At 35.6% G+C, this 60,511-nt stretch overlaps 1 protein-coding gene and 1 pseudogene across 4 annotated transcripts; one reads left to right on the plus strand and one right to left on the minus strand.

Annotated features, from left to right (window-relative positions):
- Nucleotides 1-10,391: 10,391 nt before the first annotated feature.
- On the minus strand, nt 10,392-34,808 carry NOM1 (nucleolar protein with MIF4G domain 1). Of its 4 annotated transcripts, none has more exons than XM_052000973.1 (12): nt 34,415-34,808; nt 33,678-34,324; nt 31,657-31,778; nt 29,519-29,714; nt 20,024-20,347; nt 19,379-19,489; nt 17,801-17,965; nt 16,322-16,443; nt 13,397-13,529; nt 12,665-12,796; nt 11,241-11,350; nt 10,392-10,891 (listed from the first exon to the last, which is right to left on the minus strand). In XM_052000973.1, exons 1-12 carry the CDS (start codon nt 34,713-34,715, stop codon nt 10,720-10,722), a joined length of 2,535 nt encoding a protein of 844 aa, XP_051856933.1. In that variant the 5' UTR covers nt 34,716-34,808; the 3' UTR covers nt 10,392-10,719. The 4 variants fall into 4 exon arrangements, with proteins under 4 accessions (XP_051856933.1, XP_051856932.1, XP_051856931.1 ...); XM_052000972.1 differs by having other exon boundaries at nt 33,678-34,369; XM_052000971.1 differs by having other exon boundaries at nt 33,678-34,804.
- A 12,040-nt stretch (nt 34,809-46,848) lies between these two features.
- LOC127538554 (U3 small nucleolar RNA-associated protein 14 homolog A-like) lies at nt 46,849-55,157 on the plus strand (annotated as a pseudogene).
- Nucleotides 55,158-60,511: the final 5,354 nt, after the last annotated feature.

The following is a 60,511-nucleotide window of genomic DNA, read 5'->3' on the forward strand; positions in this document are numbered from 1 at the left end:
GTTGCTGAGGCAATTGGGGTTAAGTGACTTGCCCAGGGTTACACAGCTAGGTGAAGAACTTTAGAAACCAAACAGTTTATATTTTATCAGAGAAAGAATAGGGAGTTGCTGGAATTGAGTGAGTAGAGAAGTGACATGGCCACATTTGTGTTTAAGGAAAATGACTTTAGTAGGAGAGTGTGCAATGGCCTGGAATGGTGTATCTTGTGGATGTCAGAAGGCTGGAGAATGGTGATGAGTGCCTGAACTAAGGGGGAAGCTGTGTGAATAGACAGAAAAGATAGGGTGTTATGGAGTTAGAAACAGCAAGATTTTATATCTGATTAAAAGGAAATCAAGAATAATGTCAAGATTATGATCCTAGGAGGTTGAAAGAATGTTGGTGCCTTTTGCAGAAATGGGCAAGTTTGTCAGAGAAAAGGTGTTTTTTGGGGGGGAGAAAGATAAAAAGTTCAGTTTCAAAAATGTTGAATTTCCAGGACATCCAATTTGAAATATTCATTAGGAAATTGGTAAAGCCAGACTAAATCCAGGGGAGAGTTTGAAACTGGATATGAAGATCTGAAAATCATTTGCTTAGAATGGTAGTTAAACTCATGGGCTGTTGAGGCTACTAAGAATATAAAGAGAAAAGGGCCTAGGAAAGAAACTTCATGGACACTCACAATTTGGGGGCTGATGAGGATGATGAGCCAGCAAACTCAGTATAAAAAGAACATTTAGACAGAAGAATCAGGAGAAAGTAATGTCACAAAAACCCCTGGAGAGGAGAGAGTATCCAGGAGAGGGTGTTTAATAACTCAAATATGGCAGATCGTAGAGAAGTATAAAAACTGAGAACAGATCATCAGATTTGTCAATTGAGAGATCTTTGTGTAACTTTGAAAAAAGAAGTTCCAAGTAAGAGTTGAGGCCAGACTGAAAAGGGTTAAAGAGTGAGGAGTGGAAACTATGAATGGAGACAGCTTTCTTTTGGTTATTCATTTTAAAAAGGGAGAAGTGTAGAATAATAGCTGGCAGGAATATTGAGGACTAAAGAAGTTGGTTATTTTTTAAATGATGTGAGAAGATTGCAGGTAAGAAGCTAGTAAATAGGGAGAGTTTGGAATTTCTAGAGAAAGAGGGGACAATTGAGGTTGCAATCTCCTGAAAAAGATGGGTGATGATATCAAGAACATAGGTTAAAAAAAAGAACATATTGAAAGGAGAAGGGCTGCCCTTTTGTTAGAAATTGGGGAAAGAAGGAAAGAGTTGGGGATGGCATCAAGGTGTCTGAGAAAAAGAAAAAAAAAAGGGAGAAGAGGTAGCTTAAATAAAATAGCCTCAGTTTTTTCAATATTATAAGAGGCAAGGTCCTCAGCTTGTGGGGAGGGGGGGGGCTCATTAGGGAAGAGAGGAAGAAGTGTGAGAAATTTGAGCAGGGAAGCAGTTTAAGATGGTTTGTGTAGGCAATGATATTGGGAGTTAATTAGGGAAGAATAAGAGGACTGGCTTGCTACCGTGAGTACCCAACTGAAGATGGATAGTATGATTTTATAAGAATCCTGCCACACAGCTGTTTCTTCTTCCATCTTCAAATAGTGCAAAATTAAAATGGTTTATGATAACACGAGATTAGAAAGAAAAAAGTAAAGAAAGAACAGAATTTATAGAGAAAACTCCCAAGGGATGGAAGTATTGGAGGATTCAATAAAGGTAAAGACTAAGTTGGGGAGGACTGAGGCATAGGGAAATGTGGAATGATAATCAGTTATGGTCAGATAGAAGAACATTAGTTTCTAATTAAAGAAGTGGAACACTAACAGTTAATGACGAGAGTCGATGTGGACTGTCTTTCAGGGTGATGAGTTTAGAAGATAGGTCAAAGAGACTGAGGAAATGTTAGGGAGTTTGAAGAATCATCATCTGAGCCTGAGTAGAGATTGTAGAGTTGAATTGACTTTCATCTCCACCACCTTTACTGAGAATGTACAAGGACTCCTTGATGAATGCACTCATCTTTCTTCAGTTCTAATCTTTTGGGCTTCTTCATCATCAGACACTGTTGACACTTCCTTCTCTGGATCCTCTTACCTCAGCAATAGTGACATTATGTTCTCTCATTTCTCCTCCTTTCTTATCTGACTTCTCTCCCTCATGCTAAGTCCTAAAAACCTACATTTAACCCAAGACTTTGTCTCATTCTTCAATTGTTTTTCTTATATTCTCTCCCTTGGTCATCTATCACTTTCTTAGTTTTAATGATCAATTCTATAAGATGATCTGTCTACCTAACAATCTCTCTCCATTTCTTTCTACCTTTTTCTTCACCCCTCTACAATTCTCCTATTTTAATTTCATTTCTGAACATCTGAACTTTCTTGAAAAAAATTTTTTTCTGCTGCCTTCTTTTTTAAGTTTTTTATTTTCAAAACATATGCAAGGATAAGTTTTTCAACACTGATCCTTGAAAATCTTTGCATTCCAATTTCTCCCCCCACCCCTTCACCTAGATGGCATGTAATCCAATATATGTTAAACATGGTAAAATATATGTTAAATCAAAAATAGGCATATATATTTATACAATTATCTTGCTGTACAAGAAAACTCAGATCAAAAAATTTTTTTAAATGAGGAAAAAAATTCAAGCAAACCACAACAAAAAGAGTGAAAAAGCCATGTTGTAATCTATCCTCAGTTCCCACAGTCCTCTCTCTGGATGTAGATGGCTATCTTCATCACTGAACAACTGGAACTGATCTGAATCCTCTCATTATTGAAGAGGGCCACGTCCATCAGAATTGATCGTTGTATATTCTCATTGTTACTGTGTATAATGATCTGGTTCTGCTCACTTCACTCAGCATCAGTTCAGGTAAATCTCTTCAGACCTTTCTAAAATCATCCTGCTGGTCATTTCTTACAGAACAATAATATTCCATAATATTCATATACCACAATTTATTCAGCCATTCCCCAATTGATGAGCATTCTCTCAGTTTCCAGTTTCTGGCCACTACAAACAAGGCTGCCACAAACATTTTGGCACATAAAGGTCCCTTTCCCTTCTTTAGTATTTCTTTGGGGTATAAGCCCAGTAGAAACACTGCTGGATCAGGGTATGCACAGTTTGATAACTTTTTGGGCATATCTGAACTTTTAAACTACCTACAATTCCACTGGATAATCTTCTCACTAGGAATATCAAACCTCTGAATTTCCAGAGAATATATTCCTTCCAACACCAGAGGCATTAATCCACTTACTTAATAATAAAACTCTACCTTTTGGCTGAGCTGTCCTGATTGGTAAGTGAGTGAGTTATCATCTAATGGTACTTAGCTGGCCCCAGTTTATGCATCCCTTCCTAGGGAGCCTTCGACTAAGACAACAGGACCAAAGCAGTGAAGATATCTTACCATACAACCTTCCCCCCTTTCTTTTTCTCTTATAACTCTGGGAGGGGGGAAATACTACCACTCAGTGCTAACACAGTTTCACAATGTCCTCTTCTATAACAATCCCTATCTAGATCACAACACTCTATCGAACTATCCCTACCACTCCCATTATGTGCTTTATGCCCTATTAGAATGTAAGCCTTTTGAGGGCAGAAACTCTCACTTTTGTGTTTGTATCTCAGTACTTGGCATATAACATCACTTCAAATAGACTGAATTGATTGAAATTTCCTCCTTTTTATTTCCCAGGTTCTGATAGTGATACCACTATTTACATGTTCAGATTCTGAGTTATTTTTGTTACTTCCCATAATCAATTAGTTGAAGTTCTTTTCCATGATCATTGCCACCAATACTTGTTCAAACCAGTATTATCTCTCACCTAGACTATCCAAGAGCCTCCTCACATCACCTGATTCCAAAATTTTCTCTACATCCAGCATTGCCAAGTTAATCTCCAAAAAGTATACCTCCTGATTCAAAAATCTTTAATGGCTCCTCATTGCCTGCTAAATAAAGTTGTAGATTTCGTGGTGTTAAGAGGTAGACATTATATAGTCCAACTCCTTAACTTCCTAGAGGAAGAAATTAAGGCCAAAAGAGGGCTAAATGATCACAATATTATAAAACCTGAATTTAAAACCGGATTTTCTGATCGTAAACTTGCCATTCTATTCACCATAATGCCTTCTTAGTTTGGCATTTACTTCGTCTTCAAATTACCTTTTTATCCCTATGCCCTAATACTTTCCTATCTTATAATCTAGATAAAGCATAATAATCAGAATTTTCTGAAGACATACCATTATTTCCCCCTCTCTATACCATTGCTTGTGTGATTAGTTCTACCCTGGAATTTCTTATCCATCTTTCCCACTTTCAAGTTTTTCATGATTTTCCCCCAAGATGATCTTTCCCTTCTCTGAATTTAACAGCACTTTTCCTTCTCATACATATTCACTAAATTCTGGTTTGTATTATAGTTTTATGCATATCTTATGTCCTCAATTAGGTGCTGAACTCCTTGAGGAAGTACTCTTTCTTATTTATTGTTGTAGTAGGCATTTAATAAATGACTGTTAAATGCTTTAAGCGAAATAAAAAGTGTTTATTTATTAATCTTGTACTTTGCTAAACCACTGGCTTATGAGCTAAAAGAGGATTTGAAAAAACAAATTAAGAGCTTTTCTCTCAAGTCACAAAGACTGATGATTTGTAATCCCCCCACCCCAAGGTAATTTTAGCAAAAATGATCTTGTGCAAAATAACCACATTATAGTTTTCAAAGTGCTTTCTCAAACATCATCTCATTTACTCTTAACAACTTTGGAAAGCAGGAGAACATGGCAGACAGATCTACAATGGTATCTGAATGCTACCCCCTCCACCCCCACAGGGTGAGTCAATCTGTTTGCTCTGATGGACATCACCTGAAACACCATGGCTCAAACTGTTACTCTTAATGTAATTAAAACTATAAAAAAGCATGAAGCTATTGCTATGGGCAATAAAAAATATTCCTCTAAAGCTATGGCAAAGGATATATTATTTTGTTTACTGTTAGATGTTGGAGATGGCGTTTTTAAACATGTTAAATCTTTCTAATTCATACCAGATGAAGCCAAATCCATTTCAACACACCCCAGAAAGCCAATAATGGTTATTAGTGCAAAACAGTGTATGATTTAAAACAACTGCCAGCCTCTGATGACTAAGATACTCTTCTTTAATAAAATATATTAAGTAACCAGTAAACTGAATTCATTTTTCTGAGTCCTTGAAATTCAAAGTATAATGGTTTAGGGGATAGAGTTGGTTTTGAAGCTAGGAATATCTGGGTTCAAGTTCAGCTTTTGACACAAATTGCATGTATGATCTTGGAAAAGTAAGTCCCCTTAACTTCTTAGTGCTGTAGGCAATTCTCTTTTTCTAAGCTTTTCTTATTTTTTTTTTTAATTTATGGAATAAAACAAGTACTAACATAGTACAATTAAAAAATGATTGCATCTAAAAGTAAAAATCTATTATGCACAACTGGCTATTCCTTTCAAATATACAACAAAATTATGTAAATATTTTTTTCTTCCCCTCATCCCCAACATACAAGAAGCTCAAGGATGGCTATCATTACACCCAGATTGGTGTGAGTGTATATATTTGTATGCAATTCTATAAGACTATAAATTGCAGGCCTTCATTGAGAGTTTCCTCATCTTTGAAATTCTTCTAATAATGAAATAGAGACAGTTTCAGTCCTAGTCCCCTCATTATTAAGGAACCATTGACCATTGAAAACAAATAAAACTTTAACTAGCTTTTTTTTTTTTTTTTTAAATTCTATTAACATTGAGATGGACAGCAAGGTTGCTCAGTGGATAGAGTGCTGGGCCTAGAGTTGGGAAGACCTGAATTTAAAATCTTCCCTCAGACACTTTATAACTGTGTGATCCTGGGCAAGTCATTTAACTCATCTTGTTCTCAGTTTCTTCATTTGAAAAATGAGCTGGAGAAATGTAAATTAATTTGTATCTTTGTCAAAAAACAAAACAAACAAAACAAACAAAGAAACCCAAAATGGATCCACTGAAATAGACTCAACAATATTGTGGCTTAACTATCTAATTGTAGTTTCAGCTTAAGATCTAAAATAAGTTAAGCAGTTACAAGGGATCTGCCAATTATTGCTAGATAGAAGATATGATTTCATCAGTTTAGGTAACTCCCTCCATTACTTAGGAAGGTGGTTGGGGTTGTGACCTGCCTGGGATCCTAGTCAGTGTTGTAGGACATAATTTGAAACAGGCTTTTCCTGACAATCCCAGCACTACATATCGGACTGCCTTGTGTTTTAGTTATCCTTTTCTCGTTAAAGGATGTGAAATGGCAGTTTTAAGAGGAAATCATAGCTACCAATAGTTACATTTTTTTAAAAAAAAAACCCTCTAAATTAGAGAAATGCAAATTAAAACAACTCTAAAAGCATATCACACCTACCAGATTGGCTAACATGACAGAAAAGAAAAATGATAAATGCTGGAGGGAATGTGAAAAAATAGGTAGAAAAATGCACCATTGGTAGAATTGTAAACAGGTCCAACCAGTCTGGAGAACAGTTTGAAACTACATGCAAAGGGTTATAAAACTGCATACTGCATACCCTTTGACTCAGCAATACCACTACTGGGTCTGCATCTAAAAGAGATTGAAGAATATGTATAAAAGTATAACAGCTTTTTGTTAAGGAAAAAAGCTAGAAATGGAGGAGTTGGTTGCTCATTAAGTGGGGGAATGGCTGATAAAGTTATGGTATATAATTGTGATGGAACCTTCTTGTGCTATAAGAAGGGATAAGCAGGATGGCTTTCGAAAAACTTGTAAAGTTGAACTGATGCAAAGTGAAGTGAACAGAACCAGATCATTGTAAACAGTAACAGCAATATTGTACAATAATACAACTGTGAATGACTTAGTTACTCTGATTAATACAATGATTCAAGACAATTCCGAAAGATTCATGATGAAAAATATTTTCTACCTCCAGGGAGAATTGATTAATCATTTTGTTTCTTGCTTTTAATTTTTTGCAACATGACTACTCCTGGAAATGTTTTGCATATCTTCACCATGTATTCTTGATATTGTATTGCTATCTTCAAGATTAGGCACTTGAAATCTGTTTGACTGTCCCAAGTTACCTATGGCCGCTCCCCTAAAGGGAAGGCTCCCGACCTTCTTTCCAATCCTTGTTCCGGATTTCATAATCAAACTGACCTTATCATTAAAAAGCTCTACTCAGAACCCCGAGCTTCCTTCCCTGGCCACCACTTCTCTTATACCCATTCATCAGTCCTGTAGCTACTTTGTCTCTATCCTACTCTACCTACCTTTCTGTAGGTCTGGAACCTGTTTTATTGTTCATAAATGGTCAGATCTATGCTTTCCTGCTCATATATACTTTGTTTTTAAATCTCTGAGTACATGTTTTCTTTGAAAAGAGCTTAAGCAACTTGAGGGAAGTTTCCACTTTGTCTTTGAATCGCTCTCCCCCAGCATAGCCTCTGGCCCGTGGCAGCAACTTTTAATACATGCTTACTAAATGGAGGTCAAAACAAGCAAAACCAAGAGGACAGTAAATAAAATGATAATATCACTGAAAGGAGGTTCAACTGTGAAATGGAAGATACAATGGGAGTCCGAGACAAGATAATGAAATGTTTTTCTCCTTCATGTGGGGCTCCATGAAGAAAATATATAGTTGATCTCTGAACCTGATGTTTTTATTTAATTATTTTTGTCATAAATGAGGGCTCAGTCTGAAGGAATTGGTGGAAAATGACTGATGTAAAGACAAAAGGTATTAGTAGAATGTATTTTTTAAGAAAAATGTCAGAAAGGCCAAACATCATCTTCACCTTTTTAATTGACCTGAAAACTCATCTCCCTTTTAGTATTTCTTAATTAAATAAAAATGAAATTAAGATGACCAAATATTCACCTAACCTTGTTTATCAACCAAAAAATATTCCTTCAGGAAAAAAAGTGAAAATTTAAACTAAATAAAATATACAAAATTTCCCCCATTTTTAAAAATGGAAGACACATCTAGCAGAAAATAGGTGCTCTGAAGTCACCCTTTTGAGCAATTTTTTATGGCACTTAGTGTATTATACAAACATGGGCTTAATATATAGGGGGCTCTCACTTAACAGAAAATCTATTAAGAAATAGGTCAAATCAAAGCTTCATTCTAAGGAACAGTGCGGGGCAATTTCAAATGTGCAATGAGTCAACATGAAAATGGGATTCATTAAATGAAATTTAACAGTATTTTTATAGAACTCATCTATTCTGTTAAGTGGGGAAAACTCATACATATTACATGATGATGAAATTGGACAGTATTATTCCAGTCATGTGCTGGTTTATTTCTGCTTTTGACAGCTGTGTCTGTGATTCATTTCTTTCAGTCTGTGTTTTACCACTAAAACCACCTAGGAGCTTGGCTAGAGAAGCTTGTAATAAAAGCCTACTTGTAACTGGTGGGATTTCACTTAATTCACTTCTTTCTAACACCTGCAGCCTCCACTCTTTGTTGTCTAAACCCAGAGCCTGATAGAGGGGCATACATAGGGTTTTAATTTGGCACAGAGTGGACCGCTTTCTGAGGCTGCCACTGAAGAGAGACAATTGGCACATAATGAGTACTACTGAAGGGTTCTTGGGCTCTTTATGTAGTTTAAGATCTGACAGTTTTACAGACTGCTCTTTGAGCAATCCAAAAAATAAGGTGAAACAAAAGTGACAGAAACTGGCTTTTGTATCCTCAGTGTAAGGAATGTCTTTCTAGTTTAGAAAAATAGAAGCTCGAGATAGTCTAAAAATAACTGCAATGGGCGTTAAGCTGATATAGCTCATGTCAAAGCTTATTAGTAAAACTGACATTTAACATCAGCTTTTTATTATGTTAGATGCTTGCTTTACCTACTTTACTTATTATAAAATAAAATTCATTATAAAGGCCTTTTTTTTTTTTTTGATTTTACTCAAAGGAGGTTATTTACCAAAAGACTCATCATAAAATGGTTACATTTATACATGCATCCTGAGAATATAATGAGGTGGTTCTCATTAATGAGAACTGATTATTGAGATTAATTAAGGAGAAATGATTACAAAGAAATGAAATGGACACTCAAACTTATTATACACACACACACACACACACACACACACATATATATGTATTTGTATGTATGTTTATAGGAGAGTGTTGAAGTCTTCAAATTATTCCAATGTATAATAGCATTCAGAATAATTTTGGAAGCCTTTTTTAGAGTCCTCAATCTAATTTTTTAACTCTACAAATGTACCACTGATCTGTATCATCCATTTTTTATTCATATGATTTCTGTGATGTCCAGACTGAAGGACAAGTTTTGCTTAAATCAGAAGTATTTAAAATAACATATTACATGCTGGCTTTGAAGCCAAAACCAAGAATTTAAAAAATGTTTTCCTAAATGTATAGCCTCTAAAGATAACCACTATGATGGATATAATAAAACACTCATTTGGATGTACAAATATCAGTAAATTTATTAAAACATTTTTTTGAAAATTCATTTTTGTAACTTGTAAGAGACACCTTATGGGGAATATCTTTCCTCCAAAGAAGTCAAAATACTGTCAAATAAACTTAAATTTACAGCATTTAATAATCATACTGTTGAAAATAGGATGGTTATTAAAAATAAGAAATTAATAAAAATACATTTAGGACCTATTACATCTAGACATTGAAAATGCCTTAGTTTTTGCTGTCAAGGAGCTCTGACCAGGGAGACAGGAGAAATACCTAATATAAATTATTAAGGTGAGTTCCTTTTATTAGTTCTTATTTCATTAAATGAAGTTTTCTTTTCTTTTTTTTAAATTTACACTGTTTTAATTTATTTTGTTAAATAATTTTTCAATCACATTTTAATATGGTTTGGGCTGTACTGGAGAGTTTTGTGGGCAATGAATTGTGAATCCTCTGTCCTAGACTATGGAGACAGCTAAAGATAGTTTATCTTTAGTTCAGAATATGTCCAGTTCTTCATTTAATTGGCCAAGTCAGCAAAATTTCTAATACAATTCAATTGCGGGTATCTTAAGTCCTTTGAGTATGTATATTCCTTTATTGACTAGAAAACATTTGGAAGCCAATAACATAAATACTTATCCCCCAAGTGGAAGTAGTTTGATCTGGTTGCTTTTTGAAAGCTAAGGTTTACTACTCAATTAAAAATTTTTGTACATCTTTTTTCACTTTCTCTTTGTAGACTTCCTTCTCATATCCTAGGAGAAAAAAAATGCTGTAAATTTAAAAAGAGATAAAAGGGGAAAAAAGATCTATACATTGAATATCTAATAGTATGGTTTTTAAAAAAACAAATACAAGAGAAATTAATTTAAATAATTTTATTGAGACAATTTTTAAAAATAAAAAACATCTAGTCACGAATGACACTGATTTTTTTTCATGATTATTGCACCATCTAGTGGTCTACTCTTTAATTTGTATGAAGGTCTCATTACATCCAGCAACAGAAAACCATTTTCAGTATAAAAACTGTGTACTTTATACAATATACTTTATATTCATACAACAAAGTATTTAAAAATAAATAAGTTCTTTTTTGTCTCACTCATAGTTCTTATATGTGGAAATGTTGGCTCTCAAAGTCTATAGATTTTCTGGTTTTACCAACAATCATGAGTGTTTCCCCCAATATTACATTTTTAAGGATGATTTTCCTTGTAAAGATTTTGTTGCAAGTTCAGCTCTTTCTTTAAGTAAATTGGCTTCTTCAGCACTTTGGGCTTGTGCATTCTTCACTAAGAAGTGGCTAATAAAAAGCTTCAAACCTTCCCTCAACATTATCAGTTTCGGGTTGTCAGATACTCTGGGGAAAAAAAGTGTAAAAATGTGAGAATCAACAATGCTAATTTCCTTTATGTATCTCTCTCTACTAAAAATAAAAATACTAAGGATTGAATATTGCAATAAAATTGTCATTTTCTTTACTAAGTTTAGAACATTTTATGTAATGACAGGTTAGTATTAAGTTGTTTTATTTTCTGTATCAAAAATTTTGTGGCAATATAATTAAAATATCTATTTAAAACAAAGCTTCAAAACTTTCTTTCACATATAATTTAACTTTGCAAATGGGATCAATTGAACTGAAGACAAATCAAGGAATATTTCACTCTTCAAGTCATATGCTTCTCACAATAATCTTGATTGCATACCTGCCAAATATTGTGGTAAGTTCTTCAACTTCTGTTTCCATTAATAACACATGTAATATTTTCCGTAAAAAGTGGACTCTAGGTTTGTTCAATTCACTGAATTCGATTACCTACGATAACATTAATTACATGTGAAAAAGGATTTTAAATACAATTTAAAATTTTTACAAGGCTATGTTATCACTTTGCTTTATGAAATTATGAATTAGATAACAATGTTAATTGTTATCACTGCCACATTTCTAATTGCGCAATGAAGAGCAGAGAGGAATTTGGCATGCTCTCTCTCTCAGCTCTGCTTCTGGAGTCAGTTTTTCATGATTTCTATCTTTTTCAGATCCCTTACTATAAATGCTTAACTAAAAAAATTAAGTTTTTACATCTTTACAATCCTTCCTAGCCTGAAAAGTAACAACATTCTAAGCTGGTTGTGGATTAAATTTAACTTTTTTACTTGGTGGACAAAAAGAAGCCACTTGAGTAATTTGTTATTAACAGAGATGCCAAGGAAGATACCCAGAAGCTCAAGAGTTTCTGCTGGAAAAGTTCAATTGGTTTCAAGGGATGAAATGATATCCCATTCTCAGAAATACAAAACTGACTTGTAGTCCTCCCAAGACTGCCTTCCTCTCCCCAGGAAAAAGCTTGACCAAAGTGAAGATAAAGCTGGAATCCAAATCCTACTCTGGTACTTCCTGTCCCCCAACCTCATACTCCTTGAGGCAGTAGCTTCAAGAAGCTTCAGAGAAGGGACCAACCTTCACTGAAAGAAGGAGCTTCCTCCCTGGGAGTCCCCTAGATCAGTGATGTCGCAGGTCCAGTTCTCCATGTCTGTCTCAATAGGCCAGATTTTCTACTTCTTTTGCCGAGTCTCAGAAAGTTAGGGTAACTGGGAAGGAGCCAAAGGTTATTTCTAGACATGAGGATAGATAATCCAGATGATAAGCAAGACATAACCTCTGTCCATGTCAGTCAATATTATCTGCTTAGATTCAGAAAAGTCCCAATCTATATGTAAATGGAGTCCATACATAGAGATGGGAGGGATGGACATCAGGGAATATGATCTAATACTTCTATTTTTAGACCAAATGACAAAATCCCCAAGACACTAATCTATCTCCGTACCCATACTTTGTAAGTTTCCTTATTTTCTCTAAACATTGACATATGTATATTTTCATCATCTCAAAGTAACATGGAGATTACCAACTTGATAAGTTACAATGATGACTCACACATTAACACTAAATTCTGATATAAGCACTGATCAAGATTAGTTACATACTTTTCATTAGCTACACATACAATGTTTGGTTATTATAAAGAAATTTAACAAAATAGCAGAAGTTACTTAAAGTCATTATAAATTTATATTTAACCAACAGCACTTTAAAGGTTAATATTAATCATTAATTACAAACCTTAAAGATAGAAAGTGGAAGTGATTTTTTCTTCAGCAAGTGAGCCACCAACTGCACAAAATTAGAAGATGTAGTAGCTGACAGATTTTCTAAATCCCGAAATTTGTCCCATATGCTGAACTGGAATGTTATCTGCTCCAAATGAAAATTAAAATAATCACAATGCAGTACACAGGTAAAAGTGGGAAGTAACACATTATCATACAATAAAATTTTATTCTTTTCTCAATAAAAGAATGCTATCTTAAAACATGATTTATGATTAAATATGACATTTGTTGACATTTCAATGAAAAGTGACATAAAAAGCACTTATGAATGTGATCTTTATTATCACATTGCTCCTACAAAATAAAATCATTCAATTAACAGCAAGTTAAAATGTATTTAATACTATTAAGCATATCAAGGATAATGAGAGCAAATATGTCAGTTTCTTATGTGATTAAGAATTCTAATAAACAATATCTTTCAATGCTTAGTCTCCTAATTTAAAATAGACAATAATACACTGAACTGAAATATGTAAGATACTACTAAAGAAACCCTTTAGCAGAAAACTATACAATGAGGTGATGAGAACTCAAGTTATATAAACTTGATCTGAAACTAACCCTTCTACTGTAAATTTTATGTCATATCTGAAATGGGGGTGTAATGGGGAGGAAGAAGAAAACATTTGAATAAACTTGACTAGAACATATCTAAATAGCTATAAGACATTCAACTTACCTGAAATCTCCTTTCATATTCACAAAATTTGCTAGCCAAATATGCATAAAAAGGATTATATACTTTCTCTTGTAGGCAACAATCTATGAGGACATGAACTATTTCTCTTTCTTGCTGATCCTTGAGTCCAAGCCTGCCAAGTAATAAATAGCAATAACTTAGAAATCATTTGACTTTCAAAATTTTAACTGTTCTAAGACAAAATATTTATTTATACATAAGTAAAAGAGAATTAAATCCCTGAAGTAAATTTCAAAAACAGAATCTGAAGAATAAAAAACCAAATCTGTTAGGAGAGGGAAGCATTAAAACCAATGGATTGGAAGCCAGAGATTGAAATTCTGGATCTGTTACTATCTGTATGATCACAGACAAAAATCTTTTTTAAAAAACTTTTCTCAGCCTCAATGAGGTTAAAACAAATGTCTAAGGTCTTGCCTAGCTCTAAAATTCAATGATTTTATGAATTAATTGTGGCCAGATCAATGTTGATGTCAAATCATATGTGAGCTTAAGAGTTAGATCTAACTTAAAAGATTAAAGTTGGCTGACTATCGAAATAAGCCATGTGAAAGAAACCTTTTTCTTGTTTCTTCTCTGTTAGAAAAAAAAATACATTAAAGTTTTTCTATCCAACCACTTATAAGTTATATATTTTTTCTTTGTACATTATCAACCTATTACAACTATATCACTCAACATCAATATAAATGCTAATAAACTAATGCTAATTATTTTGTGCCACTAGTTTACTTTTTAAACTACTGCAAGGCAATCACAGTAAGTGGTACAAAGATCCAGCAGGAGAGGAAGGAATTTTTCTAATATTTAAAAGAAATCAGAAGACATAAGGAAGTTGTGGCCTTATGGAAATATATGGCTAAATGGAAAGATTAATCATGGAGGTATTCTACTTGGAGAGGCAAATATTGAACTGGAAGAATTGGTTTCATATGCTCATAGGAAATAAGAAACATCCTTTTATGGGACCTTTGGCTATCCTGTATTGCAGTATGTATGAATATGGGATCATCACAGATATATAACTAGAAGGGACCCCAGATACTATCAAGTGCAAGGGAGGTCCAAAGTCACCCAATTTTTAAGCATCAGAGATGAGATTTGATCCCATATACTCTGACTCCAGAGCTAATACTCTTTCTACCATGATGTCACCCATAACATAAAGATCACCATGAAAATTACTGCAGTTCACATGCCAACATCATACTGAGGATGGAGATAAATCCTATGAAGAAATTGACAAGATTCTGAAAACCAAGCCAACACATACCTTGGTCCTTTGTAACTTCAATGCAAATATGGGTACAGACCAAGACAGTAAAAATATGGGAGAAAAAGTAGGTTGGGATTAAGAAACATGTAATGGACTGAAGGTCGAGTTGATGCACTGAGGTCCCAAACACATGAGGCTAAATAGTAATTGGACCATACTCTATTAATATATGCTTGGAGAAAGAATGGCCCCCACCCACTCTTTGTGCAAGTTCTAATGTATTGTATAGGAAATGATGTAGGGACGATTTTGGTGGGTGGGGAGAGAGGGGCGGAGAGAGAGGCTGAGAGACTGCTGGCTGGATTCCTGTTGTGGCTGCTCATATTCTGATCGCCATCCCCCTTCACCTCCACAAAGAATAAAGATCGAAGATTTTCCCTTAACCTGAATTCCTAACTCCGCTGATTTTAAAATACACAGTCATCACAGAAACAAGAGGCTAAAGTATTATGGACTAATTAAAAGCTTCATGTTTGTATAGCATTTAATTATTTCAGAAGAAGAGAATAGGAAGGCACTAGAAATGGCAAGCACCAAATACTTCAAGAAAATGACATAAACTCAATTGGAATTACAGTTCAATGGATAGAAGTATTATTAGTGTTGGAGTAGTTTCAAAATCAGCTGTTTGTATGTAGTCAATCTATACACTAGTTAGAGCAAAAGTAAAAATGAACACCACATTAGAAGGATGATGAGCAGACACTGTCATCAATTACAACAATTTTATCCTGACTTGTTCAAACCTTGAAAAACAAGAAATGGAAAAAGGAAAGGATACTGACTCAGTCTATACCATTTCTAACAGAAGGAATAGGAGAAGTTCAGAAAAGGTTTCCTCAAACAAAACACCTAATCTCTTTGCCAAGACAAGAGAAAGACATGGCAGCCAACGGCAACACTGGCTTAAGGACACAAAAATCATTGGTAAAATGTGGAAAGTTGGCAAGTTTTGCCTCAGAAGAGGTAAAGACAGTGGAGAAGAAAACAGGTCTTTGGACAGTTTGGTTTTGTGCTGACTACATTAAGCACTAGAATATTAGAGGGTTTCTCAAGAGCCTGGCTTGACAATATACAAAAGAAAAAAAGCCAGGGAAATATCTCTTGCATTATCATGATGTACAGCTGGAGAGACAGTCAGTCCCCTGAGTTATTAGTTTGCCATCGTGGATAGATGTGTAAGTGGACAAAACTAAAAACTTGTGTAGCATCTACAATGATCACAAGCTGTTTCAACAAAGAGACAGACAGACAGACACACAAGTATAAACATAATTCATGTTCATTTAAAGTTTTTATTATAAGTTCATTCTTAATAAAAAAAATTCAAATATGTTTGGTGTATACAGAGTACCTTTTAATTCAGCAAAGACCACTTTGCACTTAATAATGCATTTTATAAATATTTATTCTTTCTCCTGATCATTTCCCCATCAATTAAAAAAAAAAAAGGGAAATGGAAACCTACATAATAAATATTGTCAAACAAAGGAAATTTTCTCAGTCAAAGCACTTTAGAAATATTTTCAGTTTTGAAGATTGGAAGGGACTAATAAATTCTTTGATTTAGTTCTAGAGGCAAAAAGTCATATTACAAAAGAAACTTGAAAATTCCCACACATACTTACTTTAGAAGCTTTTCAAATGCATCCAAAAAATCTTCACTAATCATTAACGTACAAAAAATATTTCTTCTGATATCAGTGTTCATTCTCTGCTTTCTGGCAAGCTCAAGTATCTTTGAACTAACCTTGAAAGAAGAAAAAAAAACCTAATAAGCATGTTTTAACAAAAACTTTTTTCTTAAAAAAAATTACATTTATTTTATTTAATATTATATTTTCCCCAATTACATTTAAAACAATTTTTTAAACATTAAAAAAAAAAAAAACTTGAGTTCTAGATCCTCTTCCTTGTCCACACCTCAACCCCCATTAAGAAATCACATGTGAAGTTATAAAAGTCATGTTGTGAAAGAAAATATAGATCTCCCACACTAATTTAAAAAAAAAAAAAAGAAAAAAGTTTAAAAAGAGTATGATTCAATCTGTATTCAGACACAATCAGTTTCTTCTCTCAGTTAAGGATAGGATTTTTCATCATAAGTCCTTCAGAGTAGTCGTGGATCACCATATTATTGAGACTAGCAAAGACTTTTTTTGTTCTTAAAGAAAAATCCATGAACTTATGCATACTTTGAATTATGAAAGTTTCTAAAATTTAAATCTCTAGTAAAAAAAAAAATCCTAATAATTTGTTTTTGCCTCTTGACCTCAAAATAAAGTATAAAAAAAAATTTGATGCTAAGTAATAAAATCAAAAGTTGCCAGTGAAAGTTTAAAGCAAACACCTCCAATGTCTTTCTGTACAAAGTTTAGAAGTTAACATATTTTATGTTACACAGATGTAACTAATGCAGCTAAAAATAATATTTTATATATGTATTACTAGAAGGTACTCAAAAATGCCTGAATTGAATTGCTTGGTCTTATAAATGAAACCTTTCAATGAGAAAAGAGATAGGAATTGATGCCTTAAAAATGAAAGGAAAAGACAGACATAAGAAAAGACTTTGACAAAGTGGCAGGAATAGATGGGTTTCACACCTGACAGAGGAAAGCTTACATAGTAATAGGTAGTTTAGGTGAATAATGAAAACAATGGACTAAAATCATTTGTAAAGCATTTGATTTAATATAAGAACTCTTTCAGGACTCAAAACTAGTCACTGACCAGTATTATATTTCTCCTTATATTCCTATTTCTAACTTCTTTAACTATAATTGTTAAGGTCCCTTCCAACAGTAACCTTCTAGGACAAGAGAGGCCTGCATTTATAGGAATAATAATAATAATAAGTATCAGTGCATGGCTTTCACCTTAAAATTTAAAAATTAGAGATTATAAGATTATTATTTTAGTTTTCAAAGATATGTGTTTGTGTGTTTATTCACACAATCTTATTCAAGTATTAAGGGCCTATGTGTAGGAGATAAAAGGTGTACATGTCAATCATTCTTTTAAAAAGCTTACATTTTAGAGGAAATATAGATTGGCATTATAAAAATGATATTCAAACAAAAACCCTTATTATTAATTTTGTTTACCGTTCCTTTAAGTTGTCTTGACTGGCTATTATTGCTGCTGTTGATCATTGGGGCGCCACTCCATGATGACCCTACAATCCACCATCTGCCAATCTGCTCTGCATTTAAAAGACTTTCCCAAGAGACTCGAAGTTGAGTTTCCTTACCAGAACTACTATTTCGAATCTATAAAATAAAAAAAAAAAAACACCACCACCCTATATTTAAAAATGAAACAAATTTTTATTGCACTTTAAAAAACCTTGGTTTATATTTTATACTAACATCTTCTTAAAGCTAGTTCATGGACATTGAAAAATGATAGCATTAAAAACATCAAAATAATAATTAAAACATGGCAGTGAACATAATACATATGTATGGAATATATTTGAATCCCAGACATTTTATGCTATTTGGAATACCTATTTTAACTGATGATTTTAGGCTACATTGTTAGAAGTTTTCAGTATTGAGGTTTACTTATATAATTCATAGAAGAGTTCAAAAATACACTGTTTATTCAAATATATGTCAAGCCTTATCAAAGCATCTACCCTCTCCACTAGATATTCCTTCCCACTTTCTCTAATTTTGCCAGAGTTCATATTCTGCAATCCTGTATTTGTTCTTTTCTTTAAGGGGTTATGGTTATAAAACCTAGCTACTTGGAGGTCCTATCATGAATCACAAGGGGAAACCTCAAATCTAGTGATGCTATATGAATATGACTGTTCTTTAGCGCAAGGGTTTTTCTAAAACACTTTTGTGTTACATACATCTTAGGCAATCTGAAGTTTATAAAGGTATTTTAAAATGCATTAGTCTTCTAACCTCCCTATCCTTCCCCCCATTACAAAGGAAACCAATTATACTAAAATACACTTATCAAGATATTAAAATAAAAGTTCACAAATACCAAGCTAAGAAAAGTGGTAAATAACAGTTTAGACACTCTCTTCCTTTTTCTGCTTTGGAAACTTTTATTGCATTAAAAAAGGTCCTCTTAAGGAAGATCTGAAGTTTGGCTTCAGGGTTCCCTTTGGAGCTTTTTAAAGATATGTTAAGAAAAATGAGAATAAAAAAGAAAAATCACAAGAAAGAAAAAAACTAAACAAAAAGGTGAAAACAATATACTTTGATCCTTACTAAAATCATTAATTTCCTATAGCCTGGTTTCTGAGTCTATAATCATGAATATATATTAACCAATATATTTCAATGTTAAATAAATGTTTTCAATATTTTAAGGATATTTAATTTTTTTCCACTGAGAATTACCTTACCCAATGCAGAAAATGTCTGCAACTTAAGATTATTGTCTTTTACATTCACTAAAACCAAAAAATACCATGATGAATAAGCTAATATCTAGTGGAAATTATTCCTCACATTAGCGAGATTGGTTCTCATATTACAGACACACAATCTTTTTAGGTCCGTAAATAGAGCCTTTCTAGCTTAACTGGACCTGTGCTGGAATAGCCTCAAAGACATGAGGTCACCTCCATGCCTAAATAGGGAGCAGAGTAGTTATGGAGTTAACTGGCACACGAGTCAAAAATGTAAGTTAACACTGAACATTTTTTTTTTCCTTACCAATGTTCTCTGGAGTTTTCTTAGTTTTTCTACAGGTTCAGGGTCATAGCCTGGAATTTTGCGCATGTCATTATTCTTTAGTGCCAACATAGTCTCAAGCATGAATCGAATCTTAAAAAAAAAGAGAGAGAAAAACACTTACCACTATAGTGAATTGTCCATTATTATATGGGCAGAAAAATATATCCTTACACACTCTCTCACACACACATTCTCTCTCTCTCTCCCTCCCTTCCTCCTCCCCACATTATATCAATTCTTTTCTTTAGGTAATAAGTAAGGAATTTGCTTTAACGTAACATTTATAATTGCTTTGAACTATATTTCAAAATTCAACTCAACATCATCTAAATGTTAATAGAACACAAAAAGCTCTCATTATATAAACAAAGAAGGCTATCAATAGACCATGTTTCTTTACAGTTAAAATTTAAATTTTGGAATTTAAAACAGCAAAACATTTTTATGAACTGACATTTGTAAGAAATTGGGTTTTCCACATTTTAAAATCTAATTTGCAAAATAAGCTGAAGAAAAGTTACATGAATTACCTATAGAAAATTAAATTTAATAGTCTGCCAAAAGTTGACTTTCTTAATTTTCATCAGGCGTACTTCTTATGTTGTTCAAATTATATAATCATACCCTTGTCTGATCTTGAAACTTCTTGCCTACTCCATTGGCTTTGGTCTGGGCTTCACTGATCAGCTCCTTCAGGGACAATGCATCATCTTTTCTCAAGGAAAAACCAACATTTTTCAGCATTAGGAGAATCAATTCAATGTCCTTTTCTGTGAAAGTTCCAACAAGCCTTTTTAGAATGTCAAAGATGAGTAGAGATTGTACCACATGGAAGTTATACAGATGGGCAATTATGGCAAAGAGGTTGTCACATTCTTTTCCCTCACTACCAGTCTTATGTATTTCATCAAATTTCTTCACTACAGCTTCCAAAAAATGAGCACCAACCTGAAAATGGTTAAGGAGAAAAAAAAATACATTAAAAAAATAAGAATAACTTTTTTGGGGAGAGGGGTCCCTTTTATCAATTAAATTTAAAGTATTTCCCAAGAACATCTACAAAAAACAGCATAGAATGTTAAGATTCAACAGAGCACTTTAACCTCTAGAGTTAAGTACATCAGTACAATGTCTTATACAATACATATTTAATAACAAAAATTTTCTCAGCAAGTTGAAATAATAAAAATAGCCACAGAACATTTTTAAGATTTATTTTTCTTACATTTTTACAGTCAAAGGTTCTGATAAAGGCCTCATTTCCAAAATACATAGAGAACTGACTCAAATTTATAAGAAATTAAGCCATTCTCCAATTGATAAATGGTCAAAGGATATGAACAGAAAATTCTCAGATGAAGAAAGTGAAACTATTTCTAGCCATATGAAAATATGCTCCAAATCATTATTAATCAGAGAAATGCAAATTAAGACAATTCTGAGATACCAGTACATACCTGTTAGATTGGTTAGAATGACAGAGAAAGACAATGCAGAATGTTGGAGGGGATGTGGGAAAACAGGGACACTGATACATTATTGGTAGAATTGTGAACACATCTAGCCATTCTGGAGAGCAATTTGGAACTATGCTCAACAAGTTATCAAACTGTGCATACCCTTTGATCTAGCAGGGTTACTACTGGGCTTATACCCCAAAGAGATACTAAAGAAGGGAAAGGGACCTGTATGTGCCAAAATGTTTGTGGCAGCCCTCTTTGTAGTGGCTAAAAGCTGGAAAATGAATGGATGCCCATCAATTGGAGAATGGTTGAGTAAATTGTGGTATATGAACGTTATGGAATATTATTGTTCTGTAAGGAATGACCAGCGGGATGAATACAGAGAGGCTTGGAGAAACTTACATGAACCTGATGCTAAGTGAAATGAGCAGAACCAGGAGATCATTATATACCTCAACAATGATACTGTATGAGGATGTATTCTGATAGAAGTGGATCTCTTCGATAAAGAGAAGATCTAACTCAGTTTCAATTGATCAAAGATGAACAGAAGCAGCTACACCCAAAGAAAGAACACTGGGAAATGAATATAAACTGCTTGCATTTTTTCTTCCCGGGTTATTTATACCTCCGGAATTCAATTCTCCCTGTACAACAAGAGAACTGTTCGGTTCTGCAAACATATATTGTATCTAGGATATACTGTAACCTATTCAACATGTATAGAACTGCTTGCCATCTGGGGAAGAGGGTGGAGGGAAAGAGGGGAAAAATCAGAACAGAAGTGAGTGCAAAGGATAATGTTGTAAAAAATTACCCTGGCATGGGTTCTGTCAATAAAAAGTTATTTTAAAAAAATTACTTTTCTTTTAAAAAGTTGCACTACTTTCTAAAAACTAGTAGAGAACATTAAAAAAAAATCCTCAGAATTTTCACCTACATATTAATCTTAAATTTATTCAAATTTAAACTCATCAAATATTTGTTCAGTACCCACAGTATGCAGAGTACTATGCAAATGTTAAAGAAGCTAATATATTGTTCCTGCCCTCATCAAACTTATAAGTAAATTTACATCATTCCCTTATAAAAGGGGGAGGGGAAATAGAGAAAGGCATAAAGCAATTGGAGTTAATGACTTGTCCAGGATCACACAGCTAGTGTCAAGTGTTTGAGGCTGGATTTGAACTCAGGTCCTCCTGACTCCAGAGCCTGTGCTCTATCTACTGTGCCACCTAGCTGCTTCCCCGTCCCCAATTTTTTTTAAAAATAAAGATATATTCTGAGATATATTCATGTAACAATCCAGTTTGACTGTTGTTTATTCAATCATCTTTGACTCTTCGTGACCTCATGTACTTCATAACACGTGGTTTTGCTGTTTTGCCTTTTTCCATTTCCCAAGGTCACACTGCTGGCGCTTCCAAGCTGAGCCACCTGGCTGCTAACTATCTAAGTCAAGGGGACAGCTTGAGAGAAGGCTGGAAAGGTGGGTGTAGTGCCTCCACTCTGGGGTGCCAAAATATACCATCCGGACTAGCTCTCTGGAGGACCTCGGGATCAGCCTGAGTCCTTGGTCTCAGTGGAGGCGAGATGAGCCTGGAACCCAGAGGATGGTCAAAGATGGAATCAGTTTATTTCAAGTCCTCTCAGCCCCTAAATACCCTAGTAGGATTATATCACTACAGCACACTGAGCATGTGCTAACTATAAGCACTCTGCTATTAATATGTAAATACCTTTTTTAAGTATCTCTTGTTTTAACTAGAACACAGGTTGTCAGCTCTCCCCCTCTCCCCCTCCTCCCCTGCTCAAGAAGGGTGAGACAAAGCAGACGTTGTCAGCAGGCTGAAGGGTCTTATATCTTACCCAGACTTCCCCATCCTATGGCTCTCTATAGGTAGGGAATGTCAAACTATAGCAGGAACTGAATGCCAGCTAAGAATTTTTTAACTTCTTTAAAGAAATAGGCAACAACTAAAGAGTTTTAATTAGATACATATGAAAGAAAAATTATTTTGGTGGAAGTATGAATGCTAGACTAAAAGTATCACAATACACTGGAAAGCTACTGCAATATTTCTGGGAGCTGGTAATGATGGTTAGATCAGAATGCCCTCGTTGGTTAGAAAAAAGTAAGGGGATGCATAGGAAGGCTACTGAGGAGGTAAAATCAAGAGGACCCAATAAGTGAATATGTATGAGAAGTTAAGGAAAAGGAGAAAAAAATGATCTCAAGATTTCAAATACAGGAGATTGGGTGAATGGAGTGCCTCTCTCTGAGTTGGGAATGGAGTGTCCTGTGTGAAGGCCTAGGAGGCCATCCAATGTTTTTAAGAACTGTATAAGCAAGAAGAAATGAAGATTAGGGTTCGATTGTCTTCAATGGCAATGGAGACAAAGGGTCAGATGCAAGACATTTTACAAAGATGGAAACAATAGACTTGGCAACTGACTATACAACTGAATAACAGAACTTTAAAGTCAAAAAAGGACTCCATGGGAAAAGTGAAGCCAAGATGTCAAGAGTAGCAGGAAGAAACACAGCTAAGCTCACCCCCAGAACGCCTCCATTCACATCTAGAAAATACTGACAGAGAGGCCTGGTAGGGAAATTTAGTGGGGGAATCACAGAGAGTTATTTTTCTCTATATCAGCATAAAGAGCTAGAATTCTGAGTGAATGCCACAGCAAAAATTCTCAGGAGCATTATAGCCAAAACCCAGAGCTTCCAAGTTAAAAATAATAGTAATAATAATAATAATAAAAATTTTAAAAAGCTACAAGAAGCAACCATAAAGAATTGAAAAACAAGGAGCCACAGTGAAGATCACCCATTATTTGGTAGTTACCACTAAAAAGGGACAGAACTTGGAATATGATAGTTCAGAATGCAAAGAGCCCAGGCATACAATCAAGAATCACACAGCAAAATTGAGCATAATCTGACAGGGGAAGCAATGGACTTCCTAATAAAACTAAAACTTTCAAAGCATTACTGATTTGATGAAAAGTTCAGAGCTAGGGTGAAGAGAAACCTAAAAAGGTAACATGAGGAAACGTAAGGGACTTCAACAAGGATAAACTTTTTATACTCTAATATAGGATGCATGTAGCCCTGTGGAGCCTTATTATCACCAATAGTTGCAGAGAGACTCATGGGACAAGGGATTTTAGGGATGGTTTTGCCATGTTTTCATGATCTAAAAAGAATAGAAAGGGGTTGGAAAAGGAATACATTAGTTGGAGAAAAAGGAGAGAAGATGAGGGAAATGACCTCACATAATCAGAGTGGGAAAGTAGACTATACAAACAAGAGGGAAAGGATGAACATCACTTCCATGAACTGATCAACACAAACAGAGTTCACACTTGAAACTGAAGTGAACAGTGAAACTGTAGAGAAAAGGGAGATATGAGAGGAGAGAATGAGGGAGAGAAGACAGCCAAAAAAGAATCTGTCCTAAGTAAAACAAAATCTAACTGAGGAGGGGGGATCTTAAGGATTTTAAATAAAGGAAAAGAACCCAAGGTTAGGCCCTGAGTGAGGAAAAGGGACGAGAGGTACAGGAGCAGAAGCAGATGACCCGTCCTGAAGCCCTGATGCTCGTGGACACAGTCCTTCTCTTTCACACCTTCTTCTTTATAAAGAGGGGGCAGGGAAAACATAAAAATAGAAAGCACAGAAAAAAGACATGAAGAGATAGAAGGAAATCATGCATTAGAAAACAGCAAGAATCTGACAACTTGTGATGTATCAGAAACACAAAGATTCCCATGGAGTTAAAATAAGAGATTGGAGAGAAAAAGCCTGGAAGATCATGAAGCTGAATGACCAAAGGGAAATTTGTCATTTTCATAAATAGGACACCACAAAAGGTGTCACAAAAGCCAAGAGCAGTGTCAAGATGGTTATCATAGGCAGGTCAAGAGTAAGTGGAAAGGAAACCATTAGATTTTGCAACAAGGGCCATTATTTCCCTTGGGAAGAGCTGTTCTAGTGGTGAGGCTGTTCCTGCCAGAAACTCACAGGCAGAGAAAGGAAAAACATACTGGTTAGAGGAGATCTAAGAATCTAAGAAATCTAAGAAAAGGAGAATTTCGTAGGAGAGAGAAGACCTATGTTGCTAATAGATGGTGGGGAAGGAGCCAGAAGAAAGGGAAACAACTAAGTATGCATGAAATAATTACTAATGGAACAAAGTTATAGAACAAAACGACATGATTAAAGACATAAACAGAGGGAGCAGTTTTGGTAAATTAGAGGGCTATTTCTTCCTCTGTAAAAATGAGGGAAAAAGGAAAAGGTGGCTAAGGACATTGAGGCCATTTGACATGAACTCAATCTTTTAGTAAACAACATATATAAAAGGAAAGGTAGAATTATTTAGCCACAAAAACATTCACATGCATGCTTTGTTTTTGAATGGACTTAAATACAGAACAGAATTTTAAAGTTTTTATTTTTAAGCCTGCATTTAAAAATTATGCATTAAATACAAGTAAATTTCACATAGTCTAGCAATACAAATACAATATATAAAGAACAGCAATATTACTACATGAACAATTGGAAGAATTCAAAGTTTATTCAACTTCACACATTATTTCTAATATGGGAAATTTAAAAAAGTTTACATCCATCCGGAATTTAATTTTAATTCAGAAAAGACTAATAAAAATATTTCATCAAATGACACCATAGTCTTTACTACATTTTTTGTATGGGTTTCTGTGAGGATGTTTCTGCCATTATAGAATTAAAAGAAAGTTTAATGGAACTAGCATCCTGAAATAGCTCATTATACCTTGGCAAAAGCTTCAGTGGATGTCATTAGCCAAGCTGCTATAATGACTTCCCCTTTGGAACAAGTAATTTCAACTGTCTTTCATGCTATTAGCTAAGGTATAGACCGATAAGTATGACTAATAATCTCATGTTTGCAGATAAAGTAAATTCTTGACATGCTATGAATGGTCATTGTCCATAGTTATCATAACTCACTGAAATGCTAAGCTATCAGTGCTAAAACCTGATAGTAACTTTGCTCAAAAGTGTAACAATGTGATTTAGGAAGACCTAAGCAAGTCCAGAAATGGCCGTATAATGGCACTGTATGATTGCAATCAAAAGTTACTAAGAATGGCATTCAGGTGTTTCATTACATTTCATAATGGACAGGAAGAACGGACTTACAACATTAAAGTACAGAAGAAAAGAGTATACCTCCTGGAAATGAAAGATAATTTAAAACACAGAGGTAATTACTAACCATTTATGTGCAGATTATTCACAATGGAAATTACCTATACATTTTGATTTGTTTTTTTCTCTCACTCACTTTGTAGTCACTTGTACCACAGAAAATATGTTGTTAGATGCTAAGAAGAGACAAAAATAATTAAAACATGGCTCCAACTTCATGGTGTTCAGATCAGATTCTAACGGGAAGACATAATGCATGCATAATATGAAATACTGTATCATAAAAATGCAACTGTTGTGTAGAAAATAATATGAAATTAATATAAATTGCTAATTGAAGACAAAAGAATAAATATTTCTGAGGAGGGAGCTCAGAGAGGGCTTCATGCAAAAGGCAAAATTTGAGGAGCATTTTGAAGGATAGGTAGTATTTCAGATAGAAAATGGGCTAAAGACATTATACTTGTACTAACTATTCTTATTTTACCACCTTAATAAAAGCCCATTTTTAAAAGCCAACTCTGGTTGACAAATTGATAATCAGTAGGGGCATATGCCATGGGCTTTTGAGCTATAGTACTTGAAAATTCCCCAAACCTTCATCATTACCCCATAACCTAATAGTTAAAATACTTTTTTGAGTAGCTAAGTAAGGATTAGAAAACTGAGTCCAGAGCAATGTGAAATATCAAGTATTACAAATTGGCCAGAGAAGAGAGTATGTGCCATAATAATGAAATAAGGCGTGGCTCTTTGTTGCCTATCAAACAGGCCATTTCCCCATACATGGAATGCATTTCATCTTCATCTCTACCTCAGTCCTTAAAGGCTCAGTGTAGGTGCCACTTACTCCACACAACTTTCCTAGATTTTTCCAGATGGTAGTATTGTCATACTCTTTTTAGTATCATAATTATTTTCTGTACATGATGTACTTCTTCCTTGTAGAATCTAAGTTCTTTTGAAGAAAGGAACTGTTATGTTTTTAATTTTTCCCTCTTGAGTGCATGGTATCAATAAGTGTCTATGGAATTGAATTGAAAGCACTGGGTACTTCCAGATTGTATAGAACCTCGAAAGCACACATGAGGATAATATCTATCTGCCTGGGATGGATTAGAAAAGGGAAAACATGAAGGTAGGGAAGCTGGGTATCAAGAAGGCTCTTTTAATTTAATCTAGTCAGGAAGCAATGATGACATTAGGAAAGATATGATGATAAAGATGTGAGAGGTTATCAAAGAACATAGCAATTCACTCGTCTTGATAAGAAAGGGAAGAATCAAAGATGATATTCAGGTTATGAGAATGGGTGATTAGGTAAAAGTGGGCTGCAGCAAATTATACAGATAATGACAATCAGAACTTTTAAAACAAAATAATATGAACATAACAACAGAATGGACAAAATACAGAAAGGTCAAGGCAACTACTAAAAAAAAAAAAGTTGAAGAGAACTCCCAAAGCAGCGAGCAGTCAGTAAGAAGAGTGTCCAAAAGCTCTGTCTTTTGCCCCAATGTTAAAAATGGTTACCACTGACCTAAAAGTATAGATGGAGTACTTAACAAATTTAGGGATGACACAAAACGGGAAACAATGATCACACACTGGATGGGAGAATCTAGAATCCAAAAGGTCAGAATGAACTGGAATAATGTGCTGAACTCAAAAAGATCTTGCTCATATTGGGCATCTGCTTATGTGAGTAACACATTATCTCTGCTCAGTATACCAGTAATTCTTTGAGAACATGGACTCTTTTGTCTTTACACCCTAAATGCTCAGTACTTAAATATTTAAAACTTAATAAATGTTTAGGATTAAGTGCAATAAAGATATCTTACAGGAGTAGGGAAAAAAAAAAAAATCAACTGTCCAAATATAGGAGAAAAAAGTTCCTGTTTGGGGAGGGAGGGAAAGGAGAATTAACCACAGTATCTGTGGGTTTGGGTTAATTAAAATATTAAATGTGCAAAAATGTCTATCAGAAAAGCTAAAATGATTTTATGCTGTATTACAAAAACATAGTGTCTAGAGTATAGAAAGTGATAATCCCATTATAACAAAGTCAGATCATATCTGAAGTGATCACACTTGGGAAGGACCTTAATAAGCACCAGTATATTCAAGTAAAAACTATAATGACAGTTGAGGGAACTTGAAATCATATCATAAGAAATTCAAATGAAGAGTGGAAGATGACTTACTTGTATAAAAGAAACCTTAGGTAGGGATAACAGTTTTCAAACATTGGAAAAACTGTCCTGTGGAAGAGGGATTGGACTTGTTTGTTGCTACTTGAACTCAAAAGGGCTACACTAGGATAAATTATGGAAGTTACAGAAAGATTTCAGCTTGAAACAAATTTTTCCCAACAATTTCCCACAAAATTTTGTTTTTTAATTCGTGCCCAACTCTTCATGAACCCATTTGGGGTTTTCGTGCAACACAATCCTAACTATACAAAAAGGAAAATAACTATCTCAGAATAGTAAGAAAAATGTCCAAGTAAAAGCTAGATGACCACTCATTAGGAATATTTAGAAGTTTTCTTTTCAGTTAAGGAATTGGATTAGATAAGCTTTGAGATCCCTTTTAATTAAGAAAATCTATGAAATCTAAAGTAACAGATGAAGAATGGAATGGAAACAGCTGATAAGTAAATATTTGAGCAACTGATTTGAACATCTACTGTGTATTTTGGATTGAGTTTTATTGTTGAGTCACTTGCCATGTCTGATTCTTTATGGCCTCACTTGGATTTTTTTGGCTAAGATACTAGTGTGTTTTCCATTTCTTTTCCAGCTTATTTTACAGATGAGGAAACTGAGAAAAACAGAATTGAGTATCTTGCCCAACCATAGTCACACAGCTACTAATTGCCATAAGCTGGATTTGAATTTAGGCCTTCCTCATTCCAAGCCTGGCACTCCATCTACTATACCACCCAGCTGCCTCGTGTTGGACTATATGAGACAATTATAAAATAGAGTTCCTGTTTTCAAATACTTTGCAGGCTGTTTACAAAGATAAGTTCAAATAAGACTTTATACTTGAGTGTACCCTTGATAGACACTGTCCTTTGAGAAATTATTTAAATCTCTCAAAGTCCTGGAAAATTCTTGAAGCCATTAACACTCAACTGTTGTGAAGAAATGATCTATTCGCACTGGTAAAAAGGAAGATTCCTTATAGGAAGCTCCCTATACCTAAAATGAGATAGGCTAATATAAAAGGATCAATGAGAAGTACACAAGGCAGAATAAGGTACTAATTTGGGTATTATGAATTATAAGTACTAGAAGTAAAATAATTATGAATATGAAATTACAAAATTAAAATTATGAAATTTAAAATATTTTCAATAATAAAGAATGTAAATAATGGAGTGATAAACTTTAATGCAGTGAAGACATTAGAAGAAAAATGAGAAAGGTAAAAACTTCTCACCTCAATTCCTACAGTATGGTGAAGAATGCTAACCAAAAGAACATGCTCCATCATCAGTCTGGCAGGCATCACAGCTTCAGTTACACAAGCATTCATAAGAACATCTGTCAAAGTATCATTCATATCCTTTCTACTGTTCGCCATGTATAGCTCTTCAAGCTGTCCACTTATAGAAGCCATATTAGGTTCACTCAACCTATAGTAAAAATTGTTTTGTTTTTTTTAAATCTTAAAAAATTATGAATTTCACTTATAATTACTTATAAAATTTCTGAAACTCTCAAGACAATGAATTTTATTTTTTTGTACTCAGAGTTTCAAATTCTATTATTTTAAAAGTTCCTGGATGCAAGTTTAAAATAACTGATAAAACAAAACACCACAACCTTTAATTCTGAGCATTTTTTTCCATTTAAAAAACATTTTTACTTTAGTCTGAAAAGCTTACTATAAATAGACTCTAAACAATTCAATTAAACTTTCTTTTATTTTTATTTAAGAAATACTTATTAAACCCTTACTCTATTTAGGTACTGAAAATAGATAAAACTCCCTCCATCATAGTAATTGTATTTTACTAGGGAGAAATTTTAGTATATTCGATATATTATTCAAAATAATGCACTCTTTACAGTTCATGTTATCAGATGTTATTGTAGAAAGAATGCTGTATGGAGGCTAAAATAATGGGGCCATTCACTGTCACTTTCTTAATGGTCCTTCTATTGAAAATTCCTAGTCTCCCTTTAGAAGAACAAAGGTCCACAAATAGTCCTCTTCTATTATGTCTTGAGTGCTACAAAGATGAATTAAAAAATAGCATTCACTTAATTTTGTCTTTCACTCTTTTACTTTTGGAAGGCAGAAATTCAACCAGAGTTGATTTTTTTTTTTGTGTGTGTGTGTAATAGAATTTTCTGAAAGATTGATGAACCTTATGGACTTATTCTCAGAATGTTTTAAAATGCATTAAAATGCATAAATAAAATGTATATGATTTCAAAAGGATCTAATCAGGTTTAAATAAAGTTATCAAAATCTTTTTTTTTTTTTTTGAACAAGATCATGGACATCTGCTCTAGAACTTAAACTAAGGAGAGAGTTTAAGCTGATTTATTTATTAAAAACAGGATGCCAAGAAGGACTTTGTATCAATATCTTCTTGATTAAAATGAGCTCTAGAATAAGAGTAACATGTAGAATAAAATCTTGTAGACTTTAAGTTTTCCACAAAAAGCAAAACAAAACAAAAGAATCCATAAACAATGTTCAATTATTTTTCCCTATTCAGGGTGCTATCCTGTAAGCAACATATAACCATACTGAACAGAATCGTTTTTTTTCCCCCACTAAGGGTGGATTTCAAAAACACCATATCCATATTTCTTAAAATCTTTGTGGATGGGAAATCTAAAGTAGAAAGCAACATAATTAATATTATTCCATTCTTATTCTTTCAACGATCCCATTAATATCAAAGGAAATTAGGGAGAATTATGTGTATCTTATAACTTAAACATTGACAATTTAAAAACAGGAAAGAATAGCAGAATGTTTAAGGGAAGAGTTATATTCCCAGGCAGAAGTGGGAATGCTGGTGCTCTCTAAATCTGAGCCAAAACTATAACTTCTTCAAAAATAGGAGACTTGTAGAGTGGAAAGATCTGGATTTATTCTTATCACTGATCCTAGCTTTCAGATCAAGGGCAATTCACAACTTCTCAGGAAACTCTATAATATTTACTTAATTAGAGATGACTTATTTTCTTATTTCCTCCCAGAAAGGGACAAGGCTATTTTCTATCAACCCTTCTCAAAGTAGGTGAGGATGATTTGTGGCATATGATCTACTTTAGGGGTTTTTTTTTGGCTAGAATAGAGGGAAAAAATAGAGATAAGGACTTTAAAAGAGGAAGATGCAAAGAGGAGGATTCATAGGATGAACAAAATTTGAGAATTCATGGCTTAGAATGTGCTGCTTTCCCTGTGGAAAGTATTCAGTAATGATGTAATCATTTTTCCTTCCTGATGTTTAAAATTTAATTCACTTAAAAGTAATGTTCTTTTTCTCTATGAAGAATGAACAATTTAGCTAATTTCAAGATACAATAGAATCTTCAAGAATTGAGATATATTACCTGTTAATTAGACCTTTCACATTTTTCTTTAACCTTTCTATTTCTTCTTTCTTTTTGGCATCCACTGTTTCCTCAAATCTTCTCACATGAGGCGGAACATACTTTGTACTTTTACAAAGAACCTAATTAAAAGGATAGAAATAAATTAATGTGATAAATTTTCTATTATAAAAAAATTCCAAATTCATTTGCAAATTGCCTTTTGTCATAATCCCATTAAAGTATTAAAGAGCTAAAAATTAATGGGAAAGGTTATAAAGTCTCACATTTATGTAGTGCCTTAACGTTTATAAAGGGTATCCCCCACAAAAACTCTGTAAGGTAGGTCATACAAGTATTACTGTTTCCATTTTACTAAGGAAATTAAAGCTCAGATAAAATGATTTTTCCACAGAGTTACGGAATTTAAGAATCAAAGTTGGGATTCAAATCAAATCTTGATCCTGATTGCAAGTTCCAGATCTATCTACTACAGAGAGGCAAAACAACAAATATTCATTTTGGGCTTTAAAGTTTATGAAACATTTTCCTGCAAATTAAATATTAATTGTCATTACTGACAATTAAACATAAGATCTTATACAGAGCGGACATCTACTTCTCAATAATGGCACATGTTAATATCCTTTATTTTACCAGCTGGTATTGAGTTTATCTTAGTATCACAGTACACGAGTCCAGTGTTAAACTAGATTTAAATGGTAGACAGGAGAGATTCTTCCATATCAATAACATCTTAAATGTACTGCATGCACAGCAGTATTCTAGAGAGTACCTTCAGTTTACTAACATAGTTCTATATATAGAACTTGAAATAGCTTGAAATAATTTAATATTTGCCCATAAAACCAACACACAAAACCCAAAAATTTACCTCTTGCTCAATAAATTCCCGAATTTATAAACAGGGGCAATCCCTTGTAGAAATACGACTTGGCCACTGCTCTGAGTGGCTGCATGGCCCACCTCACCAGAAGTCCCTGTTACAAAAACCCAAAGGAGAAAACTGTCTTTGGTGATATCCAATTAATTCAACATCAGAAAGTGGTTATCACTTGTTAATAAAAATGACTCATGAAGACATGCCTACCTTGCTATTCTACAAAACACTTGTAACAAAATCCCTAGATGGGGGATTTTGCAGATGCACTGGGCCTGGAGTTAGGAAGGCCCTATTTCATATCCGGCCTGACATATGTGACTGGGCAAGTTACTTAGTATCTGTCAGACTGTTTCCATAAACAGGGATGATAATAGTGCCAATAATAGCAGCAATCTCCCTCGTGGTCGTGGGAGTCAAATTAAACTATAAAGATCCTGGAAAAAAGTATAGGCATCATTTTTAGGATGATGATGCTGCAATCTCTGCGCCTACCAGAGGGTGAGCTTCTAGAAAGATTTCCTCCCTCTCCAATTCCCCAGAACTCTGCATGGAGCTTCTCACATGGAAGCAGTTTGAATAAGGTTTGGTTTCTTCCCTTATTTGTTCATTTTCAAGGATTACGAGTGCATTTTTGGGGGTGAGGATGCACCTGTAGAAACCATGACTACAAAGGGCTTGCAAGGTAGATTGGGTCAAATACATCAGCGTCCACCCTTTCAGAGGCGTGAGTACCGCTCTCCCTAGACGCTGAATTATACTTACTTGGCGGGACACAAGTTATAACACCCGAGGATTCCGGTTAGGCTGGCAACGCTGGGGCTTTACTCCAGCATCGTCAGGGATGGGGTTAATGGGAAAGACTTACCATTCACTTTTAACTTTTTAATAGTTTAAGGAGAACATGACAAAAGACAACTTAAAAATGAATTTGGATTTTTTCTTGTAAAAAGTTATCTAACTTATTTCTATACTTTTCATTAAGTTCTTTGCAAATACCCCACACATAAAGGACCTCTAAGGAAGCTTAGTTGAATCGAATACCTTAAAGGCAGAGCAACATTCAAACAGGTTATTAGTAAAGATAACTTAAAGCAAAAAAATTAAGGAAGACGCCAAGTTCCCACGCTTGGCACTTTACCTCATTGGGGGAGCTGTCATCTTCGGGGGAGGAGTCCATACTCTCTTGGTCCGCAAAACGCACTCGCTTTTTCGCGTTTTTCTTTTCGGTTTCTACATGAGGGTCTGCATCATCTTTCTCCTTTTTCTCCTCCTCTTCCTCTTCCTCCTCTTCTAGGAGACTCTCCTCCAGAACAGCCTCGTCCCCGTCCCCATCCTCCTCCTCCTCCTCGAACCCATCATCACTGTCCGTCCCCGAGCCTTCATCCGAGCTTCCCCTGGAGGGCAGCGGAGCCACGGTCCCCTCCCCATCCCCATCCTCGTACAAGGCGGAGGCGCCGCCGGCCCCCAGCGCCCCGAGAATGTAGTCCAGGCCGTCACGGACGAAGCTAGACGGCAACGCCGCCGTGGCGGAGCCGTCATCATCGCCCTTGCCCTTCTTCCTCTGGCGGCGTTTGCTCAGTCCCAGGCGGCGCTCCAGCTTGCGGATCTCACGGTCTTCCTCTTCGTTGGCTGCCAGAAGTGCCCGTTTCCGAGCCGCGGTAGCGGCGGCACCGGATGTCCGGACCTGCATGGGCTCTCGGAAAGGCCTATCCTTGGCCGGTGGCTGCGGCGGCCTCTGTTGCTTCGGCGACGGCTTCTGTGGCTTTTCGGGGGCTGAGAGAGAAGCTGCGCCCGCCGGCTTCTGTGGCTTTCCGGGGGCTGAGAGAGAACCTGTGCCCCCCGGCTTCTGTGGCTTTCCGGGGGCTGAGAAAGAACCTGTGCCCGCCGGTTTCTTACTCTTCCCCAGCCGCTCTCGAGCGTCTCCCGGGGTCTCGGCCGCCCCCCCGGTCAGCTGAAGCCGGCGGGCTTTCCTCAGCTGCCGCTTCTCCTTCTTCTGCTCCTTGCGGCGCTTCTTTCCGCCGGGACGCGGGGCCGCTCGCGGTTGCCCAGCGTGGCCTGAGCCTTCCTCGCCGCCGGGAGTCTTGTCCCCCGCGGCCGCGTGCACGAACTCTTGCACCGCCAGCCGCAGCCGCTTCATCGCGCCGCCGTGGCGGCCCGGGCCGGCTTTGCGTTTCATGGCTTCTTCCTTCGGGGCAACCGGTCCTAGTCCGGAGCCGACTCTATCACATGGATATGGGCGCCGCCATCTTCCTGGCGTCGGAGACTCTCGTCAAGCGGAAGAAGAGCGGCTGGCAGCCGTCCATCCGGGGTGGAAGTGGGGAGGGCGCGCGTCACAGCGTCACCTCCTGGCGGGAGGGCGAGTCGCCCGAAGGGATGAAGCCCGGGTGACCGCTTAGACGGGTCGGACAGAGGACGGCTTCACTAACTTTTCCCGGGCTTTCCGCGTCCCCAGCCTCGGCCACATTTATTGTGGTGGGCAGGATTGGGGAAAGTCTCTGTCCCGGATACAGTCATTATCATGGGGTGGGGGCCGGGAGAAGGCTTGGGACATAGGAAAGCCCCTGACAGCCGATAGACTTTATTAGTGGGCTGGTGCAAGGAGCTGATGGCGGGGCGGGGTCTGGGCCTGCCCCGGGCCGGCTTAGTGTCTGCGGTTTAAACCGGGCGGTTACTGAAAGTAAGGGAACAACACATCCTTTATCAACCGGGCACCTTGTCAGCAATTTGTTATCTGGGGAGGCAGTGGAGGAAAGGAGAGAAGAGAGGAGGGAAGAAGGAAGGAGAAGAAAAGAAGGAAGGGACAAGAGAAAAGAAGAAGAGAAGGGAAGGCAGAAAGAAAAAAGGGAGATGGAAGGAAGGAAATCCCCATTTATTAAATAACTAAGATGTTCCAACTGTTACGCTAAGGCCTTTACAAATACTATCTAATGTAATCCTTAAAATAACTCTGGGCAATCTTTAATCCCCATTTTACAGGTCAGGAAACTGAGGCAGGGTGAAGTGTCCTTCTGTTATGAACCAAAACTTGAAACAAGATGTTAAGTCATTAGAATTGATGGAACAATGCTTAAGTTTACTCCTTTGAGAGTTCACACATTAGTTCACACATTAGAGTTCACAAGTTCGGGAGATTCACAAGTCAGAAGCCCACAATCCCACTCTCTCAGAGGAGGAGTCAACCTTTGGGTTCACACCTTGAAGAGATCATATATAAGGAGCTCCTGGAGTCAAAAGTAAGAGACTTGAAGAGATTGAGAAGTCAGTCAGCCAGTTGAGAGCCTGGCTGCATTTGAGGTGATTATTACTCTGAACTGAAACTAAGGCTGCCTCCAGAAACCTCCCCAAGAAACCTGCTCCCAGAGAACGATCACATTCTAGAAAAAGAAGAGAACATCACATCTTTCCCAGCTACTAAGTGTCTGCATATGATTTTCGTCGGAAGTCTTCCTCGGAAAACAGATTCTTCACCTTTTTCTTGTGTCGTGGACCCCGTTGGCATTCTGGTGAAGCCTGTAGACCCTTTCACAGAGTTATGTTTTTAAGAGCATAAAACGAACTACATAGGATTAAAGGAGAAATAATATAACAAACCAGTAATAAATAGCTAAGCAATTACATGACATAATCATCAAAATATTTTAAAACAAAAACAAATTTACAGATCCCAGATTAAGAACCCCTTTCTTAGGGAGTTTGGAAAAAATCTTTATAGCCACTTCCTCTCATAAAGGTTTGCTAACTAAGCTATATGGGAAACTGACTCAAATATAAGAGCCATGTCCCAAGAAACGGTCAAAGGCTAAGAACAGTTCTCAACAACTGAAATCCAAGCTATCAACCAACAGCCATATAAAATAAATTCTTCACATAAGAGAATAATAGAATGTGCAAATTAAAATAGCTCTGAATTTCACCTGCCGCTCTCACCCCCCAAATTCACAAAGATAATAAAAAGACTGACAGTTGTTAGCATACAGATGTATATCGTGCCTTAATCAGTTTTTCCCCCCAGGTTCTGTGTAATCAGAGAAAACTGAGCTAGCATTTCAATTTCCAGTTAGAATTTCATAGTATTTGGATTCACAAAGGATTAATTTGAAGAGAGACATCTGAATTGTCACCTAGATAACCAAGAAAATTCAGCAAACATAAATCCCATGAAACAAAAAGCCAAAGTATTGAAATGATTATCACTATTAATATTGAGTCCTCTTGTATCTTTGTAACCCTCTCCCAGTGTCTGTTTAATCAGCACATTTCATCTTGGATCTCAGATATCACAAGTTGTCTGAAACCTGAAAACATCTTTTGGGTATTCTGGAATAGGCCTTCTTCTCAGGGCAGTTTTGAAGAAAGCTCCTCCTAAATGGATTTGTTTTTCTGGTTCCAAGTCACTTGCAAAGAATTCTAGATAATTGTACTAAAATCTGCCAGAAATAAGACTCAGTACAGTATATCTTGTTTTATTTTACTGTGCTTTATTGTACTTCACAGATACTACATTTTAAAATATAAATATTTTATTTTCCCAGTTACATATAAAACACATTTTAATGTGTTTCTTAAAATTCTGAATTCCAAATTCTCTTCTTCCTCCTTTCCCTTCCTTGAGAAGGCAAGCAATTAGTAATAGGCTATACAAGTGTAGTCATGCAAAACAATATTAGTCATGTTCTAAAAATAAAAACCAAAAAAAGCTGGAAAAATAAAATTTTGAAAAATATGCTTCCATTTGCATTCAGATTATATCAATTCTTTCTCTGGAGAAGAATAGCAGTTTTCATCCTTTAGAAATCCTTCAGAATTGCCTTAGATCATATTATTGCAAATAGCTAAGTCATTTCACAGCTGATTATCAAATAATACTGCTGTTATGTACAGTGTTCTGGTTCTGCTTACTTCACTTTGTGTTGGTTGATGGAAATATTCAGGTTTTCCTGAGAACATTCTGTTCATTTCAGTCATATACTTATGTGTCCTTTTGAACTCACTACCCATATCACAACCCTCTTACCACTTGTTGTCTGGTCCTCCTCTGCAACATCTCTCAAAGACACCTCCTCTCTTCTGACCTTGCCACACTTCTCTGGTGCAGACCCTCATCATCTTCTGACTAATTATTGCAATAGTCTGCTGGTGGGTTTACCTGATTTACATTTTACTCCACACCAATCCACCCTCCATCCAACCACTAAAATGATTTTCCTAAAGTTTAAGTCTGATCATGTAGCCTTTCTATTCAATAAACTCTTACCTCTGTACCCCATATAGCATTCTCCAACTAATGGTCTCAATTTCCAATTCTTGGCCACCACAAAACTGCTTTATAAATATTTTTATACATATCGGTCCTCTCCTTTTTCTTTGATCTCTTTGGAATATAGACCTAGTAGTGGTTTTGCTGTGTCAAAAGGTAGTTTGCTAATGCTCTCTTAGCTGCCTAATCCAATGGCCTTTTCTTGATCCTCATTTTCCTTTTCCTTTCTGTACTGTTAATCATTTTCTCCTCCTTGATCTTCCCTTTTTTCTAGATTTTTGGGCACCACTCTTTCCTGGTTCCTTCTACCCATACAACTGCTTCTCTCTCTCCTTTGCTGAATCTTGTTCCACATCATGCCTTCTGACTCTAGGTGTCCTTAAGGCTCAGTCCTAGGTCCTCTTCTCCTATCACTACATCCTGCTTTCTTGGTGAGCTTATCAGCTTCCCATGGATTTAATTAATATTTATACTGCTGAGTCTCAAAATTGCTTTTCTTGTACCAGTCTTTCTGTGACATCCAGTCTCATCTCTAATCTTTCAAACATCTGGAACTGGATGTCTAGTAGAGATCTTAAACTCAATATGTCCTGAACTCTAAACTCCCTTTCTAATTTCTCTATTATTGTAAAGGACAACATCATCTTCCCAGTCTCTTGGGCTTACAAGCTAGGTGTCCTCAACTCCTCACTATCTCTCAAACCCTATTTCCTCTCTTCTGACTTTGCCACCTCTCTGGTATGGACCTTATCACCTTGTGACTGATTATTGCAGTAGTCTGCCTGACTTATATTTTCCCCCATACCAATCCACCCTTCATTTAGCCACTAAAGTGATTTTCATGTAACCCTTCTATTCAATAAATTCTAGGGACTCTCTCTCACCTCTAGCATTACAGAATAGCTGGCTGGCATGCAGCACCTTTCATAACCTACCCACCTCCTGCCTTCCCAGTCTTCACTATGCCCTGCTTCCCAAATTGTACTCTTCCATTCTGTGACTCTGACTTGGCCACAACAAGATGCTTTATTGCTTGGCTCTGTAACTGTGGGATCTCCAAAGCAACCATAGAAGGCAAATGGTGAGCCCCTGAACTGTAAGGTAACAGGCAGGACTGGGCTAAGCTAACCCAGCTCAGTGGGAATGCTAAAAGAACTGGACCCAGTGGGATGGTAAGTCAGTGAAAGGCCCTTGTCCCCCAGCAAAAAAAAAAAAAAAAAAAATGCTTGGGATAATTTCCCCTGTGCCCTAGATACAAAGCTCAGCTTTTTAAACTGAGTAAAAAAGCAAAAAAAGATCTCTGACCATAGAAAACTGCTATGATGACAGGCAAGATCAGAACACAAACCCAAAAAAGGACAACAATGATAAAATGCCTTCATATAGCAGGGGGATATGAACTCTCAAGCTCAAAAAGGATTTTAAAAGAGAAGAAAAATGGAAAAAATAAGTGAGAGCTATGCAGGAAAATTATCAAAGTTTTTTGGGAAAACTAACAGCTTGAAAAAGGAGGCACAAGAAATTTCACCAAAGAAAACAACTCCTTAAAAAATGAATTTGGTGAAATGGAAAAAATATATATCGAACAAATCACTTCTTTTATAAATATAATCAGACAAATGCAAAAGGAGGTAGAAAAGCTAATTAAAGGAAATAATTCATTAAAAATTAGAATTGGACAGTTGGAAGTGAGTGACTCAATGAGATGTCAAGAAAAAGTCAAACCAAAAAAAAAATTGAAAATGTAAAATACCTTTTTGGAAAAACTGACCTGGAAAACAGAACCAAGAGAGACAATCTCAGAATTATTAGACTACGTGAAAGCCACGATCAAAAAAGGAACCTGGATTTCTCTTTCAAGAAGTCATCAAAGAAAACTGCCCTGATATCCTAGAACCAGAGGGTAAAATAGTCACTGAACGAGTCCACTGATTACTTTCTGAAAGAAATCCTAACATGAAAACTCCAAGGAATATTGTACTAAATTCCAGAATTATCAAATCAAGAAAATTATGAGGAAAATTCCCTTAGAGACTGTTGTCTTCTGCAGTTCTGAACTTTACTCTCTTCTTCCATGTGGGTAGATCCTTCTTGTATATCTTCATCATGAAGGATATAAATTCTATTACCTTCTTTTGCCTTTCTTTCTTAGTATATTCTGCCCCTCCCTTTTTTTCTTAAGACTGTCAAAACTGAACAAAATCACCTTAGACTCTATCTTATTTAGCTCCTTGGATTTCCCCTTGAGAATTCCTATTTTCTTCTTCCTGAGTAGAACCTAAGCATTTTGTGAGGCAAAGGGTAGAGTATTGGACCCCAAGTCAAGAAGAACTGAGTTCAAATTCAACCTCAGACATTCATTGTCTGTGGGACTCTAGCCAGGTTATTTAATCACAATTTGCCCCACTTTCATCAATTGTAAAGGAACAACAATAATAGCATTTATGTCAATAATAATAACAGCATTATGGTGGTTATGAGGATTGAATGAGAAAATATTTATAAACTGCTTAGCTCAGTGACAATCCATAGTAGGTACTATATAAATGCCTATTTCCTTTCCTTCCCTTCATTTAATTCCTTCTAGTTGTTCTTATTTTGCTTTCCCCTACCTTCTCTTGACCTTGCAAAGTTTTTCCTCAGTTGGTTTTTTTAGGAGGATTGCTTGAAAGTCTTTGATTCCACTTGAGGTCTTTCTCTAAGGCCTCTCTTAGGATCATATTCAGTCTTGCCAAGTGAGATATTTATGGTTTTAAGCCATTATCTTTTGCCTTTTGCAACAGCAACGTCTAAGATTTCTTCTTTATAATAGTAGACATCCAATCTTCTGTGATCTCTATCAGATATAGTTCCTTGGAATTTGAATTCTTTCTTTTTGGCTTCCTGCACTGTTTTGTTTTGTTATTTTTTCTTTCATCTGGAAGCCCAGGATTTTGTCTCCAATATTCCTTGGAAGTTCTCATTTTAGAATTTCTGTCAGGAAATGTCTAGTAGATTTTCCTTTTGTTTTCTGGTTTTAATTGATATGAGAAGTGTTTGCTTCTATTTTTTTTTTTCTAAAGTATTCAGGTGTTTTGTTTTTTTTTTATTTCTTTGTTTTGTTCTAATTCATGGTTTTCAAGAAGTCTGAATAATGAATCTTAAACTATAGGTCCTTAATTTGTTTTACAGGTTAATTATCTTTGATAGTAGATAACTTAACCTTTTTTGGAATGAGTTTCTCATTCCAAGTAGGCTGGCACTAAGTAGTAGTGTGCAATTAACTCTTATATCAGAAAAACATTTCCATAAACAGTGTATATCATAAAACTTTGACATGTCTGAACTTGTTGAGAAGAGTCTTACCTCTGCTGCTTAACAGAAGTTGAATGGAGGGTCTACTCACCATTTCACACCATCCATCATTTGGGAAGGGATATGTCTCTTGACCATAGATCTATATTCATAGTCCTTGTGCCAGAAAAATGGGAAATATGATAACTAATTGGACGTTGTAATATTCAGTATTTTCTTTCTAAAAGCCAATTTCATTTCTTACCACAAGCACCCTGACTTGTACCTAATTAAAAACAAAACAAAACAGCAGTTAATATTTGGAATTCCTTAAGTCTCCAACTGAAGCTATGATCTTTAAATTAGATTTGTTCGTGTCATTGATCTCCACCATTATTAATGTCATGGCTCTCTTTATGATTATCCATCTCAGTCACTATTATCAAAGTTCAAGCAAAGTCTTTGTCCTTTGGCTCAGATCCCATTCCTGCCAGCTCTTGTTCAGTTGAGTACAGTGGAGTTATATCTGATTTTGGCTGAAACTCAGATGTATCATTAATTTTCCTTAGATATTTCATGTTTCATTTAGACACTTTTCCATTTGCATGAAGACATCCTCTGATCTAGATGCCAGGGGTTATAGGATTCTGATACTCCTGTTCCAGGTACAATTCACCTTTTTGATCTTAACAGTGCTTTTTCCCCTTGGTCATACCAGATGTCCCATTGATTTGACTTTGCATATTGTGAGCTGTATTTTAAACTGTCTTCATGGCATGTATAATTGTGGACCTGTTTATTATTTGTGCTGGGGCTATTTTGTTTATAGGTATATATTTCTATCTATGCAATTTATTTCCCATGTACAGTTTTTCAGGAGAACATTCAGGACATTCTAATGGTACTATACCATAAGCCAGTTTAGCATGCTTTAGAATCAAAGGATTGTAACATTTTAGAGCTAGAAAGGATGTTGGAGATTATCTACTCTAGTTGTGGCAAATGAGACTTAGAGAAGTCATGTGACTTACTGGTTCCTGCTAGTAACACAAGTGTTTAGTGCAGATGCTTTTAGTGTGCAGCCTCTACACTTAGATTACATTTTTGCCTACCTTCTTTTTCTGGACAAGAGGATTCAATCTTCACCCAGAGTCCATAACTTCTCTATCTCAAGGGGGATAGAAATCTCCCCTTCTTTGAAATTGTTGTAGATCATTGTACTGATTGGTTACTAAATCTTTCTCAGTTAGTTATTTTTATTTTATTGCTTTTGATACATATTTTGATTTTCTGATTCTGCTTACTTCATTTTGTATTAGGTCATATGAGTCTTCCCAAGTTTCTTTTTAAAACTATCCCCTTCATTATTTCTTACACAATCGAATTCCATCATGATCACATACGACAACTTGTCTAGATATTGCTCAATTGATGAACATCATTTCAGCTTCAATTCTTTGCCATCACAAAAAAAGAGCTGTAATAAATAATTTTGTATGTATGATTTTTTCCATTTTCTGACTTCTGTAAAGTATTAGTAGTAGCAGAATTTATGGGTCAAAGGATATTCATAGTTTTATAATTTTTGGATGTAATTCCAAATTGTTTTGCATAATGATTAGACCAGTTCACACGTACACCAACAGTGTAAGGAACAATAAATTCAATAATTAAAAAGATCACTGGTGACTTTGGATAGAGCAATTTCAGTTTAATGATGAGGTGAGAAGCTAGATTATAGTTTAGAAGAGACAAAATTTCAGGACAATCTTTTTTTTTTCCATAACATTTAATTTTTTCCCCAACTACCATGTAAAAACAATTTTAACATTCATTTAAAAAAAATTTTGAGTTTCAAGTTATCTTTCTCCCTCCTTCATCTTTCCTAAGCAGATATACAGGTCATACATATGCAACCATACAAAGCATATTATCATATCATTCATGTTGTAAACAAAAACATAAATAAAAAAAATCCCACAAAGTGAAGAATAGTATGCTTCAATTTGCATTCAGACTCCATCAGTTCTTTCTCGGGATGTGGAGAACATTTTTCATTATGAGTCCTTTGGTATTCTCTCAGATCATTGTATTTCTGAGAAAAGCTAAGTTATTTAAAGTTGATCATTGTGCAATATTGTTGTTACTATGCACAGTGTTCTGGTTCTCTTCACTTTGCATCAGTTTATCTAAGTCTTTCCCAGTTTTCCTGAAATCATTCTGTTCATCATCTCATATAGCCTAATGGTATTCCATTATAATTATATACAACTACTTATTCAGGCATTACCTTATTGATAGGTATCCCTTCTACTTCCAATTCTTTGCTGCTACAAAAAGAGCTGCTATAGATATTTTTGTATTCCTTTTTTATTTTTTAATCTCTTTGGGATAGTTGTATTACTGGATCAAAGGATATATACAGTTTGCCCTTTGGGCATAGTTCCAAATTACAACAATGCATTAGTGTTTCGATTTTCTTAGATCTCTTCCAACATTTATCATTTTCCTTTTCTGTCATATTAGCCAATCTGATAGGTGTGAGGTGAAACCTAAGAGTTGTTTTAATTTGCATTTTTCTAATCAGTAATGATTTAGAGCAGTTTTTCATGTGACTATAGATAGATAGCTTTGATTTCTTCATTTCAAAACTGCCTGTTCATATTCTTTGACATTGATCAATTGGAGAATGATTTGTATTCTCCAATATTTGACTCAGTTCTCTATATATTTGAGAAATGAGACCTTTTTCAGAGACACTTACTACAAAAATTGCTTCCCAGTTTTTGATTTCAGGACATCAATTTATGCTTTAGGAATTGAGGATAGATCAGATTACTTATTACTTGATAGACATTTGCTATTCATGATCTGTGTTATCCTTTTTGAATCATGAAGATTGTGTGTCTGCCACATATTGCTATAATTTATAAGCATTTGTCTCCTCTGGACTGCCTATCAATGGGAATACAAAAGCAGCCCTTTGGAATTGGAGTGTTAAGACAAGGCTGAGCAATGTACTCTAGTGATTTATATGGCAGACTTTGACATAGCATTGGTGAAATAGTGTGGTCCTTTTCTATCTTTTGAATTTCATACCTTACTTAATTATTCATATAAACATTTAAAATGTTTTGGGAGAATTTTATCAGGGCTTATTTTATATGTATGCAGAAAAAGAATTTTGCTTGATTTTTGAAACCTAAGATCTATTTGTGGTGTAACAGATATAGAATGTTGGGCTTGATGGGAGGAAGACCTAGGTTCAAATAATGCCTTTGATACTAAATAGCTGTGTGAGTCTGGGTAATTCAGTGAATCTCAATATACTGTGGCAGTTTTTTAAGATTTGTTTATTAATTCAAAAATAGTTGATTTGTGTCAAAACTAGATTTTTAAGGGAAGAGAAGATTGTTTCCTAGACAGAAGAAAAGACATATGCATAAATAAATAGAAAGCATCTGTTTGTTAATAACAATGAAAGAGCTGGTTCTGTTGAATGAAACTTCAAGAACATCCTCAAGAATAATAGAAAACAATTAAAGAGACAAAGAAATGGGTACATAAAAAAAAATAACCTGAGTACTTAACCATCTGGCCAGTCACTTTATTGGCTGTTCAGCCTTTGACCCGGACACTGGAAAAATGTAGTCAGAATAATTTTCTTGTTAGCTTAAGAGTAAATCTTAAACAATAATCAAATGTTGCCTAAATACTAGCTTTTAAATTAGTTTTGTTTTAAATAGCCTTGGTTTAAAAAATATACAACAATAAATCAGGAAAGCATCATTAATCAATGTCTTATATTATGGAACTTTGCATTTCCTTTGTGTAATTTATACAATTAATCTATCTGTTGCCAAGGAAAGTAATTCTTCCTGTTTGGTGAGATTCAGCATGGAGATGAAAGTTGCCTTCACCTTGGGAACACTTACTGATATTGGGTCTGATCTTGCTGTCCATTTTCCTTCTTATGGACTACAGAAGCTGGCCCATTACTTTGTCATTTATAGTGCAATTTTCATTAGTGCTCAAGCAGTAAGCATTTAAAAAGGCGAATTTACTTTGCTTTCTGTCCTTTCTTCATCTGACTGATAATAATTGCTAGATTATGCCATGCTAAAGTTACTTATAAATTCAGGGCTATAACTTGACTTTCCTGGTACCTAGGTTTTACCCTGACAGTTTAAGATGAGGATCTTACTAGAATGCATTTTACGAGGACTGGAAGAAAACATACCTTGGTGGAAATGAGGGATCATTCTACCTAGAGATCATTGTCAAGATCTGATTCTGGAAAATAAACCAAGTCAGAAATCACATAGATCATGTAGTATAACTCTTTACACTAAGACACTGAGGCCTAGAGAAAAGATAGGTGATGTTATCAAGACCCAACAGATTGTAGTCTGCATAGTCTGCATGATTTGAACCTTAATTTCTTAATTACTTTTCTGATGAAAAGATGCCAATTTTATTCAAGTAAATATTTACACAACAATTGTGAATTTGTCTATCTATTTCAATGGTTCATTTAAGGCACAAGTCCATCATTTACATTTATCAGATTTATTTGTGCTAGCTTACTGCAATATCTAGTAGAGTGTCTGACACATAGTAGGTACTTTAAAATGCTTATTTAGAATAAATTTAAATTACAGGCTTAAAAAATTGTAATATAAAGCTAATTGTATAATTTAATTATCTTAAAATAATTCCATGTCAAACAAGCTTATTTTTCAGAAAATTGTGGCAAAAAAAAAAAAGGCATCTATATCACACTAAAAGATTGTTATTCTAAGCATGATAACCAACTATTCTCTATCTCTGCTAGGTAAACAGCAAGAGGAAATAGATTTACATTGTAATAGGAAGGATTTAGGGCAAACTTAAGAAAGAATTCTTGAATAGTGAGATTGTAGTGTAATTCTGGAGCTGGCCCTGGAAGCAGAGGGAGACCTGGGTCTTTTTTTTTCTTTTGCTAAGGCAATTGGAGTTAAGTAACTTGCCCAAGGTCACACAGCCAGGCAATGTTAAGTGTCTGAGGTTAGATTTGAACTCAGGTCCTCTTGACTTCAGGGCTGGGGCTCTATCCACTACATCAACTAGCTGCCTTGTAGTATAATTCTGAAGAAGCATTTGGAATCTTCTTTTCTGTAAGAATCTAACAATAGCAAAGAGTTTCCTCCTTGTGAGATATAAAAGGATAATTAAGTGTGTTCTCTAGTTGTAGAATTCCTTGATTCTACTAGGATTATGAAATTTGCTTTGATTCAGAGGAATAAGCCAAATAAACACTTCAGATTAGCCAGTTAGCTAATAGATATTTATTCATTCTTAGCTCCTCATTTGGTACTATTTGAGAGTCAGCATAATTTATTGGACAACATGTTAGACTTGAAGTCAGGAAGACCTGGGGAAAAAATCCCTCTTCGGACACTCATTTTGTGATGGGGCAAATGACCATCTCTGACAGTTTTCTTAACTATAAAATGGAAATCGTTATATCCTTGGAACCAGTTTTAGATGAGATAGTTGTATATAAGGTATATATACATATATATGTTGATCATTATTTATTGGGCATATTAAAGGGAATATTTGCATTTGCAGAGTTTACTCTCGAGTTAATATGATTAATTGTAGGGTCTACAATTTCATGATATCCTGCTACTTGCCCTAGAAAACCCAAAATCTAGGATTTGTAACTTAAAAGTTTCATTATGCTTGCTACTTAGCTCACCAGAATTGGCATTTAATAGATTTCTTCCAGAGTAAAATGTCGAAGATTAATATGAATTCTGTGCCAGGTGCTCCCAAGTACCACTACCTGCACATTGCACACTGCCAGTGTGCTAGAGAATTCTACCAGAGAAGCCCTCTCTCTTTCACTAATGAAGAGACAGAATATGTCAAGGACACAGCTGTTGTCAGGTGATCTCATGCTGTTTACAGCAAAGCTGTCTTGAGCCATAGGTTAATATATTAATGAGGACTGTGATTGTTCTCTTATATTAGGTAATGCCTATGAATGATTGGGTAAAGAATCGCTTTGCCTTGTTTTCTCCCATAGAGTTAAGATTGATGAGAATGGATTACTTTGCCAAGAGGACTCCAAAATATTACAAGCTCTTATTCGTCTGCAACTTGGATGAGTGCACATCCATTTCTGTGCTCCTATACAGAACCTCTTAAAATGATTCTGGGCTAAAAAACACATTAAATCATCAATTTAATTACATTGAAACTACACACGAGGCTTCTGTCACTAATCTAGTTTAGTTTAATCTTGGCATTTCAGTCTCATCCATTATTTTACTCATACACAAGCTGTTTTAGTCAATTCAATATAATCTGTAATATTTTATATATATGTTTTTCTGTAGAGCCCCTAAGACCTTGACCAAAGAGAATTATGATGATGCCTTGATTAATGAACAATTTACCATTACATACAAATGTATTTTTTTTAATATTGCATGATTTGATTTCACCTCATTAGCACATGTAGGTCTTTTTAACTAAAATGTGTGAATGAGACCATCATTTTGGATTTTATTATGAATCTTAAATCCATTTCTTTAGCATTTTCTATGCTGCATACAGGTCTCTGAGACAGATCATCTGGAAAAAAAGGCAGAAATGCCCTTGGGACTGTGGCACAAAGCTTAAAGAGATAAACATAAAAATCTCAATGCTTACACAGGGTACATTCCCTGGTATCAGTTTAGGGAGAGTGGTTGATTGAGATATGTGGTGTTCTAAAGCAGAAATCAGAACATTCATTTGATTTGAGTTTTTAACATTTATTCCTCCTCTCTTCTTCACACTAAATAAAAAAATCATTCCTGAAATAAAGAAAAAACACTGTGGCAGCTTGCCTTGGATATAACTCTACTATAAATAAAATAATTAAATAAAAATAAAATAAAAAAATAAAAAAAATCCAGCTCTTCCTGTTCATGCTTTTACTCATTCTGTAAATTTTTACTAAGTATCCTCTATATCTAAAAAAATTTGGGACAGGAGACAGAAAGCAAGCAGCATACTGTATAAACAAAACCTCCAGATTTGGAAGTTGTTCTGAGGTTTCTTTCAGATCTTAAGTCTATGATCCTGTGATCCCTAAAATCTGAGTTTCAATGCTGTTTCTGACATATATTCGTGTTTGCAACTTGTGATCCAGTCTCTTAACTTCCCAGCTCCTTAGTACAGTTTCTTCATCTGTAAAATGGGAATAGTATTATTTGTATTAATTATTTCATAGGGCTATTGTGAGGAAAGACCAATGTGTTTTCATGGCAAGAATGTTGTCAGGAGACCTAGATTTAAATCCAAGTCTGTCACTTCCTCCATGAAGCCTTCCCTATTTCCCCCAGCTGTTCCTTCTTTCCTACTTAGTTTATATCACATTTATTATGTGTGTTTTAGATCTTTATTTTTTCCTACTTGGCCATTTATTATTTGGAGCTGATATGTATGTTTTTTCAGTTTTTTCATATAATGCCTTCTATGTCCATGATAGGCACTTAATAAATGTTTGTTGAACTGAATTAAATTCACATCTGCCAGAGCTTGGTCACTTCCAAAATGCTAATATTGCTGTGTAACAGTAATTTCCTACTTCATCCTGGAGTTCCCCACATATTGGTGTTTCTGGGACACACCTTCAGCTCAGACATTCTGTACTGATAGACCAGGCAAATGCCTAGAAATTAAATAATAAAGTTTGTATGTGTACCATTTGTTGACTCTTCATGATTCCATGAACCACAATACAGTAGGCCTTTCTATTCTCTTCTAAAATTTATCCAAACTCATGTACATCACTTCTGTGACATTATCCATCTCATCATCTGCCCTCCCCTTTGCCATTGCCTCCAGTATTTCCCAGCATCAGGGTCTTTTCCAATAAATCCTGTCTTCTCATTTTGCAGCCAAGTATTTAAGCTTCAGCTTCAGTGTTTGTCTTTCCAATGAATAATCTGAATTAATTTGAGTATGGACTGCTTTGATTTTCTTGCAGTCCAAGAGACTCTCAAAAGTCTTTTCCAGTACCACAGTTCAAAAGCGTCAATTCTATAGCATTCTACTTTCCTTATCGTCTAACTCTTACAGCCATACATTACCCCTGGAAAAACCCTAGTTTTAACTACATGAATCTTTGTCTGCAAGGTGATGTCTCTGCTTTTTAATATGTTAAAAAGATTTCCCATAGCTTTCCTTCCAAGAAATAAGCATTTTTTAATTTCATGGTTGCAGTTATCTGCAGTGATCTTTGAAGCCAAGAATATAAATAAGATCTGACATTGCTTCCATTTTTTCTTCCTCTATTTGCCAGGGAGTGATAGGACCAGTTGCCATCTTATCTGACATCATAATGGTATCATTTGTATATCTGAGATTGTTGATACTTCTCTCAGTAATGTCAATTCTGGCTTTTGATTCATCCAGTTTGGCATTTTAGATGGTGTATTTTGCATATAAGAAAAGGTGACAATATACAGCCTTGTCTTTCAATTGTTTTCCCAATCAATTGTTCCATGGTTAGTTCTAATTGTTGTTTTTTGATCCATATTTTAGTTCCTCAGGGAGTAAGCAAAATGATTTGGTACTCCCATCTTTTTGAGGACTTGTTACATTTTGTTGTATTCTACATAGTCAAAGGTTTTTAGTATTGTTGGTGAAGTAGTAGAAGATATTTTTCAGGAACCCCCTTGTTTCCCCATAATCCAGTGAATTTTGTTAGTTTGGTCAGTAGTTCTTCTGCCTCTTTGAAAACTAGACTGATCTTTTGGTAATTCTCAGTTCACATATTTCTGAAGTCTACCTTGCAGATTCTTAAGAACAACCTTTTAGTGTATAGAATTACTGCAATTGTTTATTAAATTTGATTATTCTTTGACATTGTGCTTCTTTAGGGTGGGATGTGAACTGAACTTTTCCAATCCATTGGTTACTGTTGAGTTTTCTAAATTTGCTGGTATATTGAGTGCAGCACTTTAATAATATCATCTTTTAGGATTTTAAATACCTCAGATTTCCATCACTTCCACTAGCCTTAATGTTAGCAATTTTTTTAAGGCCCATTTGACTTCATTCTCTAGGATGAATGGCTCTAAATCAATAAACTATTACAGTTATTAGTAATGGTAAAATTTTTTCTTTTATAGTTTTTTTTTTTGCATCTTCTTGCCACCTTTTATTAGTCTCTTCTATTTCTCTTAAGTCCCTACCATTTTTGTTTTTCATCATGCCCATTTTTGTGTGACCATTTCCTTATATCTCTAATTTTCTGGTAGAGCTAGCCTGTCATTTCTATTCTATTATTTTCTTTTATTTCTTTGAATTGCTCATTTAAGAAAATTTTATCTCTTCTTGTTTTTCTCTGGAATTCTGCATTCAGTTGGGTATGTCTTTCTGACTCTACCTTATCTTTTGCTTTCCTTCTTTCCTTGGATATTTGTAAAGCCTTATCAGACAGTTATTTTGCTTTCATATTCCTTTTTTTTCCTTTGGGATGTTTTTTGTGACTGGCTCCTATACAGTATTATGAATCTCTGTCTATAGTTCTTCAGACAATTCTATCAACTAGCCAAAATCAGCTCCAGGTCTTGTTTTAACTGATTAAATAGAGCCTTTCTACCTTTGACTGAAAATTATATAATCATTTTCATTTCAATATTGACCATCTGGTGATGTTCATGTATAGAGTCATCATTGGATTGTTGAAAAAGAGTATTTATTATGACCAATAAATTATTTTGATAAAACTCTATTAGTCTCTGCTGTTTCATTTTGTACTGCAAGGCCAAATTCATCCATTCCTTTCCATTTAAGTTAACTGATGATACCCAAAAGTTAATCTTTCCATCTCTTGTCTTCTCTAACTTACTTTGGTTCCTAAATCTCATTTCTAGACACATTCATAATGAGCTTCCTTTTAGCTTTGGCCCAGATTCATGTTTTCTGGAGCTATTTGTAGTTGTTCTCTGCAGAGCTCATCTTCTGGTGTCATATCTTTTATTGTTTTGATACAGTCCATGGGGTCTTGGCAAATATATGAAAATAGGTTTGCCATTTCCTTCTTCAGTGGATTACCTTTTGTTAGAATTCCCCACTATGATCTGTCCATTCTGGGTAATTCCACATGGCATAGTTCAGTTTCATTGAACTATATAAGCCCCTCTGTCACAACAAGGAAGTGATCCAGGAGGAGAATTGAAATATACAAAATATTACTGACAGGAAAACTCAAATAATAAAATCTTTCTTAACTCCTCATAAATTAGTGGAAATAATTTCTCCCTTCAGAATATTCCTCCCTCCCCCAATTCTCATGACATTGGGGAAAATGGCACAAATCCTCAACAGGAAATTCAGGGTATTAGAGAGAGGGACTGTCTTGTAGTGCTGTTGCAACAACTCTCTTGGCATTCGCTTTCCTCCTAAAATATGGATTTTAGTCATAATGTATGTTGTTTATTTAATAAATTTAATATTTAATAAATATTTGATAATGTTTTTCTTAAAACTATCAAAAACATAATAGCAAAGATGGTATAATACATTATAGAATATAAGAGTGTAAGAGAGAGTTACTAGGATATGTCAAATTGAATATAAGGACTTTTTTGCTAAGGTTTGGTATGAGTTCCATATAAAAGTCAGATTAGATTACAATTTGGAGTGATAAACACTCATTTCTCTTCATTGTGAGGAACTAGATGAAATACTTTTAAGTCACACTTGTCATTGCTCAGATTAGATGGAATTATAATAGATTTTAAGAAGATCTTTAAGACTAGAATACAGATTCCATCTTATGGAGGGGAAAAAAAGGCTTCCATTTTCATAAGCGAATAAGCATAAAAAAATAACTGTTAGGACATATATGCTTTAACATACTTAACATGTATTGGTCAACCTGCCATCGGGGGGAGGGATGGGAGGAAGGAGGGGAAAAATTGGAACAAAAGATTTGGCAATTGTCAATGCTGTAAAATTACCCATGCATATAACTTGTAAATAAAAAGCTATAATAAAAAAAAGAGAAAGAATAAGCATAAAATGCATAGATGTTAGTCCTCCATAAAGTTCTGTGATTGTATTTCCAACAGGCATCCTAGTGTTATAGGCACTGCAGATAGAGCATTTCAACAATATTTAACAGTTAAATAGAAACTTAACATTGAAATCAATTGAATGACACATTGGAACTTCTTTTGAACTCCAACTTGTGACCATCTTCTTCATATCATCTGTCCTTATTCTTTTTACTTCTCTTCTTCACTTGACTTTATACCTCCTTTAGTTTAAAGGCTTAGAAACATTTCTGTTCTTAGGAGTCATTAGCCCCTTTTTTCTTCTTCCTTTGCGCCACACTTTTTCTACACCACCTTCATCCACTAATTTTCTTGTTGTTTAGTACAGTCTCTAAGGGTTCCCACTATGTCTTCTTTTGATACTTATTTGAAAAGAATTCTAAAAACAATATTTTTTAGGACAATGGTTGATTTTTATTTTTTAATTTGAATGTTATTTTAACAGAAATTTATTGCTAACTAAACTCCATTGGTAAAGCAGCATATAAAACCGACATACTTATCAAGATAATGTGGCCAAAATCAACTTTCGCCAAAATAATAATCTTCCCATTGTACTCACAAATAAGCAATGACCTGATAGCCTGTGAGGGCATATAGTAAGGTTGAGAACAAAAGATGGAGTCAAACTCATTCAGATAACTGACTAAAAGTTCTATTTCTTTTTGCCAATGGATGACCTGAATTATATATTATAAAAGGAATATTAATCCTATTTGCCTGGCTAGTACTAGCATGGCACTCATAAATAAGACATTGCATAAGATCCTTGGGAAGTGGTAATGTATCTGTGATCCATCAGTGTCTAAGTTTTTTGTATCATTATAAAAGTGTGAAGAAGTTATATTCTAGTTGAAGTAGCCAAAGATAAATTATGATGTACTGAGAGAAATTAATACTATATTATTTTATAATAACTAATTATTTAGTGTGACCCATCTTTTTTTCCTGCTACTTTCTGTAAAGCCCTAGCTCCTGCTCCTAAAGGTCATGATTGACTGAGGAGATAGTTCCTAGCCCTCAAGGAGCATATTTGAAAATTTGGGGGCTGGACCTCACCCAACTGGGAGATCTTTTTTCTATTTAGAACATTAACAAAATCCAGTCTGGGTAAACCCATACTTTGGAGAAATAAATCCTTGCCCTTGATCTCCTCCCTTAAAATATAGGGTGACCCAGTCCATGAAGGAGGTCCAGATGCAGATGACTTCTCTTAATTGAGTCTTGTGATCAAGCCACATTGTCTGCAAGAGGAGCTGAAAACTTAGCATACCTCTTCATTAAATGTCCATCAATCAGGGTTGATTTTTCACTTGTCAGGGGAGTCCCTTTTCAGATGAAATTTAATGCTTTTCTGTCCCTTCGTGTGTGTCTGGTTACCAGAGAAATCATTGCCCATCAATTTATTGATTGCCAGCTAGCCTATTAATGCATTGATAATTAATTACCCAGAAACTGTGTCTCTCAGTTTTTCATTCATCTCAGTACTGAACCAGAGGTGTAAATATACAGCCTACAGGCTTCATGCAGCCCATAACACTAGAGTCAAAAACTGAGAGCAGCCCAAACCAGATTAAAATGTAGTTGTAACATTTTTATCAAAATAAATAAAAATATAGTAAAACAGTCAAAGTGTATACAGTCGTCCTTGTGTCTGATTTAGTAACTCCTGTTTCTATTTGAATTCGACACCACTGGTCTAAATTTTCGAGCTTCCATTTGACCTTTTGCTGTCCAAGTATCCCCATGCTCTCTATCGCTTTGTTTAAAAAAAAAAAAAAAAGAATTGTAAGGGTACATCCTGGATCTATATATTATTTTTCCTTAGAACATTTTCATAATGTTTTATTTATTTTTGTTCTCTAGTACTGAGAAGAAATTTGGCAATGTGAAAAGAGAATTAAAGGGCAGCCTGCATAAGGAGTGACCAGCAGCCTGCCAGGATAAACAAGATGCTGGTAGTATAGAGCACCCTTCTGACATTGCACCAGAAATAACGGGTTTTCTGAACTGCTATCCCTTAAGTGCCAGTGAGGATGAGGAAGACAGGGATGGAGAGAGAAAACATCTACAGCTCCTAGAGGCCATTAATGGCCTGGATGGAAAAAAACAGGCAGAAATGGACTGAGCGATCTGAGGGCAGTCTGCAGGTGTCAGAATTCAGTATCAGCACTGAGAGATCCAGGAAAAACTGGCCCTTCTTTTCAGAACTGCTTGAATATAATCAAGACTTCTTCCTCATTGGCCAAAGTGAAAAGACAGCTAAAGACAGTAAAAGACAAGAAGGCTATGGAGTTGCTCCTCAGCAAAGAGAAAACCGAGCAGATCTGTGGAGAATCTGCGTGCAGTGAAACCTCCCAGGCCATGACCAAGTGGGATCCAGTGGTTCTGAAAAACAGGAGAGCACAACAGCTGGGTTTTCCCCTGGAAGAGAAACAAGTACGACTTGTCTCTATTGAGTCCTGGGAGACTGGAAGGCAAGAACTCCCTGGAAGAGGAAATTTTTAATCTCTTCCATAAGAACCAGCTGACACTGAGGGACCTCTACTGACCCCAGAGAAGAAGGCTCCCTCAAAGCCATGAGCCTAGAGGAGGCCAGCAGCTTCAGAGAGCCTAGTTCCTGCAGTCCTACCATGAAGCCAGGGCTCGAAGACAGAAGAAAAGCAAAAGCAAAAAGTTTCATCAGTGCTGAAAAAAAAGAAAGTCAAAGAAGCCCTCAAGCATTTCAAAGGGACTGTCAGTCCTCCTGCCCCATTAAAAGAGCTGGAAAAGAGAAGAGTGGCCAGAATGGTGGAGAGAGTGAGCTTCCATCACCAGGACAAGGGGAAGTGGGCTAAGGCGAGGGCTGCCATGGCCAAGAATGGCTAAAAGACCTGTAAGGAAATCCAGGAACAAAGAATGGACCCAGAACCCTCAGATGCCATCTGATAGTGAACAAGAGAAAGATGCAGGAGATGGAGTGAAGATGGGGACAGGAATTTGAGTCCCTGGATGCAGAGAAGTCATGTCACTCAAGCCAAGGTGTCCAAGATCCCTGAGACTGTTACCAATGAAGAATCTGATAGTGAGGAAGATGAAAAGGTCCTAACAGAGAGAAATCTGTGTTACAGGAACTTAAAAGAGGAAGGTCCTTAGGAAAAGGGTGGGCATCCTCCCGGAGTCACAGAAACAGAGGGTAAAGGAACTTAGAATGCAAGACCATGAGGGCTTGTTAGCTGAAAAAATCAAAAAGGCCAGACAAGACGGAAAGCAAAGTGGGAGGTCAGCTGCCTCAGCCCCAAAGAACTGGCCCAGAGAGAGGGGCTTGTCCCGTTTGAGGAGGAACCCTTGCCCAGAAAAAAGCCAGAGAAAGAAAAGCCAAAGAGAATACAGACACTGTCAGAGAGTCCAGGAATGGAAAAAGGTGCTCATGAACAGGGACTACTTAAATCCCTAGCAGGAGGGCATCCACAGCAGAATCTGGGGAGGTCCAGTTCTTAAGAAGAGGGTCAAGGAGAGAAGCAGGCTTCTCACCAGACTCCCTGATGGTCTCTCAAGGAAAGACAGGAGCTTGCCAAATGTGATTATCAATAAAAAGCTTAACAATCAAGCTGCTGCCCATAAGGTGAATGTGTCTCCATTCTCTTTCAGCCACCACCATCAGTTTGAAAGGACTGGCTAGACTCCGGTGGATTCTATTTGGAACACTCCAAGGGCTTTCCAAAAAATGACTGCTCCTCAAGTTGTGGTTAAGCAGGGTCACATCATCGAATCTATAAAGGTGGGGGATATGAACTTCTAGTGGCTGCCCTTCAATCCTGCAAAGGCAACTACAGCAACTAGTGCATGTGTGTCATAGACCATTAAAGGAAGCTTGAGCATCTATCTACCTTTTGTGGGTAAGGAAACTCCATACTTCTTTATTGTCTCTGCTTGTCCTTAGCTGCTAAAACAAGAAGTTAATCTAGCATGTGGCCCATGCTGTCACCTAATGGAAATAAAGCAGAACTTCCAGTTAAATAAAAGAAAAAATACTAGACTTAAAGCAAGGAAATCTCAATCTTTTTCAATCCCATGGCTTTCAATAAAACTTCCCAGATCCTCTATTTAGTATAAAAGGAAGGAAATTCTGGGGTGTATCTTACATATTTGCGTAAGAAATAACATAAACATTAATTTTTCACAAAGAAAATTTTATTTGGCACATAACTTTTAAAAAATAAATTTGTTAAATATTTGCCAGAACATTATCAAATAAATTAGCAATAACCTTAATTCTATTTCTTGTCAACCAACAGTTTTTATTCATGGTATGGTTTTTGAAAGAGATACCCGCATATCACATTCAGCCTTCAGTTTAGTACTTCCTTTGGATTTTATTAAGATTGTGATAGAGAATCTTCATTTATAGAGATAAGTTGTTGTAAAGGGAATTATATGCTTCTCTTCAGGTGCACCAAAAGTTTTATAACTTCATTTATTGGAAATGAAGTTGGAGTTAATGGTTATTGCAGTGACTGATTAGCTCATTTTTCATTGATTTGTTGCTGATTTTTTTTCCTAGCTTAGTGTGGGAAACGATTTTGTATCCATATTTGTATAATTTCAGTTAGAGCCTGGTTAAAATAAAAATGTAATTTATTTCCCATTGAAGTTCACAGATCCTCTGAAATCCACTCCCAAAGTCTGAATTATTGTAAGATCAAGTAGAGTAATATTTCTCAGTAAAGCACTTTATAATATAAGTATGAGTCATCTTCCTGAGTTCAAATCTGTCCTCAGTCACTCACTAGCTGTATGACCCTGGGCAAGTTATTTACCCCTGTTTTTCTTAATTTCTTCATCTATAAAATGAACTGCAGAATGAAATGGTGAACCACTCTAGCATCTTTGCTAGGAAAACCCAAATGGGGGTCATGGAGATTTGGACATAACCAAAAACAACTAACAGAAATATGTTTTAACTGCAATATGGCATAATGGAGATGGCTAACCTTTGATTCAGGAAGACCAGGGTTCAAGTCTTATGTCTGATACAGAGACTGTATGATCTTGGGAGTGTCCTAACCTTTCAGTGCCTTAGCTCACCGAGGCTCTAAGTTATCATTAGGTTGTCTTAGCTGCATCAAATTATGTAAACAAACATGAGTGGGAAGTATGGACTTTTATAGCTAAATCTTATACCCATTTATCCTCTGTTATTATTAGATGGAGGAGACTATAAGGGGAAGAAGACCTAGAAGAGTAAGGGAATTCTTAAATACAGAAGAGAGAAAAACATATGATCCCAGAGGTCTTGACCTTCGTCAGATGAGGAATTTGAAATGGCATCTTATTTAGCATTATAAAGATAGCATGGCTTAGTAATATAGAAAAACAAGGATCTGGGTTCTTCAAATTGTGTCCTAATAGGATTCTGGAAACGTGAACATGATTGTCCCTTTACATGAGATGGAATCATCTCCCAAATTCACGGAGGAATATTTGAGCTGAATGAAGATGCCCCTGTGATCTTATGTATGTGCTTTCAGTACTGTAGCTCTGCTCCTGCTTGGAAGCTGGCCCACTGTTCAGGGCTTATAGTTGTTCTGCTTTTAAACGCTGCTTTGCTGATGAGTGCCTGGCAGAATTGCCCCTACCTTGTTTGGGGGGGGCGGTGGATGAAGAAGAGAGGCGACAGAAGAAAGGTCCCCTCTTTGCAAAGAGTTGTGTAGGCAACTAGCCACAGGGAGCCCATTCTTCCTTTGACTAACTACAAGTTTAGGCAAAGAGATCACTTCAGCAAAAAGAATGGAAGAATTTCTCTATTTTGGGAGGTAAATCAAGCTGACACATCAATTTGGGATGAAAGAAATCCTTGAAGTTTCTTGTAAGTGCCCCTGAACAACACTGGATTCTTAAAAATAGAACAAAAAGACAAACCTGTTCTTTTTTTGTAAAGAGACAGAAGATGAATATCTAAGTATGTCAGATACTGATCATCAGACTTTTTAAGTTACCATTAGACTTGTTGATAAGCCTAAGCCTCAAAGATATTAAAGTTTCCCTAAAATCCATTTATTTTCTTAATGTGCCTGGGAGGCATTTAATGAATTTGATTTTAATTTAACAGAACATCCATGATTTCAGAATAAATTCTGCCCTTTTTAATTATGAAAATTAACTTGATTTGTATCCTTTAGATTTTCTAATGCTTCTGGAAAAAGTCTCAGAAAATATATAGTCTATGGCTTCTTATCAATACTTTAATTGAACAAAGTGATCATGTAAACTCCAAGAGAGAAAAATAATTCCTAACTTAATTTTGGATCTCTGTAAGCTAGAACATTTCATTGTATGTTGGCTGACTTGATAATCATTTAGCTAATGAACTGGATTCTATCCTCCAAAAATTAATATGAATTGAGTTTCTGAGGTATCACAAATGGCAAAGGTGAAATCACATAGAATCATAAAATCTCAAGAAGCAGAAGTGATCTCAAACATTTCCAACATATTATCCATCTACTGGTTTAACATGGAGTATAACTGGGGTGTTTTCATGATGGAGGATATAATCTGGATTAGAACTGGGAGAGACAAACGGGTCACTGAATCCAACTGTCTCATTTTACCAGCAGAGGGAGCAGGGAAGGGACTTGTCCAGGTTAACACACGCGTAATTGGCCAAAGCATGATTCTATTTCAGGGTCACTGCACTATCCTTTGCACTGATCTCCCTGCTACCATTGGTTGGGATCTTTAGGAAAAGAAACAGGTTACATCCTGAATCAAATGAAGCCTGAAGGCAAGGTCTGGATATATTTTTCCCCTCAATAGTATTTTGTTTTTCCAAATGTTTTCAACATTCATTTCTGTAAGATTTTGTGTTACAAATCTTTTTCTTCCTTCCCTTCCAAGATGGCAAGCAATTGATACAGTTTACAAATGTACAATTCTTCTAAATCCTTATTTGTCATGTTGTACAAGAAAAATCAGTCTGCATAATTTTTAGATATATCTTTCAGCTCTATGATTCTTTGATCCTAGAATTGTGCAACAAGGAAGACCAGGTAGGCTCACAAGGTACAATAAATCCTTTTCCCTCTTATGTCCCTTTGACAGGTATGAATTCTCCTTGTCCCATGACATTGCCTCACTGATTTGCCTCATAACTTTGTTCAGGCTGATTCAAGTTTACTGCTAATCACATACATGGGTTAGCCCTTGGGATTAATCTAACAAAAGAAGTTTAAATGCCATGATAGTCTAGGAAAAAAACCAAAGCTCTAGCCTTCTGGGCCTTAGTGATCTATCTGGCTAGTGGTTAGATATCAGTATTTGGATAGTGATATATCAGACTATCTCTGATGCCTCTTGAGTCATCTAGATGGCATTGGGCCCAGAGACAGGAAAATCTGAGTTCTGTTATAATCTCAGACATCTGTTAATGTGCCAGTACCAAAGCAGGAGTATTTTCTTTGGATCATTTTCCTTGCCCACCAATATTTTCCTTGCTGGAAAGTAAGGACAGATTCTAATTATTGGGAAGATTTTCATAAACATCAAACATCTTTGTATCTTTTTGCAACTTCTATTTATTGTGTTGTGCCAAAGTTCCCTTTTTAATGTCGTGACCCAGTTTCTCCTTGGTCTCAGTATTTCTCTCCATTTAATAAACTCTAATCTCTTGTCTTGCTCAGTTTCTTCAGCATTACAATTGTTCCCAATTTTGTCCTCTGGGTAGGGAATCCCAGCCCCTGTTGTCCATCCTTAAGATCAACTCTTCATTTTGTAAAAGAGAAAATTTAAGTCTAGAGTTAAGTGGCTTGCTCAGGGAGTAATAAGAGGTAAAGTCAGGATTCAAACTTGGGTCTTCTTACTCAAGACCCAGTTTTCTTTTTGTTCTGTGTCCTTAGGTAGCCTTTGAGATGCGGAAGACACCTAACCTGTCTGCTCTAAACTTGGTCTTTTCAGGCTAACTAACGTCTGCTCCTTTCCCTTATTCGTACAGGGCAGAATCTTTTTTTTTTTTTTTTTTTAAAGCTTTTTATTTTCAAAACACATGCACAGATAATTTTCAACACTGACCCTTGCATAGCTTTGTGTTTCAGATTTTCCCCTTCTTCCCTCCATCCCCACCCCTAGATGGCAAGCAATCCAATATATGTTATAGATGTTAAAATATATCTTAAATCTAATATGTGTAAACATATTTGTACAATTCTCTTGCTGCACAAGAAAAATCAGATCAAAAAGGAAAGATGAGTAAGAAAACAAAATGCAAGTGAACAACATTAAAAAGAGTGAAAATACTATGTTGTGCTCCACACTCAGTCCCCACAGTCCTCTCTCTGGATATATGGCTCTCATCATCAC

The sequence above is a fragment of the Antechinus flavipes genome, chromosome 5 (genome assembly GCF_016432865.1).
Source record: "Antechinus flavipes isolate AdamAnt ecotype Samford, QLD, Australia chromosome 5, AdamAnt_v2, whole genome shotgun sequence".
Lineage (NCBI taxonomy): Eukaryota > Metazoa > Chordata > Mammalia > Dasyuromorphia > Dasyuridae > Antechinus > Antechinus flavipes.

Bases quoted from the DNA above. Each gene is read 5' to 3' on its own strand.
- NOM1 (XM_052000971.1), bottom strand. From the start codon at position 34,715: ATGAAACGCAAAGCCGGCCCGGGCCGCCACGGCGGCGCGATGAAGCGG. The intron at 29,715-31,656 runs GTAATATATCTC...TTTTTACTATAG, and splicing joins GTGAAAGGTCTAATTAACAG to GTTGAGTGAACCTAATATGG. The intron at 13,530-16,321 runs GTAAGTATGTGT...ATTACTTGGCAG, and splicing joins GCATTTGAAAAGCTTCTAAA to GCTTGGACTCAAGGATCAGC.